Raw genomic sequence first — 69,507 nt, forward strand, 5'->3', positions numbered from 1 at the left:
TCTCGGGCTCTCTTCCTTCGACATTCCCCCACTTTTTGTCTCTTTGCGGGGAGGATGTTCACCCACCGTCCCTGAAAAGCACCGGGCATGGGCTGAAGACTGTTCTGTGGTCACCTTACGTAGCCATCGGTACCTTCATGTCCAGGCCTGCTGACGGGGAGGAGGGGCAATTACCCAGGGGCCTGGCTGATTTAAAAGGGCCCAGGGACCCCCGGCTACCGCTGCTGCTGTGGTAGCGTCCGCCAGGAGCCCCGGCTCAGGCCGGTGCCAAAGGAGCTGGAGGGAGCAGCGGGGGGCCTGGAGGGGGAACTACTGGCAGGAAGGACGGAAGCAGGAAAAACAACAGAGACACTGGGGTGGGACTCTGTAGCTCCAAGGGGAGCTGGGAGCCGGGGCGGAGCAGCGGGTCCTTCCCCAGCTGGGCCTGCGCCAGGGACTGACTGTGTGCCCAGCCCGGGGGGACTTTCTCTGGCTGGACCCAGCCCCGAGCCGCAGGCACCAGGTGCCACAGAGACCTGGGGCCAGCGCTGGGTCTGGGCCGGGAGCCGCAGGTCTCGCAGCCCCTGGGGATCTGCTCCCGGGCGGGGCACACGCCTGGGCGGGCCCTGGACAGCGATGGAGCCACCCCACTCCCTGCAGCACAGCACAGCACCCCCTAGCGCCAGGCTGGGGCTTCGGGGCCAGCGCTGAGTGCCCAGGGGAGAGCGCCCCCCCTCAGCCTGAAATGTCCCAGATGTTGGCATGCCTGTGCCCGGCTGCAGGTCTATGGGTGTGCGGAGCCCACTGAGGTCCCTGGGAGCTGCCGCTTCTCAACTCTGCCACAAACTAGCCCAGGGAACCACGGGTTCAATTCTCAGAGATGGAGACGTCCAACATCCGGACCATTTGGGGAAAGCCCAGCCTTGGGCGCCCCTCCCAGGACTGCCCGTGCCTGAGCTGCCAGGAACCAGCTGGGTCATAGCCCCAGATAACAGCTCCCCTAACAAGTGGGGAAAGTCTGGGAGGGTTTTAGACACACGTGAGACTCTGCGAGACCGAGCATTGCCTCTGTCCATACCCGTGCACCCACGCACTGATTCTATCTACCCCCATACACCTCCCTATCTAATCTATCTATCCCCAGACACCCCCTCTATCTATCTATCTATCCTCCAGACACACCCATCTCTCTCTCTTTTCCTCCATTTCTCTATCCATCCTTTCCCCTGTTTTGCTATTTCAGGTGTCTGGATAATGTTTAGGTGCGGGTGTGGGTGTGTGCTGGGTGAGGTGGGGGGAACAGAATGAAAACCAGTCAAAGGACAGCCCCTGAGTAGTGCTTTAATGAGCAGTTTTGCACCACAACTAAATTTGGCTACTTGACTGAAAGTGAATTCTCTGAGCCTGTGTTCCACACGCAGCGTTTGCTTTTTTTGCTAAGGCCACCCTGACATTTTGGGGGTTCCACCCTCCAATCCCCGTGTCTGTCTAGTCCTGCTCTCTGGTATATGTAGGAACTCAGAGCTGGCTGCAGCTGATCTCCAGGAAAGGGAGTGGCTTGAATTTTCTCAGGGCTGCTTTTCTCTGCAGCTTTTGTTCTCCATTTGACTGCAGAGGGAAGCAGCCAGAGCCCTGCACTGGGGTGTGTGTCGTGCTTTGCGGGGAACGTCCTGCTCGCTGGGGTGGCCGGTAAGATTTTCTGCCTAGGTAGGGGGTTAAATCGCCCCCTCTCAGCTCCCAGAGCTTCTGCCAATCACTGGATGTGGTTGCATTAACAGCTGGGTACGTTTGCGAGCTCACATGGCTCCTGAGGCCTGGTGGGGGCTGGCCCTGGGCTGGGTTTCACTGGGCACTTTCCCAGGACCCTACTCCTTAGCCGAGGGGAGGTGCCCTGCTCCCAGGGGAAGCTTGAACCACACGGGGCGGGGGAAGGAGCAGAGAGGGTTGACTAGCCCGTGAGCTCACCAGGGTGGGGTATGTCTGGGCTTCGGCCCATGTGACAGGGCCCCAATTCTGACCGGAGCTCAGGATACTGCAATGCGGAACCGATCAGTTATGATAATTGGGGACACGGGGCCGGTGCAACCATTTAGGCGATAGGGCTCTGGGATTTGGGGGGCGCCATTTTCTTCGGCAGCGACTGCAGCGGCCGGATCTTCGGCTGCCCAGGTTGCTGCCGGCTTTTAGGCGGAGGGAGCTGGGGCAGGGGGGCGCGAGGAGGGCCGCCTGCAGCAAGTGTGTGAGGGGGCGGCACGCAGGGGAACTCCCCGCCCCAGCTCACCCCTGCCCCGCCTCCTCCCCGAGCACGCCGTGGCCGCTTCACTTCTCCCGCCTCCCAGGCTTGCAGCGCCAATCAGCTTAGGCACCACAAGCCTGGGAGGCGGGAGAAGTGAAGCAGCGACGGCGTGCTCGGGGTGCACGTGCTGACCCGGGGTGAGCTGGGGCAGGGGTGGTGCCTCAGGGCGGAGGGGGGGAGCTGCTGGCGGAGGGGAGCCTCAGGGCAGAGGGGGGCGCCTCAGAGCGGGGGTGCGGGGGGGGTGGCAAGGTGGAAGTTTCACCTAGGGCACGAAATATCCTTGCACTGGCCCTGTAGGGACAGTAGCCCTTCCAACCTCTCCGCCCACCCACCCACACTTGGATTTGCAGTGGCATGGGATCCCCATTCACTTTCCCCCCAGGCACAGAGGCATTGGTGTCAGCAGTGGGATCCTCTAGAATTTACCCTCATCAGCTCAGGTGTCTCTGCTGGGGTGGTGATGGCAGAGGCCGGCCTGCTTTGCTTCTCCCCTTCTGCCCCACACAGAGTCCCCTGCTGGGGTGGGGTGAGGAGGGAGTTAACACCCCATTCAGGTGCCCAGAACAGCTACTCCCTCAAAGTGATGGGTTCAGGCTCTCTGCAGGTTCAGGCAGCAGCCCTGCATTAGCTCAAATGTACCTAAATGTAATCACATTTTTGAGTTTTTCTCACCAGTCACTAGGGTTAGGAAATTGCTCTCTCTCTTTTAGTAACTGAAAGCTGAGATTCTTTGGCCATCAGCTGACGGACGAAGGAATTTACATTTACAATACCTAGGCCTTAAGCCAGCCTTGAGTTCCTACTTGACCTGACGGTTTTAAGTCACCTGTTTATAATCCAACTCAGACTAATGGCGATATCCATTTCCTTCTCTGCGGCAGATGGAGTCTCTCTCAGCTCTGACGAAGGGCATTGACATTGAGTCAGACCCCAAGGGGTTTTTCAATGCAGCGCTACAGGTGTATGAGAAATTCATGGAGCTTTTCAAGGATGGAGGCCAGGTAGAGGCAGCCTCCAAAGCTCAAGAAGATCTGGAGTCTCTGGAAAACACCAAGCTCAACATTGCTGTCACGGGGGAGACGGGCTCTGGAAAATCCTCCTTCATCAACGCTCTCTGTGGTTTGGGTGCTGAAGATCAAGGTGCGGCTCAGACTGGGGTGATAGAAACCACAACAGAGCTGACGGCTTATCCCCATCCAAGCTACCCGAACGTGATCCTGTGGGACCTGCCGGGGATCGGGGCGATGGATTTTCGACCAGAGAGATACCTCCAGAAGGTGAATTTCAGCCGCTATGACTTCTTTGTCATCGTTGCTTCAGAGCGGTTCCGATCCTGCCACGCCGACCTGGCCCGGGAGATCCAGAGGATGGAGAAGAAGTTCTATTTTGTGCGCTGCAAAGTGGACGAAGACTTGGCCAACGCAAGAAGGGCTCATCCTCAAGCCTACGTCGAAGAGAATGTTCTCCAGAAGATCAGAGAAAATGCCAGGAAATGCCTGAGAGATCAAGGAGCAATCAACCCCCAGGTCTTTCTTCTCTCCAACTGGGACTTAGGCCAGTATGATTTTCCCTTGCTGGAGGAGACTCTGGAGAAGGACCTCCCCCATCTACAGAGACTTGTGTTCCTGCTCAGCCTCCCCAACTTCTCTCCGGAAATCATAGAGAAGAAGAAATCTGCTCTGCGTGGGCACTTATGGAAAATATCCCTGGTGTCGGCTTTTATCAATGTCCTTCCCATGGGGGGTGTCTCTCTCGCCTGTGATGTTGGCCTCCTGTTGGTATCCATGATCGCCTTCTACAAACAATTCAGCCTTGACGATGACTCCTTAGCTAAGCTGGCCAGTCGGGCTGGGAAGCCTGTCGCAGAGCTCAAGGCTGTGATCGTCTCACCGCAAGGGGAAGTTCTCACCCGAGATGTATTAATGAAGAAGATTGTCCAGGTTGGGTGCGGCCTCACCCGCTCAGTCGAACGATGCTTTGGCCTCGTCCCAGTGATTAGCACCGTGGGTGCCGCCGGGTTGTCCTTTGCCACGTCCTACTCCATTCTGTCAAACTTCCTGGAGAAGATGGCTGAGGATGCACAAAGGGTTCGCAAGAAAGCTCTGGAGTAAGATGGGAAAGTGTCAAGATCGAGAAACAGAAACGCCATCGAGCCGCGTCTGACACCTCATTCCCTAGGCCAAGAAACAGTAAAGTTAAAACTATCTGAGCTCACAGGGCTGTCGTGAGGATTAACCCATCTGTGTTTGTGAGACACTCTGTCTACTCTAGAACTATGTCTATGGATCGCTAAGCAGCAGATATAAACACGCCGCTCCCATTCCAAGCTGTTGTTTGATTATTGATTTGTACGGCTTCTCATCTGATTTGCACTGCACGGATTATTAGCCTATCCCCTGGCATGGCTGCCTTATGTTCAAATGGCTGCACACTAGGGTTGAGTGAAGAGTTGATTTTTTTGTTCAGTGGCTGAACCAAAACAATCTTTAAAAAAAAAAATCAGTTCATTTAGACTGAAAACTGACATTTTTTTCTTGACAAAATAAAAAATATTTAAAATAAAAAAAAATCATTTTTGGGTTGAACAAAACATTTTGTTTGTCCCTAGTTGATTTTTTTGGTTTGGTTTTGTGTCTGGGTGGTTTTTTTTTTTACCTCTCTGCTCCCCCCTTGTTTTCAGTTGAGTCAAAGCATTTCATTCAGCAAATGTCAAAACAAACTTAATTTTTTTTCAGTTTTATTCAGCCAATATTATTTGTCATAAGAACATAAGAACGGCCGTACTGGGTCAGACCAAAGGTCCATCCAGCCCAGTATCCTGACTACCGACAGTGGCCAATGCCAGGTGTCCCAGAGGGAGTGAACCTAACAGGCAATGATCAAGTGATCTCTCTCCTGCCGTCCATCTCCACCCTCTGACAAACAGAGGCTAGGGACACCATTCCTTACCCATCATGGCTAATAGCCATTTATGGACTTAACCTCCATGAAATGTCCTGAATGTTGGAATTAGTTTTGGTCACTCTGGAACAGTGTTTTTCAGCAAATGTACTATTCAACTGAAAAATGTCACCCAGCTCCACTGCATGTTCCTGGAACTGCGATATATAAACGATCGCAAAGAGGCTTGTGCTGCATAAACAACAGTTGACACAACATGCAAAGCCCAAACCCACTTGTGTTCCTGGGATCAGCTTTATTGACCAAGGGAACAGGAGTAAAACAACATAAAGATCAGCTTGGATCTCCTCCTCATGAGTGGCTGCTCCCAGGGTTCCTCCTTCAGCTTTGCTTTGCTCACACCCTAGGTCATCTCTCCTCAGAGACCCACTCCAACCTCCCTTAAACCCAGATGAGTCTCCCATCTAGTGACTCAGCAAAATCCTCATATTCCTTTCCCAGTAGGATCAATATTTGCTAACAGGGTGGGATGTTCAGATAAACAATGCTAGCCTGGTACACATCTCTGTCTCATAGCTAGCGCTTGCAAACATCAGTTCTCTGTGTTTTCTTTGTTCTGTCATCAAGTCTCATGTAGAAATGGTTTTATAGTTGAATAAACACCTATTACATTGGAATTAAGAATCCGTGTATCTCTGTAAACTAGGCTGGTCACTAATGAATATGCTTATTTGCAAGGATATAAATGTATCTAATTAGTAGAACGGCTTAGAAAACTAATTTCTTTCCCCATGAGAAATTTTGAATGCAAAGTATTCAAAATGTTTTGGTTGGACAATGTTGGAAGTTTGGAACCAATTCACACAGAGCATTTTTGTTTTGAATCACCATTTATTTGAGTACTAACCGGAATTTTAATTCGACACAAACATTTTCGTTTCCAAATTTCCTGTGGGAAAACTGACATTACTATATCAGGGAGAGGAAAGGACAGGAAGTCTTTAAATCAAAATAGAGCGTCTTCCTAAAAGATACACTCTAGCTCAACTCTGGGCTCAGTACAGAAGTAACTTGGTGAATGTATCTGGCTGATGTTCCAATGGTTCCTTCTGGCTTTCAGGTCTATGAATCTACAATAAGAAAAGCAAGCGCTGTTTGGGGAATGTAGGGTTTTTTCCCTCCATGAAACTGTATGTGGGTGGGTTTTGTGTTGGTTTTGGTTTTGGTCAAAATTTTGCATAAAAATGTTCAGGGTTTTCGTCAAAATCTGACTTTTTTCAGTGTTGTTTGTTTGTTTTGTTTTGACAAAAGCTTGAAAAATATTTGAAAACAGATATTTCTGTTTCAATGGAGAAAACACTGGCAATAAAAACTTGCTGAAAAACTTTCTCCCAGCTCTAATACAAACCTCTATTTCTTCACAAGCAGAGATCTACACCACAGAGCTCTGAGTCATCTCTTTTTCTACCTCTGCTCTCTCCTGTTCATCTGAAGTGCTGATGAGTAAAGATAACTCTTGACGCATGTTATCTGTAAGCTCTGGTTTGCTATCTACTGATGTCTTACCAGCCTTACAAAGAGGCAGAAACATTTGAAGAACCGTCACAACTCTCATTTCTGTCATCTACTGCTCCCATTTCCCCTTTCTGTTAATATTGGCTGATGTATTTTTCCTTTTCCCCAGAAAGATGGAGTTACCAAAAGGTGCGCTGGCTGGTAGATCACAGGAGCAGGATTTTAAGCTCCCCACTTTGTCCAAGGAGGATCTTGAAGAGCTACAGGCCGCCATCGACAGAGGAGATCTTTCAGCAGCAGCTTCCAAAGTTCAGGAATCCCTGGAGCTATTGACAAATGCCAGCCTCGACATCGCCATCATGGGGGAGGTGGGCGCTGGGAAATCATCCTTCATCAATGCCATCCGGGGTTTGGAAGATGATGATGAAGGTGCAGCCATGGTTGGCATGGTGGAAACGACAATGGAGTCAACTGCATATTCTCATCCTAAACTCCCCAATGTGAGGATGTGGGACCTACCAGGAATCGGGATTTCAAGATTCCGGCCTGACACCTACCTCCGGCTGGTCAACTTTGCCCACTATGATTTCTTCATCATCCTTGTTTCACACAGGTTCAGATCCACGCACGCTGACCTGGTCCGGGAGATCCAGAGAATGGGGAAAAAGTTCTACTTTGTGTATTCCAAGGTGGACATGGACTTGTGTAACGAGAGAAGGAAAAGTAACTTCAGCCAGGAGGGTGTCCTGCAGAGAATCCGAAGTCATTGCATCGAGTCCCTGCAGAGACAAGGAGTGAGCTCCCCACAGGCTTTCCTCATCTCCAGATGGGAGTTTGACAAGTACGATGGTCCCCGACTGCAAGAAGCTCTGGCAGATGAAGTCGATGCTCACAAGAGGCATGTTTTCCTTCTTGCCCTACCCAGCATTTTCAGACCTATCTTCGAAAGGAAGAGGAAAGCCCTGCAGGGACAGGTCAGGGTACAAGCCCGCACCATCTCCGCCAGTCTTAGCCCGGGTCTCTCCATTGCTTGTGACTTTCCCCAGTTGATGGGATACATGGCAAGTTACTGCAAGAGCTTTGGCTTGGATGATGACTCCCTGGTTAACCTTGCCCAGCAGGTTGGGAAGCCTGTCGTGGACTTGAGAACTGTGATAAGGTCTCCCCTAGGCAAAGAATTATCTAGTCATTTTACCCTGAATCTGCTGGCCAAGGCTAGAGCTGATTGTATGACAAGAACTGGGCGTATCCTCAGTGCGATACCATTGATCGGTGGTTTGGTGGAGGCACAGGTGGCTTTTTCGGTCACATGCACCGTCCTACAGCGCTTTCTGGATAATGTGGCTGAAGATGCCCAAAGGGTCCTGATCAAGGCATTGGAAGTGGAAGAGAAAAAGTGAGTGCAGCAGTTTCAGACGTTCAATAGTCCCCAGGCAGAGACTCTCAAGGGAGCTGGAGACTAGGAACCAGACTCTCTCACCTCTGGAGAAAGTTATTATGATTAATCACTTGTATGACTTGCAGACAGAGCACTGGACTGGAAATCAGGAGACGTGGAGTCTGTCCCCGGCTCTACTGCTGGTCTGCCAGTTGATCTTGGAGAAGTCACTTCCCTTCTCCGTGTCTCAGTTTCTCAATCTGTAAAGGCAGGTTAATGATACTGACCTCCTTTGTAGAGCGCTTTGAGACCTGTGGATGAAAATGGCCATAGAAGAGCGAGGGATTATTGCTGTCGTAGTTATTATGATTAAGAACATAAGAACATAAAGGCCGTACCGGGTCAGACCAAAGGTCCATCTAGCCCAGTATCTGTCTACCGACAATGGCCAATGCCAGGTGCCCCAGAGGGAGTGAATCTAACAGGCAATGATCAAGTGATCTCTCTCCTGCCATCCATCTCCATCCTCTGACGAACAGAGGCTAGGGACACCATTCTTACCCATTCTGGCTAATAGCCATTTATGGACTTAGCCACCATGAATTTATCCATTATTATGGGAATAAGTAAATAACTTTTCCTTATCCACTTTTTCAACATCACTCATGATTTTATATACCTCTATCATGGCCCCCCTTAGTCTTCTCTTTTCCAAGCTGAAGAGTCCTAGCCTCTTTAATCTTTCCTCGTATGGGACCCTCTCTAAACCCCTAATCATTTTAGTTGCCCTTTTCTGAACCTTTTCTAGTGCTAGAATATATTTTTTGAGGTGAGGAGACCACATCTGTACACAATATTCGAGATGTGGGCGTACCATGGATTTATATAAGGGCAATAATATATTCTCAATCTTATTCTCTATCCCCTTTTTAATGATTCCTAACATCCTGTTTGCTTTTTTGACCGCCTCTGCACACTGCATGGACATCTTCAGAGAACTATCCACGATGACACCAAGATCTTTTTCCTGACTCGTTGTAGCTAAATTAGCCCCCATCATGTTGTATGTATAGTTGGGGTTATTTTTTCCAATGTGCATTACTTTACATTTATCCACATTAAATTTCATTTGCCATTTTGTTGCCCAATCACTTAGTTTTGTGAGATCTTTTTGAAGTTCTTCACAATCTGCTTTGGTCTTAACTATCTTGAGAAGTTTAGTATCATCTGCAAACTTGGCCACCTCACTGTTTACCCCTTTCTCCAGATCATTTATGAATAAATTGAATAGGATTGGTCCGAGGACTGACCCTTGGGGAACACCACTAGTTACCCCTCTCCATTCTGAGAATTTACCATTAATTCCTACCCTTTGTTCCCTGTCCTTTAACCAGTTCTCAATCCATGAAAGGACCTTCCTTTTATCCCATGACAGCTTAATTTACGTAAGAGCCTTTGGTGAGGGACCTTGTCAAAGGCTTTCTGGAAATCCAAGTACACTATGTCCACCGGATCCCCCTTGTCCACATGTTTGTTGACCCCTTCAAAGAATTCTAATAGATTAGTAAGACACGATTTCCCTTTACAGAAACCATGTTAACTATTGCTCAAGAGTTTATGTTTTTCTATGTGTCTGACAATTTTATTCTTTACTATTGTTTCAACTAATTTGCCCGGTACCGACGTTAGACTTACCGGTCTGTAATTGCCGGGATCACCCCTAGAGCCCTTTTTAAATATTGGCGTTACATTAGCTAACTTCCAGTCATTGGGTACCGAAGCCGATTTAAAGGACAGGTTACAAACCTTAGTTAATAGTTCCGCAACTTCACATTTGAGTTCTTTCAGAACTCTTGGGTGAATGCCATCTGGTCCCGGTGACTTGTTAATGTTGAGTTTATCAATTAATTCCAAAACCTCCTCTAGTGACACTTCAATCTGTGACAGTTCCTCAGATTTGTCACCTACAAAAGCCAGCTCAGGTTTGGGAATCTCCCTAACATCCTCAGCCATGAAGACTGAAGCAAAGAATCCATTTAGTTTCTCCGCAATTACTTTATCGTCTTTAAGTGCTCCTTTTGTATTTTGATCATCAAGGGGCCCCACTGGTTGTTTAGCAGGCTTCCTGCTTCTGTTGTACTTAAAAAATATTTTGTTATTACCTTTGGAGTTTTTGGCTAGCCGTTCTTCAAACTCCTCTTTGGCTTTTCTTATTACACTCTTGCACTTAAAAGCAACAAAGAATCCTGTGGCACCTTATAGACTAACAGACGTTTTGCAGCATGAGCTTTCGTGGGTGAATACCCACTTCTTCAGATGCAATACCCACTTCTTCTTCTTGCATCTGAAGAAGTGGGTATTCACCCACGAAAGCTCATGCTGCAAAACGTCTGTTAGTCTATAAGGTGCCACAGGATTCTTTGTTGCTTTTACAGATCCAGACTAACACGGCTACCCCTCTGATTCTTGCACTTAAGTTGGCAGTGTTTGTGCTCCTTTCTATTTGCCTCACTAGGATTTGACTTCCACTTTTTAAAGGAAGTCTTTTTATCTCTCACTGCTTCTTTTACATGGTTGTTAAGCCACGGTGGCTCTTTTTTAGTTCTTTTACTGTTTTTCTTAATATGGGGTATACATTGAAGTTGGGCCTCTATTATGGTGTCTTTAAAAAGGGCCCATGCAACTTGCAGGGATTTCACTTTAGTCACTGTACCTTTTAACTTTTGTCTAACTAACCCCCTCATTTTTGTATAGTTCCCCCTTTTGAAATTAAATGCCAGTAGCATGTAGATTCCGGTAGCATGTAGAGACATCAGTTGTATATCAGTAAACCATGGTGCTAGGCATGATACAGACATGTAAGAAAATGTACAAAAGCAAGACAGGCCAAGAGGAAGACTGGTCTTGTGGTTAATACACTGGCCTGGAGCTCACAGGACCCCAGTCAAATGGTGGGGAAAATCTATGGGTCAGAATCTCCACCGGAGTCAACGGGCCAGACCCCCAGCTGGGGTCAATGGGCCATAGCTCCATTGGAGTCAATCGGCCAGATCCCAGCTGGGATCAATCGGCCGTAGCTCCATTGGAGTCAATGGGGCCAGACCCCCAGCTGGGGTCAATAGGCCGTAGCTCCATTGGAGTCAATCGGCCAGATCCCAGCTGGGGTCAATGGGTCATAGCTCCATTGGAGTCAATGGGATTCTCAAACATCATAAGCATTATTAATAATTATTTTATTCTGTAAAATACCAGTTTGGTGGAATTTTACATCAGAAGTGAATCTGGGCCAATGGTAACCAAAAGACCCTAGCAAGGTTTGAGATGAGGACAAAGGTCCCAGCATGCTCCAGCCTGTGTTATCTCACCAGTTCTGTGGGCTTATGGGTGCGATGAAGGCTGAAACTCCTCTCTAAGAACATAAGAACAGTCATAAAGGGTTAGAACAAAGGTCCATCCAGCCCAATAGCCTGTCTTCCAACAGTGGCCAATACCAGGTGCCCTAGAGGGTATGAACAGAACAGGCAACCATCAAGTGACCCATCCCCATTCACAGCTTCTCTCACATTTCTACTGATGTAGTGTATTATTAATTATTAGGGTGGATGAAAATATTTCATAGTTCTGTTTTTGATTTTCTGCTAAAAGAGTCAGATTTTTTTTTGTTAAAAAATCCATAATTGCAGAAAACCAAAATATTTTGTTTTGCAATGCCTCATGGGAGTTGTAGTTCATCACCCTCAAGTCCCCATTCTCCTCTATGGTGGGGATCCCCAGCTGGACTACATCCTTTAGGATGCACTCTGGTGAGAAGTTCCTGTGATGTTCTTCTTCTTTCTATCTCCAAGAGGGGGAAGTGAAGTGTATCATGGGAAATGTAGTCTGACCAGTGAACCTGGTCTATAGCGGTAAATGGGGGCATGAGGCATATGAACTACAACTCCCATGAGGCATCACAGCAGTATTTCCTAATCAAAATATTTGGATCATGATTTTGTGTGTGTGTGTGTATGGAAAATCGAATTTCTTTGCAGACCCCTCAAATTTTCTAACCATATTTATTAATTATGTATATTACAGTGGCACAAACATAGATCAAGGTCTCATTGTGCTAGGTGCTGTACAGGAAGAGTTAACTCTTGACCTGAAAATTTAAATAGACAAAGGGTAGAAAGAGGAATAGAACCAACATCTTCTAAATCTCAGTGTGACCCACTGGGCCACAGATGGCCTGGTACAACATGACAATGACTACAATCTTTTCTCTTCTCTTCCCCCAGGGAGATGGATGCTACTGGAGAAACTTCATCTGGTATATTTCAAGATCTGGACATTAAACTCCCTAGTATGTCAGAGGAGGAATTCAAAGAGCTAAAGGCCGCGGTTCAAATAGGGAGCCTTTCAGAAGTAGTTTCCAAACTGGAGCAATCAAAAAACACTAAGCTCAATATCGCCATCACGGGAGAGTCAGGATGTGGGAAATCATCCTTCATCAATGCCATGCTGGGTCTGGATGATGATGACAAAGATGCAGCCAAGGTTGACGTGGCGAAAACAACAATGGAGCCAACTCCTTATCCTCACCCTAAACATCCAAACATTACCATGTGGGAACTTCCGGGAATTGGGACGCCGAGTTTCCGGCCTGACAGCTACCTCCAGCAGGTCAATTTTGCCTGCTATGATTTCTTCATTATCATCGCTTCGGAGCGGTTCAAATCCACCCATGCTGACCTGGCCCAGGAGATCCACAGGGTGGAGAAGAAGTTCTTCTTTGTGCGCTCCAAGGTGGACGCAGACTTGCAAAATGAAAAAAGGAAGAAAAGCTTTAGTGAGGGGAGGATTTTGCAGAAAATCAGAGACGATTGTGTGACGAGGTTGCAGGGAGAAGGGGTGAGCTCCCCGCAGGTTTTTCTTGTCTCCAGATGGGAGTTTGGCAAGTACGATTCTCCACAACTACAGGAAACTCTGGCAGATGACCTCGGCTTGTTCAAGAGACATGTTTTCCTTCTTTCCCTGCCCAGCATTTCCAGACCCATCCTGGAAAGGAAGAAGAAAGCCCTGCAGGGAGAGGTCTGGAAACAAGCCCTGGTGTCCTGCACCATCTCTGCCATTCCTATCCCAGGTCTCCCTGTTGTTTGTGACATTCCCCGGTTGATGGGCTTCATGGCAAGTTACCGCGAGGCTTTTGACTTGGATGACGACTCCCTGGTTTACCTTGCCAAGATGACTGGGAAGCCTGTCGTAGACTTGAAAGCCGTGGTAAGGTCCCCTCTAACTGAAGAAATATCAAACGAGATGACGTTGAATCTGCTGGCCAAGGCTAAAGCTGATTGCATGACAAGAACAGAACGTATCCTCAGTGGGTTACGATTGATTGGTACATCTGTCGAGGCAGAGTTGTCTTTTTGGGTCACCTACATTGTCCTGCGGCGCTTTCTAGATGACATCGCTGAAGATGCCCAAACAGTCCTGACCAAGGCATTGGACGAAGAAGAGATAGTGTAAGTCTAAGATGTTCAATACTCCCTAGCAGGGACTCTCTCGGGAGCTGGAGATCGTGTGCCAAAGTCTCTCACACTCTGGAGTAAATTATTATGATTATTTATTTGTATCACAGTAGCACATAGACACCCCAGTCGTAGATCAAGGACTCATTGTGCCAGGTGCAGTACAAATGTATCAAAATGTACACGAGGATGACAGGATGTTTGGGTTTAATGCCTGGCTTTGTCTCAGACTCCCTGGATGGCTGTGGGTAAATCACTTAAAAACTCACCGTGCCTCAGTTTCCCCGACTATAAAGTAGGGATAAAAATCCTTCTCTTTGTCTATTTACACTGGAAACTCTTTTAGGCTGGGACTGTCCCTCACTTTGTCTGTGCATCAGGGCTCCAATCTCATCAGGGTCTGTGTGGCGCCTGCCACCATGGGGGCTCTGACCTCAGTTGGGATTTGTGCAGCATGTGGCAGAATGGGGGCCCCAATCTTGGGCTGGTTCTGTGCAGCCCCTGGCAGAGTGGGGGCTCTGATTCTGGGGGGCACCTCTGCACTGGCAGGGCGCTAATCTCAGTTGGGGTCATTTCTTTAAAGTAAATAACAAGAATAACGTGGTACGTTGACAGTCCCCGTTCAGTGCCCTAACAACCGGGCCACAGCTGGTTGGGTGAAAGATGAGCCTGACTAGCATATTTCTCTTCTCTTCCCCCCGCCCCCAGGGAGATGGCGTCTACAGAAGAGGCATCGAGGAGCCTATTTCAAGATCTGGATGTTAAAGTCCCTGGTATGTCCGAGAAGGATGTTGAAGAGCTAAAGGCTGCCATTGAAACAGGGAACCTTTCGGAAGCAGCTCAAAAAGCACAGGAGGCCCTGGAGCTGTCAAAAAACACCAAGCTCAACATCGCCATCACGGGAGAGTCGGGATCTGGGAAATCGTCCTTCATCAACGCCATGCTGGGATTAACCGACGATGATGAAGGAGCGGCCGAGGTTGGCATCATAGAAACGACAACAGAGCCAATCGCTTATCTGCATCCCACACTCCCCAATGTGAAGATGTGGGACTTGCCTGGGATCGGGACACCAAGCTTCCGGCCTGACACCTACCTTCAACAGGTCAGCTTTGCCCGCTATGACTTCTTCATCATTGTCACTTCGAAGCGCTTCAGATCCTGTAACGCAGACCTGGCCCAGGAGATCCAGAAGATGGGGAAGAAGTTCTACTTTGTGCGCTCCAAAGTGGACGAGGACTTGAGAAACGAAAGTAGAAAAAGAAACTACGACCAGGAGACCACCTTGCAGACAATCCGAGACGACTGTGTGGAGAAGCTGAGGAGGGAAGGAGTAAATTCCCCACAGGTTTTCCTCATTTCCAGGTGGGAATTCGACCAGTACGATTCTCCTCAACTGCAGGAAACTCTGGCCAACGAATTGGACTCTCACAAGAGACACGTTTTCCTCTTGGCGCTTCCCAACATCTCAAGGCCAATCCTGGATAAGAAAAAAGAAGCCCTGAAGAACCAGATCTGGAAACGAGCCCTGAAGTCGTGCGCTATTGCGGCTGTTCCCATCCCCCACCTCTCTGTCTCATGTGACGTTGACATCCTGGTGGAATCCATGACCGAGTACTGCAAAGTCTTCGGTTTGGATGAAGAATCCCTCATTAAATTGTCCAAACAGGCCGGGAAACCCGTGTCTCAGTTGAAGGATGTGATCAAGACCCCATTGGCCAAGGAAATATCAAGAGAAGATGCTTTGGAGCTGCTGAGCAAGGTTTCAGGTAGTGCAATGACTCAATATTACAATATTACAAAATTCAGTCAATATTTCCACTGCTTCGTCAAATCGTCTAAGCTTACTGATCTTGCCTGGGAGCAAGGGGACAAGGAGATGGGTGAAACCATGATAGAAGTTAAAAAGTACATAAGTCTCCTACCAGTGTGTGGAACCCTCCTAGCTGCAGAGATCTCGTTTCTAGTCACAGACTACGCCCTGCATTTCTTTCTGGATGGCGTTGCTGAGGATGCTCACCGGGTGCTCACCCAGGCTCTGGAGGTGGCAGAGAAAAAGTCCGTTTAGTGGCACCGGGGAGGATGGTCTTGCAGTCAGAGTGTTGGAGTGTGACTCAGGAGACCTGCCTCCACCACAGCCCGCCTGTGTGACCTTCATCACATCTAGTCATCTCTGTGCCTTAGTTTCCTCTGCCTATAACATGGAGAGAATCATCCTTTGTCTACTTTGTAAGCTCATTGGAGGCAGAAACTGTGTCTTCCTGTGGCGCAAAGGGGCCCTGATCTGGGTCGGGGTTGTAGAGATCTATTTATTGAAGATTATAATTTAGAGACGCTCCCACATAATGAAATGTATTACGAATGCAGGAATTTAGTGATGCACCCTGGAAGCTGGGTTGAGAACCCAGGACAGCTGTGCACAGCAGTTCAGAAACAAACTAGAAGCTTTATTAAAGTTGTATTCCTGTGTGTCACAGACGCACGGGACTCGTGCCTTCTCGGCTCTGTACGGTCCCTGGGGGGACCCCCCTTCAGTGTGACAGCCCTGCTCGGGGGTCCGCTCTCGGGGATTAAGCCCTGGCCTCCAGCACCTCCTGGAACCCCACCTCTTTGAGCCTTAGCACGCCTGGTTCTGCCGTGGGCCCCTCAGGGAGTCCCCTCGCTCTGGACCCCCGGGGCCTCCACACCCAGAGGGAATAATGCCCCCCTGCTCTCTAGCCCGGAGCGACTCTCAGCCAGTGTAACACAGGAGGGTTTATTGATCATCTGAGCTCAGCACAGGGAACTCTCAGGGCCACAGGCCTGGCCTCCCTCAGCACAGTACATCTAGATCTGTCCTGCCTCCAGCTGGCTCCGGCTGCTCTCTCCTCCTAGCCCAGAAAACCTCCTCCTTCCAGCTGGGCATCCGATATCACCGTCCCCCAAGTCCCGTCTCTGTCCTTTTTCTTCTGTCCCAGGTAAACAGGCCTCCTGGGTCTCCTCTCCTTCCAGCCTCTCCTCTCATCCGTCCTTTGTTCCCTTCTGGCTGGAACCGGCTGGTCAGGTCACCGGGGTCCTCTCCCCGCAGCCCATTGTCCTCCCACTGGCCAGAACCAGCTGTGACTATAGAGCAATTAGAGGGCTTTTCCTTCACCCTCCCACTTCTCTGGTTCTTGTCACGCAGGCAGCAGGCAGCAAACGACCAGCAGTCCACAGTGCAGACAATGCGATGTTCATTGGAGTTAATGTCCAGCAAGCGTGATTCCAATTTCCCTTCCCCCCACTTCCTGTTTGACCCCAGTTTATAGAGTAATATTCTCAGCTACACCTTAACCGATCATTTTACTGACATTTAACTAACCAATCCTAACATCCTGTAACATAATTCTGTAACCTATTGTATCCCATTACCCTGATTAACTTACACCCAGCAAGATTAATTATACAGCAGCCAGAAACCATTAGAGAACCAGGCAGATTAACATGAAGATAAAACAGACAGAAATGAGGGTTTCACAACCACAACCACTGAGAAGTGATTTCTTGCCACACAGGATGCTATCAAACTAAGGCCTTGTTTACGTTGCCACGTTACAACTTTCTTGCTCACGGGGGTGAAAAAACACCCCCCTGAGCGCAGCAAGTTTCAGCCCGTGTAGACAGGGCCTCAGTGCTGGGAGCTACAGGGGGTGGGTTTTTTACAGTGCCGGGAGAGCTGTCTCCCAGGCCTGGTGCCGCGACTACACAAGCCAGGTTGCTAGTGAAGACTAGCCCTAAGTTTTCTTCAACCATGTTAAGATCTGTTTCTTTATCTGGTGGTGATGGGCACTATCAGGACAGGATCCTCTTCCTAACAGCCGGTGATAAATGAAGGGGGTGGGGGTAGCTCCCTTTTGTGGACACCCAGCCAGCCAGTAGCTATAAAATCCCTTTTAGTAGCTGTTCTCTACTTGCTGTACCTGTAAAGGGTTAAAAAGCCTCACTGCTACACATAGGCAAAAGGAAGGGAGGGGGCACCTGGCCAGAAGAGCCAATGGAAAGGTTCGAACTTTTTAAAATTGAAAAAAGACTCCCCCCCCCCCTTTTGTCTGTCTGTTGTTGTTCTCCGGGGAGAGGCGGACAGGGCAGAGCGATGCTGTAAGAAGCTTGGGCCAGATATGAAAAATCATCAGCATCATACCTAGAAACTGCTCATTTGTAACCCCAGATTTCCAAGTAGATCAGGGAATGTCTAGGAAGGCACAATTAGATTTATCCCTTTTATTTCTTAATGGCTTGAGGATTCCTCTGTGCTAACCCCAGGTGCTTTTCTTTTGCTTGTAACCTTTCAGCTGAACCTGAAGAAAGCTATTCTGGGTGCTTAATCCTTTTAGTTTGTTTTTTTTCTATAACCTAGCGATAGCCTGAGTTCCCAGATGTATTTTCTTTCTTTTTTTTTTTAATTAATAACATTTACCTTTTTAAGGAACAAAATTGGATTTTTACGTCTAAGAGGTTTGTGCACATGTTGTTTAATTAGCTGGTGGCAACAGCTGATTTCCTTTGTTTTTTCTTTCTCAGCTCTTCCCCAAAGTGGGGGTGAAAGGGCTTGAGGGTACCCCACAGGACGGGATTCCCAAGTGCCCCTTCCTGGGCTCTCAAAGGGGTTCTGCTCTTGGGTGGTGGCAGCATTTACCAAGCCAAGGTCAGAGAAAAGCTGTAACCCTGGGAGTTGAATACGAGCCTAGAGTGGCCAGTGTTAATTTTTAGAGTCTTTGTGGGCTCCACTTCCTGCGCTCAAAGTGCCAGAGTGGGGAATCAGCCTTGACACAGCCCCAAACCCCCTTATTTCAGTGTGCGTGTGGGGGGGGTTTGGGATGTGAGGATGTGACCGTTTGCTTCCCTGCGTATGGCTGCCCCTGCTGCTTAGCCAAAGGCCTTAGCCTAAGAACCAGGCCTCGAACTGTCACAGTGAGAGAAGGCCCAGACACAGGCAGACTGGTTTTGATTCTTTGTTTTTATACCCCTGTAACTAGCTACGTGATAAAAATACACCTAAGTTCTAAAGTATAGACCTCTACAGGCCTGAATATCCATATCCTAACACTCCATCCCCTTTCTTTTCTGTTGGGATCCCAGGTATCCCTGGGAAAGCACAGGACATAGGGCGACACATCTCCTGATCGGGCCAGGCATCGAGGTGAAATGTGCCGATGCGCCATCTGTCCCACTGCCCCTTGTGCAGTACAATGCCCGGCACCTTCTCTGGTACGGGCGTACCACCCCTATTCCAATTAGTGCTCCAGACTTCCCACTGTAGTGGGCCTGAGAAGGTTGGGTCTGGGTTGTCTAATGCACTAGGGGGAGGGCTTACTACATTACGTATAGGTTATAATTAGTGGCCGTTCTTTAGAGGGTTGTGCCCCTCTTGACTGTTCCATATGTAACGTAACACAACTGTACTTAACAATACACCAGCCGCCATGATCATCCACAGCAACACCGAGAGTCCTGACCACTGCAGTATGGTCCAACATCCCGGCCACCACCAAGAACCCTGCTCCTCCTCCTTCGATAGCGTTAACATTCTGTTAGTGCCATCCTGACGTGTGTATTGTAAGTGTGTCCAACCATTGGCTGTTGAGGTGAGTTCCTCCTGTAATCTTTGTGTACTCTGGTCCATGTTGTGTGTCCATTGACTATCCACAGTGAAATTCAGTGCTGTCTGCACCATTTGACTACTTGGGATGGGATTGGGTAATAGGTGCAGGTTCGATTGTGCGCAGCAATGAGTTCCACAGATCCATTGGTGCACTGTAGTCCCAATGGCAGTGCGTAGCTGTGTGTAACTGTGCCAGATGCTGGTGCAATTGTGGCCCCAAGTATTGTGTACATTCCCAGTAAACATCCCAGACCCCGTATATATCACCGCTAATGGCCCCCATTTGCAACAGGCCCTTCCATGGCCATTGCGGACGGACACATTCAGATGTTTTCTCTGGACAATTAGTAGTTAACTGGATTATTGTCCATTTTACACCATTCCCTCCTCCCCAGCTCTCTCCCAGTGGGTCCCAGCGAGCTCCTCCCTGTCTCATTATTCCCATAGGGCTCATGGGGACCCACCTCCAGAGCCATCCCGTTCCAAGGCACCACAGTAACTATTACGCAGGCGCTAGCTCCAGAGTTGAGCGTTTTGTATCCCCATGCGCACCTCCCCCTCCCAAGTCAGCCTTTTGAGGTCACCCCCCACCCATGTCACGAGGTTTCCTGTCCACTGAGTTAGCCGCAGGTTCACTTTTGCTGCCCTTTTCCATCCCGTCGCGATTGCAGACTGTTGCTGGGCCAGTAGCTCATTGATTTGCTGCTGCAATTTTACATTCTGGCTTATCAGTTACTTAACGGTCCCCCAGATTTCATACACCCAACTCTGCATTTCCTGCTGCCCACAAACCCCTTTCCCAGTGACGATTCCATGTATGTCCCCTCACCCACCAATTACGTTGTTGCTTCAACCCTTTTATGTATGTGCTGCAGTTGGGGTGTACCCAGTCCACCCCCCATTCTCTGGGGTGCACCATCCATGTTATGGACTGGAAAGACGTGTTGAAAAGTGCTGGTGGCACCCGCTCCCACACGTTCGCCCGTCAAGGGGTATTTCTGGCTCCAGGCTGCAGCCAGCTTAGATCAGGATTCTTCCGGCTTGGCATCCATATTACCTGTAGGGTTACATTCTGCAAAGCGGTTAAATTGTCATACCCAGCGTCCTGGGGAGACTGTATGCTGGGAGGGGTCACTTGGGGGGTGCTGCAGGGGTGTGTGTGTGTACTGGGAAGGTTTTTTTGGGGGGGTCCTGGAGGAGGTACCTGGGAGGTACCTGAGGGGTGCTGGAGGGGGTACCTGTGGCCTCACTCTGGAGGTGGGGGGCAGTGTCGATGCCTGTCATGGTGGTGGATGGAAGCCCAGGAGGTAGCACCCCACCCGTCAGTCAGCACCTTCCTTTGGGCCTCTCCCCCTGCCCAGGGCGGGGAGCTGGGGCCTGGCCTGTCACAGCAAAGGAAAATCCCAGACCTGGACATTTCCTCATATTTCAAAAAGTCGCGCGGACGGATCTCAAAGGACCAAAAAGAGGGTCACATCCAGGAGAACCCCAACATATGGTCACAAAACCCCTCAGGAGCCTGTCCTGGTCCTTCAATATCCCCCCTCAGGGGCCCCACCTTCCCCCTCATGGTCCCTCAATATCCCCCCTCGGGAGCCTCTGCCAGCCCCCCTCATGGTGCCTCAATATCCCCCCTCAGGATCCCCAGTCACCCCTCCCCCATAATGCCTCTATATCCCCCCTCAGGAGCCCCAGCCACCCCCCTCACAGTCCCTTAATATCCCCTGTCAGGAGCTTCCGCCATCCCGCCCCCACGGTCCCTCAATACCCCCGCTCCGCTGAAAACACCAACTCCCTCTATCTCCCTATAGCTCATCCTGGTATCTCCCTCATTGCACTTCCAACAGTTCAAAGGGTTTGGGGGCCAGGGGGTGTGAGACGGGGCAGCTTCCCTCTCAGTTCTTTGTGTCACCACCATTTCTTCCCGCCTTTTCCAGATTTTCTTAGTAAGGTCCTCCTGGTACAGCCCCAGGGTCTCCGGCACAGCATGGGCGCAATCAGGATAGACCCCTAATGGACACAGGCCCTAAGTGCCTGGCTCTGGCCCTCTCCGTCCCATTCTCCTCCCCTCCCACAGATCTGCCTCCTCTGTAGTCTCCAGGCTCTCTTGGTCCCTGCTGGGCTCCCTCCCTTCTCTGGACATCCGGCTCCATCCTCGGGACTCTCTTCCTCACCCTCTCCCAATATCCTGCCCTTGCCGCAGGAGGACTGGAGCACTCCAGAGAACTGAGACACTGATTTCGGGGTCTAGGGCAGAGGTGCTGGAACAATTTGTATAGTGGGGGCGCTGAGATCCGTTGACTCAAACTGTAAACCTTGTATATAATGGAAACCATTTCAAGCCAGGGGGTGTGGCAGCTCCCCCAGCCGCTCTAATTCCAGCACCTATGGTCTAGGGCGGCTCCAGACAAGAGGTCTGAGTCTGGTGGTTCGCCCTAGAGTCCCGAGCCAGCAGCAGTGACTGGACTCTGCCAGTCCCAGCTGGCTCAGAAGCATGTGGGACTCTATTCACACAGACCCCTGGCTGCACAGTGGGCGACAGCAGGGCCAGTTTGTAACAACCTTTCCCTGGTCTCTCATAGCTGCAGATTGGCTTAAACACAGAAGCAGGAGCTTTAATAGACTTTCCAGTTTTTTGTTAGTGTTAATTATGACTCTGGATTGTCTTGATACCCAGATAACTATCCAGTGCAAAGCTGCAGGGCTGAGAGGGAGATGGAGTCACAACTGGGGTCCAGCTGATGCCCCTCGCTCCGTGTTTTCCTAAGAGCCACAAAAATCAGATGCACAAAATGTCAGATCCAACTGACTGGGAGTTTATTAAAAGGCAAAAGTATTTCTCTGAGATCGGCAGTGATGACAAAACCACAAGCAGTGAATACACAGAGCAAAGAGATGCAACTGCATGAATTACCGACTGTGGAATATAGAGCAAATAATTTGCGATAGGCTGCTGCGGACCATCATATGAACCAATCGTCCTCAGAGCCTGACACATCGTGATTACAATCCGCAAATCCCAGGTGAGTCTGAGCAGTGTGGGGTGATTCCCTGACCCCAGGCCAACCTAAACTCCACATTAAACAAACACATCAGCACCAAAACCACCATCAGCAGCAGCTCAAACTGCAGCTCGGGCCTATAAGAAAAATCTCACATCAGCAATTTAACTCGTAATTCTCTGATATGGGTTTAGGAGCCAGATGCTTCCAAACTCCACTCAAGGTACAACTTAGTTACAGGGCTAATAACAGTCTCTAGCACAAGGATGGCAAACGGAGAAAAGAATTATTAGTGAACCTCTGTTATGAGACCTGTTAAACAGATCCCCAGAGCAGGTCAATGGGATTGGATCAGTGGAGCGAGGTGTATTACTGGGGATCTGTGCTTGGGGGTTTCTAACCGAGTCTGTTTCCCTGGGGCGCAGGGACCCGCATTAGAGCAGCGTTGAGTTGAGAGCTGAGTTCATGGCAGCTGAGCAGGTTACAGGTCTCGGTTGATATCTTACTGCTCAGAAATCTATTTTTAATGGTTTCCTTTTAATTAATTGTGTTCACATGCTTTGGGTTGAATTGGTCTAACCCAGCATTGAATGGCAAAGGGAAAAGGACTCAGGAAAAGAACACAAGCTGGAAGGAGCTGGTTCTGGTTTCAGCTATTTTCTGATCACGTTTTGCACTGTTATTACAGCTCTGCTGGTTTGTCACGGTCAGATTCTGCACCGGTTTACACCGCATGCAATAGGCCACATCCTCAGCTGGTGTCAATCGCTCCATTGGACTCAAGGAATCTCCACTGATTTACACAGAGAAAGTTAAAATATATTTTAAAAATCTTGCTAGATGTTTTTAATTAATTTAGATCAGGACCTTTTGAGCTGGTATTTGCCTTGATGCTGTCCCTCAACTATCCCAGCTGAGGCCTGGCTTAAAAAAATTGTGGAGCCAGGGAACTGTCCCTCAGTTTTGCCTGTTCCCCCCCACTAGAAATACAGCTTTGTATTTTAAAGCTCAAACCCTGGAGATCTTTTTCAATATTGTTTTTTTCTTTTGTTGCATGAAATCTGAGTACAGAAGAATTTGCCATTGTCCCCTGGTTGACGCCAGTCTCCATCTGCCAGAGGCGTGTATCAGTTTACTGGTCTTTTGTTGCTGTTATTCATTTGTTTTCTCTCTCCAAGGCCTTGATCAGGACTCTTTGGGCGTCTTCAGCGACATCATCCAAAAAGCTGTTCAGCATTCTGTATGTCACTGTGAAAGACCTCTCTGCAGCAAATATGGTCCCACCCACCGGTATCATGCTGATAAAATGTTTAGCTAAAATTAGACCCTTTCCTGCTGCCTTAGTCAGCTGCTCCTCAGCCGTTTCTTTTGAGATATTTTTGGCCAGTGGGCACTTGATCACACCCTTCAGCTCAGCGACAGGCTTCCGAACCTGGCTAGCGAGTGCATAGAGGGAAATGTCGTCCAGTCCAAAGCTCTCACAATACTCTCTCATGTTCTTCACCAGGATGCCAACGTCGCACTTCACCGAGAGAGCCGGGAGAGGAACAGCTGCGATGGTGCACGACTTCAGGGCTTGTTTCCAGATCTGTCTTTGCAAAGCTTTTTTTTTCTTTTCCAAGATTGGTTTGGACAGGTTGGGCAGGGCCAGGAGGAAAACGTGTTTCTTGTGACTTCCCAGTTCCTTCAGCAACTTTTTCTGCAGTTTGGGAGAATCGTATTTCTGAAATTCCCTGCTTGACACAAGGAAAACCTTTGGGGAGCTCATCCCTTCTCTGCACAGGTGTTTGATGCAGTCGTTCCTCATTTTGTCCAGGGTTTTCTCCTCATCGAAATTCTTTTTTTCTTTCTCATTGTAGATGTCCAAGTCCACCTTGGAGCGCACAAAGTAAAACTTCTTCCCCATCCTCCGGATCTCCTGGGCCAGTTTGGCGTGGTTGGCTCTGAACCGCTCCGAAGCAATGACGATGAAGAAGTCATAGCGATTGAATGTCACCTGCTCCAGGTAAGTGTCTGGCCGAAAATCTGGGGTCCCGATGCCTGGCAGGTCCCAGAAGATCACATTGGGGTATTTAAAATGCTGGTACCGCTGTGGTTCTTTGGTTGTCTCTACCACCCCGGTCTCAGCAGCTTCTTTGTCTTCATCTCCCAGGCCCCGGAGGGCATTGAGGAAGGACGATTTCCCAGATCCTGACTCCCCTGTGATCGCGATGTTGAGCTCGGTGTTGTTAAACAACTCGTCTGACTTCTGCACCACACACGCTGCTCCTGAGAGGTCTCCTGCTTCGAGAGCAGCCTTGATCATATCAGTTTCCTCCTCAGACAGACCAGGAAGTATATTTCTGTCTTTTGAAAATTTGTTACCAGGGATAAATTTTGATTCTTCCATCTTCCTATGGAGAAAAAACAAAAATTACACATAGTCTTTTTCCTCCCACAGAACAAAGTCATCTGGGAATTTTAATCTGCAAGGAGTAATAAAAAGAAAAAAAAGTTACATAGTTACTATCTGTGGGGGGAGGGTACCGATGATTTCATTTCCCTCCCCTAGCAGCTAGCGGATAGAACAGGACTCAGTGGACCTGCATTCTGTTCCCACCTCTGTTCCCACCTCTGCCAATGGTGTGCAACTCACTGCCACGTGCCTCAGTTTCTCTATCTGTATAAGGGGGCTAATGGTAAGCGCTTTAGAGCAGGGGTGGGCAAACTTTTTGGCCCGAGGGCCACATCGGGGTTCAAAATTGTATTTGCAAAATGGGGATATTGAAAAGCGCTTTAGACCTACCGATGGAAAAGCATGATGGAAAAGCCAGGTATTCTTATTGATCATACGTGTCCTGTACTTCCCGTGGGGCTGGCACGCTCTCCCCCTTACCCAGTGCCTCCGAGAGCCGACAGTTCTAGTCTGGCTCCTGGCCCGAGCCATGCTCCATGTCACCTGCAGCGTAGCCTGTTTGTGCTGTGTCCCCACACCACCCTCCAGCTGCTGGGCCTCCCCCTTTGAAACACCCCTTCTCCAGCCTCACAGCCGGCCCAGGGGTGGCATTGTGCCGCAGGCTGCTGGTTCACCCTCGACAGGGACAGGGTTTGTTGGCTCCGTCGCAGAGCCACGTCTGCTGCAGACGGATGTGTAGAGTCTCTTCCCAGATTGGGGGTAGGGGACTCTGCACCTCCACCCGATGGCTAAGGGTGACGTATCTGGGTGTGAGGGGAGGGAATGGAGGTATCCGTATCCTCCCCCCACAGACACCCCCCATCCCTTCAAGTCCTCCCCATGCTGGTGTCCCCTCTGCTGCCTCCCCGGTCAGGGGCAGGGACCCCCAAGTCCTCACCTTCCCCATGCGGTGCCCAGCCATGGGGCAGAGCCTCCAGACTCCCCCCTCCTGCCCATTCCCCCCGATTCTGCTGCTTCAGGTCAGAGCTGCGCAGTAGGAGATATCGGAGGAGGGTTCAGCTGAGCCCCTCCAGCCCTGTGTCTTCATGTGCCCCCCTCTCTGTCCCCTCTTCCAAAAATGCCCTCGCTGACTCCACGTCAGTCCCTGCATCCTCTTCCCTGCTCCTCAGCCCTGACAATGCCTGATCTCCCCTATGCCCGGTGTGCTGGGCAGCAGAGAGATGGGAGGGAAGGAGGGGGAGAGCCGGGCTGTGGGCCATGGGGGTGCTGGAAAATGATCTTTCAAAAAAAAGCCAAGGAAATGGACTGCCCCCAACGTTTGTAGGTGCAGCGTGAAGGTCGCTTGGAGGTGCCCTTCCAGAACGTGGAAAGTGGCTAAACGTAAACCTCTGACAAGCAGGATGTGATGAGTCAAAAATACACCCCAGCCCCACAATGCAACCTTCATTCTGCTGCTGTCACTTACCCCTCAGGGAGCCCTGCAGACCCTGGTCCCTACGCCACCAGACAGCTGATATTGCCCATGGCAAGAAGGCTCCGTGCACGGCTACTGCCGCAGGCTACCGAGCTCAGCGTTGGATCTCACGGTACGTCCACCCCTCTCCTCACCTCACAGCGACAGCTCAGCCCCCTGCTCCAGCAACTCGCCTTCCTTCAGCCCGGCTACACCTGCCCCAGCGAACGAGGTGTGTGCAGATGGGTGCTGGAAATCAAAACTGGAACTCAGTGCAAACAACAACATTCTTTTCAGTTTCTGGCACCACCCTTGCTCAACAAATCCCAGGCTGCCAATTTCAGGGAGGCTGTTAAGGTGGCTACTGATCTCTGAGCCCCTGTGTTTGCACCCCACAGTCCACACAGTTCAGCTCTGACCTGCCACACGCCCTGCTCCCATGGTCAGAGGCTTCCATTGTTTGCAGCTGTTCTACAGCAAAGAGGCTTAACCGTTGGGTAAAAGTCAGCATGGTTTCTGTAAAGGGAAATCACATCTTAGTAATCTATGAGTTCTTTGAAGGGGTCAACAAACATGTGGACAAGGGGGATGCAGTGGCTACAATAGGCAGAGGGATAGCTCAGTGGTTTGAGCATTGGCTTGCTAAACCCCAGGTTGTGAGTTTAATCCTTGAGGAAGTCACTTAAGGACCTGGGGGAAAATCAGTACTTGGTCCTGCTAGTGAAGGCAGGGGGCTGGACTCAATGACCCTTTGGGGTCCCTTTCAGTTCTAGGAGATAGTGTATTTCCATCTATTATATTATTACTTAGATTTCCAGAAAGCCTTTGACAAGGTCCCGCACCAAAGGTTCTTATGTAAATTAGGTTGCCATGGGATAAGAGGGAAAGTCCTTTCATGGATTGAGAACCAGTTAAAAGACAGGGAACAAAGGGTAGGAATAAACTTTGGTAAATTCTCAGAATGGAGAGGGGTAACTAGTGGTGTTCCCCAAGGGTCAGTCCTAGGACCAATCCTATTCAACTTATTCATAAATGATCTGGAGAAAGGGGTAAACAGTGAGGTGGCAAAGTTTGCAGACGATACTAAACTGCTGAAGATAGTTAAGACCAAAGCAGACTGTGAAGAACTTCAAAAAGATCTCACAAAACTAAGAGATTGGGCAACAAAATGGCAAATGAAATCGTTACCGAAATATCGGGTCCGCCTAGCTGAGAGCCAACAACAACCTGACAGGGCTAAGGAAAGATTGCTTTATTCTGCAGAAAAAAGGAGAGCCTTGTACTCAGGTACAAAGAACTCTGTCTCCTACAAATTTCACAAGCCTCTTATACATTTTTAGACAAAGACCCTTGCATATTAACGCTTGATTGGTAGGTGTCAAACCCCGTGCCTCTGTTATCTGGTCAGGGAAAACTGGTTTGGGGCAAGATTTCTCTACCTTGAGGCAGAAGAGAAAAGATAGTTCAAAAGTTCAGGTTACCGTATACGTGAGGCTTCTGCTTCCCCCTACTGGCCGCTTGTAAGCTATTAAGGGGGGCTACCAGTAACTTTCACAAAATTTAATGTGGATAAATGTAAAGTAATGCACGTTGGAAAAAATAACCCCAACTATACATACAATATGATGGGGCCTAATTTAGCTACAACTAATCAGGAAAAAGATCTTGGAGTCTTCGTGGATAGTTCTCTGAAGACGTCCACGCAGTGTGCAGAGGCAGTCAAAAAAGCAAACAGGATGTTAGGAATCATTAAAAAAGGGATAGAGAATAAGACAGAGAATATATTATTGCCCTTGTATAAATCCATGATACACCCACATCTTGAATACTGCATACAGATGAGGTCTCCTCATCTCAAAAAACATATACTGGCATTAGAAAAGGTTCAGAGAAGGGTAACTAAAATGATTAAGGGTTTGGAACGGGTCCTATATGAGGAGAGATTAAAAAGGCTAGGACTTTTCACCTCGGAAAAGAGGAGACTAATGGGGGATATGATAGAGGTCTATAAAATCATGAGTGATGTGGAGAAAGTAGATAGGGAAAAGTTATTTACTTGTTCCTATAATATAAGAACTTGGGGCCACCAAATGAAATTAATGGGCAGCAGGTTTAAAACAAATAAAGGGAAGTTCTTCTTCACGCAGCGCACAGTCAACCTATGGAACTCCTTGCCTGAGGAGGTTGTGAAGGCTAGGACTATAACAATGTTTAAAAGGGGACTGGATAAATACATGGTGGCTAAGTCCATAAATGGCTATTAGCCAGGATGGGTAAGAATGGTGTCCCTAGCCTCTGTTCGTCAGAGGATGGAGATGGATGGCAGGAGAGAGATCACTTGATCATTGCCTGTTAGGTTCACTCCCTCTGGAGCACCTGGCATGGGCTGCTGTCGGTAGTCAGGATACTGGGCTGGACGGACCTTTGGTCTGACCCAGTATGGCCGTTTTTATGGTCTTATTTTAATTACTGTCTTCACTGAGCCTTGAAAGTGAGTGCTGAGCTTTCATGGAGAGCCCTGGCTCCATCCTCCCTGCTCTAACCACTAAACCCCACTCCTCTTTGTACACAACCCTGCTGCTGTCTGGCACCCATTGCCCTTCTGGGGAAGCAATGCTGTCACCGATACGCAGGGTGAAAGCTGAATCGATGCTGTGAGAGCCGGGGCCAATTTCTGCAAGGAATCCCTGTCCCAGTCAGTGCAGCTGCCCTGAACGCAGCGAGGGCCACTGGAGCGAATGCCACTGAAGAAGAAAACACAAGTCTTTGGGTGATGATGCTCCACGTACAATGACACATTTACTTCAGTGATATCTGCATCGCCCACAGACCTAGCACCTCCCGGAGTGACAGTAGCCGTGACGACGGGAACCCTCGTCTGCTGGCGTGGCTGGGTCTGCACTGGGGCTTTTGTCAGCAGAGCTACGTCAGCCAGTGGTGGGAGCCTGTCATGTCCTTGAGTCATGCTCAGACCCAGTGTCATGGGTTTTCTCTGCACTCTACCCACAGTGTGTCCCCTTGTATGTAGGGTTACCATATTTCAAGTTCCCTAAAGGGGACACTGTGGGGGTGGGGAACAGTAGCAGGGTAGTGGAGGAGTATTTTGGGGGAGTGCTGCAGGAGTGTGTGTGTGTGTGTGTGTGTATTGGGAGGGGGTATTTAAGTACCTGGAGGCTACTGGGAAAGAGTACCTGTGGCCTAACTTTTTAAGTGGGGGCAGTGTTGCTTCCTGTTATGGTGGTGGATGCAGGCCTGGGATGCATCCATAAGTAAGAACCTCCCGTTGGGCATCTCCCCCTGCCCAGGGCGGGAAGCTGGAGCCTGGCCTGTCACCCCTCACAACCTGGCCAGGCTCTGAGGCCCTAGGGTGGGGCAGGTGGCCCGGTGAATGGTGCTTGGAGGCTCCATTTACCCAGCAGGCCGGCCTGGGCAGGATCCAGCAGCTGCAGATTCAGGGGAGGGACCAGCCGAGGCGCCGAGGTGGATCTTTCTCTGCTGCAATCAGCAAGTAAAAATCCTGGACCTGGACATTTCTTCATATTTCAAAAGGCTGCCTGGAGGATAAAAAAGAGGGTCACGCCCAGGAGAACCCCAACATAGAGTCAGTCCACCCCTCAGGAGCCCCCTCCATCCACCGCTCCCTCAGTATCCCCCCTCAGAAGCCCCACCAACTACCTCACGGTCTCATAATATTCCCCCTCCGGACCTCCAGCATCCTCTCCATGGCCCCTCCATATCGCCCCTCAGGAGACCCTGCCATACCCCTCACAGTCCCTCAATATCCCCCATCAGGAACTCCCACTGTCCCGATACGTACCCTCAATGTTCCTCCATTTCTCTATCCATTACCTCCCCTGTTCTGCTATTTCAGGGGCCTGGACAACGTTTCTGTGTGGATGTGGGGGTGTGCACGGTATGGGGGGGGGAACAGAATGAAAACCAGTCAAACGACAGCCCCTGAGTAGTGCTTTAATGAGCAGTTTTGCACCACAACTAACTTTGGCTACTTGACTGAAAGTGAATTCACTGAGCCTCTGTTCCACACGCAGTATTTGCTTTCTTTGCTAAGGCCACCCTGACATTTTGGGGGTTCCACCCTCCAATCCCCGTGTCTGTCTGTCTGTCTAGTCCCGCTCTCTGGTATATGCAGGAACTCAGAGCTGGCTGCAGCTGATCTCCAGGAAAGGGTGTGGCTTGAATTTTCTCAGGGCTGCTTTTCTCTGCAGCTTTTGCTTTCCATTTGCCTGCAGAGGGAAGCAGCCAGAGCCCTGCATCAGGGTGAGTCTTGTGCTTCGCGGGGAACATCCTGCTCGCTGGGGTGGCCAGTAAGATTTTCTGCCCAGGTAAGGGATTGAATCGCTCCCTCCCAGCTCCTGGAGCTGCTGCCCCCCTTCACTGTTCCTCAATATTTCCCCTCAGGAACCCCCACCCTCCCCATCATGGTCCCACAACAACCCCCACACTCCCACCATGGTCCCTCAATACCACCCTCACAGTCCCTCTCCCTCTCCCTTGTGGTCCCTCAGTGTCCCTCCTCAGGAACTTCTGCTGCCCCCCATCATGGTCCCTCAATATCCCCCCTCAGGAACCCCTGCAGCCCTCCACTGTACCTGAATATCCCCCATCAGGAACCCCTGCCATCCCCCCATGTCCCCTCAATATCTCTCTTCAGGAGTACCTACTGCCCTCCCCGCCCCCGCTTCATGGTCCCTCAATATCCCCTTCAGAATCCACCACAGTCATCCCCATGGTCCTTCTATATCCCCCCTCAGGAGCCCCTGCGTCCCCCATCACATTCTGAACCACTTAAAGGAGAGGAAAGTGATCAGGAACAGTCAGCATGGATTCACCAAGGGCAAGTCATGCCTGACTAACCTAATTGCCTTCTATGATGAGATAACCGGCTCTGTGGATGAGGGGAAAGCAGTGGATGTGCTATTTCTGGACTTTAGCAAAGCTTTTGATACAGTCTCCCACAGTATTCTTGCCAGCAAGTTAAAGAAGTATGGGCTGGATGAATGGACGGTAAGGTGGATAGAAAACTGGCTAGATGGTCGGGCTCAACGGGTAGTGATCAATGGTTCCATGTCTAGTTGGCAGCCGGTATCAAGTGGAGTGCCCCAAGGGTCGGTGTTAGGGCCGGTTTTGTTCAATATCTTCATTAACAATCTGGAGGATGGTGTGGACTGCACCCTTAGCAAGTTTGCAGATGACACTAAACTGGGAGGAGTGGTTGATATGCTGGAGGGTAGGAATAGGATACAGAGGGACCTAGACAAATTAGAGGATTGGGCCAAAAGAAATATGATGAGGTTCAACAAGGACAAGTGCAGAGTCCTGCATTTAGGACAGAAGAATCTCATGCACTGCTATAGACTAGGGACCGAATGGCTGGGCAGCAGTTCTGCAGAAAAGGACCTAGGGGTTACGGTGGACGAAAAGCTGAATATGAGTCAACAGTGTGCCCTCGTTGCCAAGAAGGCTAATGGCATTTTGGGTTGTATAAGTAGGGGCATTTCCAGCAGATCGAGGGATGTGATCGTTCCCCTCTACTCAGCACTGGTGAGGTCTCATCTGGAGTACTGTGTCCAGTTTTGGGCCCCACACTACAAGAAGGATGTGGATAAATTGGAGAGAGTCCAGTGGAGGGCAACAAAAATGATTAGGGGGCTGGAGCACATGACTTATGAGGAGAGGCTGAGGGAACTGGGATTGTTTAGTCTGAAGAAGAGAAGAATGAGGGGGGATTTGATAGCTGCTTTCAACTACCTGAAAGGGGGTTCCAAAGAGGATGGAGCTCGGCTGTTCTCAGTGGTAGAAGATGACAGAACAAGGAGCAACGGTCTCAAGTTGCAGAGGGGGAGTGTAGCAGGGTGGACCCTGCTCCTGCTGTGAGGGGTTTAAAAGGGGCCTGGCAGGGCTTGAGAGCAGTGGCTCTAAAGGCTGGGCTGATTGGGGAAATGGCTGCAGCTGGGGGCCACGCCCCAAACTGAGCCCAGGGCCTTATAAAAGGCCAAGGAAGCCAGAAACATAACCAGTCTCTCTCTCTGCCTTCAGAGGGAGATGGGCCTGACTGCAGGGAGCTAACAAGGTACCTAGGGTGAAGCAGGGCTGGGGACAGGCTGAGGAGCTGGGGAAGCTCCAGCCTAGAAAGCCCCAGGCTGCGGCCTAGCAGAGGGCAGAAGGTACTGGGGGGTTGCAGGGGGAAACCTAGGGGCAGGCAAGGCAGCAGGTCCAAACCCCCTTTACCGATGATGAGTACTGGATACTGCAGTCTGCCCCAGTGAATGGGGGCTAGATAGAGACTGGGCAGTAGCCACTACTGAGGTGAAGTGGGGATAGTAGGGTGGGGGTTCCCCTGGGAAGGGGAAACCCAATAAAAGGTTAAAGGGGCACCGGGGTCCTGGGAGGGACACGGGGGCCAATAGTAGACAGGTGGATCACCAGCCTGCAGAGGGCGCTCCGAACACTGGAAAGAGCTAATTCCCCAGAGTCACCTGCAGGAGGTGCCGCAGGGGTGAGTCCGACCCGTCTACAGGGAGGTTTAGGTTGGATATTAGGAAAAACTTTTTCACTCAGAGAGTGGTGAAGCACTGGAATGGGTTCCCTAGGGAGGTGGTGGAATCTCCTTCCTTAGAGGTCTTTAAGGTCAGGCTTGACAAAGCCCTGGCTGGGATGATTTAGTTGGGGTTGGTCCTGCTTTGAGCAGGGGTTTGGACTAGATACCTCCTGAGGTCCCTTCCAACCCTGAGATTCTATGAATCTATGAATTCCTCTATATCTCCCCTCAGGAGCCCCTGCTGCCCCCCTTCATGGTCCCTCCATATCCCTTCTCAAGAGCCCCCACCCCGCCTACAACTCCTCAATATCCCCCCTCAGGAGCCCTTGCCCTCATCACCATGGTCCCTGAATATCCTTGAATATTCCCCCTCTAGATCCCTCACGTCCCCCCTCACCAACCCTCAGTATCACACCTCAAGAGAAGAGGTCTGAGTCTGGTAGTTCGCCCTAGAGCCCCAGGGTGAGGATACCTGACTGGACAACATTCCCCGTGATGCACTATGGTGAGAGGTTCTGTTTATTTTCTGCCTCGCTCTCTCTCCAAGAGGGGAAAAGTGTGGTGCATTTTGGGAAACGTAGTCCAACCCTGGTCTATAATAGCAAATGGGGGGCTTGAGGCACCTGAACTACAACTCCCACGAGGCATCACAAAAGCATTTCCAAAACAAAATATTTTGGTTCATGATTTTTTTAGCAAAAAAATATTTTTTTTTTTGCAGACCCTTCCATTTTCTAACCGTAGTTATTAACTATGTGTATTAGTGCCCAGCATAATGAGACCCCAATCTGGGATCTGATACCATGGAGGTGCTGATCTCAGTTGGGGTTTGTGCAGCATGCAATAGAGTGGAGGCTTCAATCTTGGTCTGGTTCTGTGGAGCCCCTGGCATAGTGAGGGCTCTGATTTTGGGGGGCACCTCTGCAGTGACAGCGCGCTAATCTCAAGTGGGGTCATTTCTGTAAATTAAATAATTAATAATCATAATTAATAATAATGGATAACTTAGACAGTCCCAGTTCAGTACCCTAACAACTGGACTGCAGCTGGTTGGGTGAAAGATGAGCATGACTAGCATATTTCTCTTCTCTTCCCCCCACCCCCAGGGAGATGGCGTCTACAGAAGAGGCATCAAGGAGCCTATTTCAAGATCTGGATGTTAAACTCCCTGGTATGTCCGAGAAGGATCTTGAAGAGCTAAAGGCTGCCATTGAAACAGGGAACCTTTCGGAAGCAGCTCAAAAAGCACAGGAGGCCCTAGAGCTGTCAAAAAACACCAAGCTCAACATCGCCATCACAGGGGAGTCGGGATCTGGGAAATCGTCCTTCATCAACGCCATGCTGGGCTTAGCCGACGATGACAAAGGAGCGGCCAAGGTTGACATCATAGAATCCACAACAGAGCCAATTGATTATCTGCATCCCATGCTCCCCAATGTGAAGATGTGGGACCTGCCTGGGATCGGGACTCCAAGTTTCCGGCCTGACACCTACCTTCAACAGGTCAGCTTTGCCCGCTATGACTTCTTCATCATTGTCACTTCGAAGCGCTTCAGATCCTGTAATGCAGACCTGGCCCAGGAGATCCAGAAGATGGGGAAGAAGTTCTACTTTGTGCGCTCCAAAGTGGACGAGGACTTGAGAAATGAAAGTAAAAAAAGAAACTACGACCAGGAGACCACCTTGCAGAGAATCCGAGACGACTGTGTGGAGAAGCTGAGGAATGAAGGGGTAAATTCCCCGCAGGTTTTCCTCATTTCCAGGTGGGAATTTGACCAATACGATTCTCCCCAACTGCAGGAAACTCTGGCCAATGAACTGGACTCTCACAAGAGACACATTTTCCTCTTGGCACTTCCCAACATCTCAAGGCCAATCCTGGATAAGAAAAAAGCAGCCCTGGTGAACCAGATCTGGAAACGAGCCCTGAAGTCGTGTGCCATTGCAGCTGTTCCCATCCCCCACCTCTCTGTCTCATGTGACGTTGACATCCTGGTGGAATCCATGACTGAGTACTGCAAAGTCTTCGGTTTGGATGAAGAATCCCTTGTTAAACTCTCCATACAGGTCAGGAAACCCGTGTCTCAGTTGAAGGGTGTGATCAAAACCCCATTGGCCAAGGAAATATCAAGAGAAGATGCTTTGGAGCTGCTGAGCAAGGTTTCAGGTAGTGTAATGGGGCTATGTCTCACTGGGTCTTTTAAATCATCTAAGTCTACTTATTTTGACTGGGAGCAAGTGGACAAGGAGATGGGTGAAATCATGATAAATATTAAAAAGTACATAAGCCTCCTACCAGTGTGTGGAACCCTCCTAGCTGCAGAGATCTCGTTGCTAGCCACATTCAATGCCCTGTATGCCTTTCTGGAAGGTGTTGCTGGGGATGCTCACCGGGTGCTCACCGAGGCTCTGGAGGTGGCAGAGAAAAAGTCAGTTTAGTGGCACTGGGGAGGATGGTCTTGCAGTCAGAGTGTTGGAGTGTGACTCAGGAGACATCGGTTGTGTTCCTAGTTCTACCAAAGCCTGCCTGTGTGAGCTTTATCACATCTAGTCATCTCTGTGCCTCAGTTTCCCTTGCCTATAACATGGGGAGAATAATATTTTGTAGACTTTGTAAACTGGTTGGGGCCAGAAGTCACCTACTACAGGACAGGAACAACAAAGAAAATAACAGAACGCCACTAACTGTCACCTTCAGCCTCTAACTAAAACCTCCCCAACGTATCTTCAAGGATCTACAACCTATCCTGAAGGAGAATCCCTCACTCTCATAGAGATTGGGAGACAGGCCAGTCCTTACTTACAGACAGCCCCCCAACCCGAAGCAAATATTCACCGGCAACTACACACCACACAAAAAAAACACTAACCCAGGAACCAATCCCTGCAACAAACCCCATTGCCAACTCTGTCTGCATATCTATTCAAGGGACACCATCATAGGACCTAACCACATCAGCCACGGCATCAGGGGCTCATTCACCTGCACATCTACCATTGTGATATGTGCCAGCAATGCCCCTCTGCCATGTACATTGGCCAAACCGGACAGTCTCTACGCAACAGAATAAACGGACAGAAATCAGACATCAAGAATTGTAACATTTGAAAACCAGTAGGAAAACACTTCAATCTCCCTGGATACTCAATAACAGACTTAAAATTGGCCATTCTTCAACAAAACAACTTCAGAAACAGACTCCAACAAGAAACTGCAGAACTGGAATTAATTTGCAAATTAAATTAGGCCTGAATAAAGACTGGGAGTGGATAAGTCACTACAAAAAGTAATTTACCCTCTGCTGATACTCACAACTCCCATCTTTTCATGTGTTATATTATATATTCTGCTTATTGTATTTTTCACTCCATGCATCCGATGAAGTGGGTTTTAGCCCACGAAAGCTTATGCTTATGCTCAAACTTAAGCCCAAATAAATTTGTTAGTCTCTAAGGTGTTGTTTTTGCTGATACAGACTAACACAGCTATCCCTCCGAAATGTGTCTCCCTCTGTGTCTGTGCAGCACCTGGTGCAACGGGGCCCTGATCTGGGTCAGGATTGTAGAGATATGTTTGTTGAGGATTATAATTTAGAGACGCTCCCACATAATGGATGGTATTATGAATGCAGGGATTTAGTGATGAACCCTGGAAGCTGGGTTGAGAACCCAGTACAGCTGTGCACAGCAGGTTACCACAGACAGAAGCTTTCTAGTTTGTTTTATTAAAAGTTGCATTCCTGTGTCCTTCACTGGTTTGTATGAGAAGGAGACTGCAGTTATCATGAAAGTAATTCCTGTGTTTGAAACTGAAAGCAGAGGCTAGAGGAGTGGAGCAGCAAACAGAGAAGAACAAAGGCTTGTGTATGTATTTTAAGAGCACAATAGTAGCTTGACTAGTTAAGAAGGGATAAAAAGCCAAAAATGGATGTGCTGCAATCTCCATCCAGTCTGCGGTTGTCAGGCAATGTTACAGGGAACTGGAAAAAATTCCTATACAGATTTGAATTGTATTTAGCAGCCACAGGGGCAGAGGAGAAAAATTTTAAAATCTAATCATCAAATCTTTTTGCATGTTGTTGGAGGGGGCATTGGATATTTATAACAACTTTAAGTTTGAAAAAGGTGGAAGCATGATGTTTAGTAAAATACTGACTGAATTTGACGAACATTGCATGCCAAATAGCAATGAGACCTTTGAGAGAGAGAGATTTTTAAATATGCATGCAAAAAATGGAGGGCACAGAATTAAGGAAACGCAGTAACACCTGTGACTATGGTGAGTTGACAGATCAGAGATAGAATCATTTGTACTCTAAAAACAAGGTGTTAAGAGACCGACTGGTCCGTGAAGGAGATTTAACTTTAGAGAAAACTCTCCAGATCTGCAGGGCAGCAGGAAGTGTGAAAGCACAAGCCAAGGAGCTGAATTCACCAGAAGGAGGTATCCATGGACTAAGTACAAAAGAATCGAGCCAGAACAGGTCAAATCCCAACGTGGAACCACTGGCTCTGAAAACCACTGCTGGGTGGGGGGAGGCTGGGTAAAGAGTTATGTGTAGGGTTACCATATTTCAAGTTCCCAAACAGGACAGTGGGGGGGGAATAGTTGGGGAGTGCTGGAGAGATTGTGTGAGGGGTGTTGCGTGTTGGAGGCGTCTGGGTGTACTGGGTGGGAATATTTGGGGGGTTCTGGAGAGGCTCTCTCTCGAGGTGGGGGGCAGTGTCGTTGCCTGTCATAGTGGCGGGTGCAGACCCGGGACGCAGCGCCTGCCTGTCAGTCAGCACCTTCCTTTGGGCATCTCCCCATGTCCAGAGCGGGGAGCTGGGCCGGGCCTGTCACCCCTCCCGGCCGAGCCGGGCCGGGCTCTGAGGCACCGGTTGGGCAGGCGGCCCGGCAAGAGACGCTTTGCGGTTCCGTTTACCTGGCAGGCCGGGCAGGATCCGGCAGCTGCGGCTGCAGGGGAGGGACCAGTCGGGGCGCCGAGGTGGATCTTTCTCTGGTCCAGTGAGCAAGGAAACTGACATATGGTCAACCTGCCCTCCAGGAGCTCCTGCCTTCCCTGCCCCTCAATATCTCCCCACTGGAGTCCCCACCGCCCCTCAATTTCCCCATCAGGAGCCCCCGCTGTCTCCCCTCATGGTCCCTCTAACCCCTGCAGCAGCCCCTGCCATCTCCCCATGGTCCCTCAATACCCACCCCCGAGAGCCCCCAATACTCCCTCTGTCTCTCCACAGCTTATCCTGGTATCTCCCTTGCACTTCCAACAGTCCAAAGGGTTTTGGGGAAAAGGGCTGTGAGGTGGGGCAGCCTCCCCATCTGTTCTTTGTGTTCCCGCCTTTTCCAGATTTCCTTAGTAAGGTCCCCCTGGTACAGCCCCAGGGTCTCCAGCCCGGCACAGCCGCAGTCGGGACAGATCCCCTAATGGACACAGGCCCTAAATAAGTGGCTCTGGCCCTCTCCGTCCCATTCTCCTCCCCTCCCACAGATCTGCCCCCTCCATGGTCTCCAGGCTCTCTTGGTCCCTGCTGGGCTCCCTCCCTTCTCGGGACATCCGGCTCCATCCTCGGGACTCTCTTCCTCACCCTCTCCCGATATCCTGGCCTTGACTCCTCCCCCAGTTCTCTCTTCCCACCCAGGGTCTCCCTATTTCTCTGCCTCTCCCTCTTAACTCTACCTCCCAGCCCTCCTTCGGGTGTCCCTTCCCCACACTGGAGTTCCCCTCTTTCTCCTCCTCCTTGTCATTCCCCCCTTAGCGGTTCTGCCCCCAGCACCCTCCTTCCCTTGGCCTCCCCTCTTCCACCCCAGGACGTTCCCCCATTGCTGAGTGACCTCCGCTCTTAGCTCACGAGCACCCAGCCACTTCCCCATTCGGTGCCACTGGGTGTGTCGCCACTCGCATAACCCCAGACCCAAACACTGGCCCATTCTGCCTCCAGCCCCTCCCCACTCCCCCTTTACTTTCCCACATGGACCCATCACTGCCCTGTCGCAACTCTCCAGCCTTTGCAGCTGACAATTCCCGAGCACCAGAGATGTCTTCCCGCAGCACCTCCTTCTTCCTCTCTGCACCCAGATTCCAGCTTCACCGCAAGCCCCCAAATACTCACTAATTAATTCAGTGCCTCACCAACCCCACATCTGCCAGATCACTCCCCTGCCTGGGCGCACACCCCGACCGACACGCAGCGATGCTGATTTAACTTTCAAGGGTGGGGATGGTTCCTTAAACTCCTACGTGGAGTGAGATCAGGCTTGGGGGTGGGGCGCTCTCAGGACTTTTGATATTTTCAATGTGCTGTAACTCTCGAGTGCTTTGAGAGCGAACTCACTGGGGTCCTCGCTGACCCGGTGTTCCTAGCATGGGCAGTGGGTGAAGTTTCCCCTTGGGGAGATGAGCCCCCAACCTGCCTCTTCAGGCCGAGGCCCCACCCCTGCTCATTGCTCTCAGCCCCCTCTGTGGCCCCGGCCAGAGGGCAGGGGGTGGGGCTGAGAGCCGGCCACCTCCCCACTATGGCCCTGGCCAGGGTGGAGGGGGTCTGAGAGCTCGGTCCTGGCTGGGGTCCAGCTCTCGTCCCTGGCCAGAGCTCGGAGCCCTTCGTCCATTCCGCCCCTTCTGCCCCTGACCAGACCCCATTTGACCCTTTCCACAGCCTCAACCCTGGTCCGCTTATGGTCCTGCCCCGTTCCACCTCGTCCCCCTGTGCAGTAATCTGCCACAGCCCCCCACCCCCACCCCACCTAGCTTTCCAGCCAGCCAGTTATCCCCAAAGAGGTTCATAGATTCTTAGGCCAGAAGGGGCCTTTGTGACCTCCTGGATAACACAGGTCAGAAAGTGTCTCCAAAATAATCCCTGCAGCAGATCTTCTAGAAAAACTTCCCATCTCTGGTTAAAAGTTGCCAGCGATGGAGAATCCACCACACCCCTGAGTAAGTCATTCTGATTGATTGTTAATTACTCTCACTGCCGTTAAAAAGCCCAGAACCCCCACAACGTAGGTGCCTCAGGGGCATGTGTATAAGTGACTGGGGCACTCAGGAAGTTTCGAGGTCTAGGGTGGCTCAAGACAAGAGGTCTGAGCCTGGTAGTTCGCCCTAGAGTCCCGAGCCAGCAGCAGTGACTGGACTCTGCACTGTCCAAGTGGCTCACAGACACATTGGGGGGACGCAGCAGTTGGGTCTACTGAAGACAGACCCCTGGCTGCACAGTGGGTGACAGCAGGGCCTGTTTGTAACACCTTCTCCTAGTCTCTAAGAGCCAGAGTTTGGATTAAACACAGAAGCAGGAGGTTTAAGAGCCTTTCCAGTTTTTTGTTACCCAGATAACTATCCAGTGCAAATCTGCAGGGCTGAGGGGGAGATGGAGTCACAACTGGGGTCCAGCTGATGCCCTTCGCTCCGTGTTTTCCTAAGAGCAATAAAAGTCAGATGCACAAAGTGTCAGATCCAACTGACTGGGAGTTTATTAAAAGACAAAAGTATTGTGCTAAGATCCGCAGTGATGACAAAACCACAAGCAGCGAATACACAGAGCTAAGAGATGCAACTGCATGAATTACCGACTGTGGAATATAAAGCAAATCAGTCGCACTAGGCTGGCGAGTGGCATCAGATGAACCAATCGTCCTCAGAGCCCGACACATCGCGATTACAATCCGCAAATCCCAGGTGAGTCTGAGCGGTGTGGGGTGATTCCCTGATCCCAGGCCAACCTAAACTCCACAGTAAACAAACACATCAGCACCAAAACCACCATCAGCAGCAGCTCAAACTGCAGCTCGGGCCTATAAGAAAAATCTCACATCAGCAATTTAACTCGTAATCCTCTGATATGGGTTTAGGAGCCAGATGCTTCCAAACTCCACTCAGGGTACAACTTAGTTACAGGGCTAATAACAGCCTCTAGCACAAGGACGGCAGACGGAGAAAAGAATTATTAGTGAACCTCTGCTATGGGACCCGTTAAACAGATCCCCAAAGCGGGTCAATGGGATTGGATCAATGGAGCTAGATGTATTACTGGGGATCTGTGCTTGGGGGTTTCTAACCAAGTCTGTTTCCCTGGGGTGCAGGGACCCGCATTAGAGCAGCGTTGAGTTGAGAGCTGAGCAGGATACAGGTCTCAGGTCGGTGTCTTACTGCTCAGAAATCTATTTTTAATGGTTTCCTTTTAATTAATTGCGTTCACACGCTTTGGGTTGAATTGGTCTAACCCAGCATTGAATGGCAAAGGGAAAAGGACTCAGGAAAAGAACACAAGCTGGAAGGAGCTGGTTCCAGTTTCAGCTATTTTCTGATCACGTTTTGCACTGTGATATCAGCTCTGCTGGCTTGTCACTGTCAGATTCTGCACCGGTTTACACCGCATGCAATAGGCCACATCCTCAGCTGGTGTCAATCGCTCCACTGGACTCAAGGAATCTTCACTGATTTACACAGAGAAAGTTAAAATATATCTTAAAAATCTTGCTGGATGTTTTTAATTAATTTAGATCAGGACCTTTTGAGCTGGTATTTGCCCTGATGCTGTCCCTCAACTATCCCAGCTGAGGCCTGGCTTAAAAAAATTGTGGGGCCAGGGAACTGTCCCTCAGTTTTGCCTGTTCCCCCCCACTAGAAATACAGCTTTGTATTTTAAAGCTCAAACCCTGGAGATCGTTTTCAATATTTTTTTTTCTTTTGTTGCATGAAATCTGAGTACAGAAGAATTTGCCATTGTCCCCTGGCTGAATCATAGAATCATAGAATCTCAGGGTTGGAAGGGACCTCAGGAGGTATCTAGTCCAACCCCCTGCTCAAAGCAGGACCAAACCCAATCTCCATCTGCCAGAGGCGAGTATCAGTTTACTGGTCTTTTGCTGCTGTTATTCATTTGTTTTCTCTCTCCAAGGCCTTGATCAGGACTCTTTGGGCGTCTTCAGCGACATCATCCAAAAAGCTGTTCAGCATTCTGTATGTCACTGTGAAAGACCTCTCTGCAGCAAATATGGTCCCAGCCACCGGTATCATGCTGATAAAATGTTTAGCTAAAATTAGACCCTTTCCTGCTGCCTTAGTCAGCTGCTCCTCAGCCGTTTCTTTTGAGATATTTTTGGCCAGTGGGCACTTGATCACACCCTTCAGCTCAGCGACAGGCTTCCGAACCTGGCTAGCGAGTGCATAGAGGGAAATGTCGTCCAGCCCAAAGCTCTCACAATACTCTCTCATGTTCTTCACCAGGATGCCAACGTCGCACTTCACCGAGAGAGCTGGGAGAGGAACAGCTGCGATGGTGCACGACTTTAGGGCTTGTTTCCAGATCTGTCTTTGCAAAGCTTTTTTTTTCTTTTCCAAGATTGGTTTGGACAGGTTGGGCAGGGCCAGGAGGAAAACGTGTTTCTTGTGACTTCCCAGTTCCTTCAGCAACTTTTTCTGCAGTTTGGGAGAATCGTATTTCTGAAATTCCCTGCTTGACACAAGGAAAACCTTTGGGGAGCTCATCCCTTCTCTGCACAGGTGTTTGATGCAGTCGTTCCTCATTTTGTCCAGGGTTTTCTCCTCATCGAAATTCTTTTTTTCTTTCTCATTGTAGATGTCCAAGTCCACCTTGGAGCGCACAAAGTAAAACTTCTTCCCCATCCTCCGGATCTCCTGGGCCAGTTTGGCGTGGTTGGCTCTGAACCGCTCCGAAGCAATGACGATGAAGAAGTCATAGCGATTGAATGTCACCTGCTCCAGGTAAGTGTCTGGCCGAAAATCTGGGGTCCCGATGCCTGGCAGGTCCCAGAAGATCACATTGGGGTATTTAAAATGCTGGTACCGCTTTGGTTCTTTGGTTGTCTCTACCACCCCGGTCTCAGCAGCTTCTTTGTCTTCATCTCCCAGGCCCCGGAGGGCATTGAGGAAGGACGATTTCCCAGATCCTGACTCCCCTGTGATCGCGATGTTGAGCTCGGTGTTGTTAAACAACTCGTCAGACTTCTGCACCACACACGCTGCTCCTGAGAGGTCTCCTGCTTCAAGAGCATCCTTGATCTTATCAGTTTCCTCCTCAGACAGACCAGGAAGTATATTTCTGTCTTTTGAAAATTTGTTACCAGGGATAAATTTTGATTCTTCCATCTTCCTATGGAGAAAAAACAAAAATTACACATAGTCTTTTTCCTCCCACAGAACAAAGTCATCTGGGAATTTTAATCTGCAAGGAGTAATAAAAAGAAAAAAAAAGTTACATAGTTACTATCTGTGGGGGGAGGGTACCGATGATTTCATTTCCCTCCCCTAGCAGCTAGCGGATAGAACAGGACTCAGTGGACCTGCATTCTGTTCCCACCTCTGTTCCCACCTCTGCCAATGGTGTGCAACTCACTGCCACGTGCCTCAGTTTCTCTATCTGTATAAGGGGGCTAATGGTAAGCACTTTAGAGCAGGGGTGGGCAAACTTTTTGGCCCGAGGGCCACATCGGGGTTCAAAATTGTATCTGTAAAATGGGGATATTGAAAAGCGCTTTAGACCTACCGATGGAAAAGCATGATGGAAAAGCCAGGTATTCTTATTGATCATACGTGTCCTGTACTTCCCGTGGGGCTGGCACGCTCTCCCCCTTACCCAGTGCCTCTGAGGGCCGACAGTTCTAGTCTGGCTCCTGGTCCAAGCCATGATCCTTGCCACCCCCAGTGTAGCCTGTTTGCCCTATTTCCCCACACCGCCCTCCAGCTGCTGGGCCTCCCCCTTTGAAACACCCCTTCTCCAGCCTCACAGCCGGCCCAGGGGTGGCATTGTGCCTCAGGCTGCTGGTTCACCCTCGACAGGGACAGGGTTTGTTGGCTCCGTCGCAGAGTCACGTCTGCTGCAGACGGATGTGTAGAGTCTCTTCCCAGATTGGGGGTAGGGGACTCTGCACCTCCACCCGATGGCTAAGGGTGACGTATCTGGGTGTGAGGGGAGGGAATGGAGGTATCCGTATCCTCCCCCCACAGACACCCCCCATCCCTTCAAGTCCTCCCCATGCTGTTGTCCCTTCTGCTGCCTCCCCGGTCAGGGGCAGGGACCCCCAAGTCCTCACCTTCCCCACGCGGTGCCCAGCCATGGGGCAGAGCCCCCAGACTCCCCCTTCCTGCCCATTCCCCCCGATTCTGCTGCTTCAGGTCAGAGCTGCGCAGTAGGAGATATCGGAGGAGGGTTCAGCTGTGCCCATCCAAAGCCCTGGGTCTTCATGTGCCCCCATCTCTGTCCCCCCTTCCAAAAATGCCCTCGCTGACTCCACGTCAGTCCCTGCATCCTCTTCCCTGCTCCTCAGCCCTGACAATGCCTGCCCCCCCACCCCTACCTACTCCCCGGCCCAGGGTGTGCTGGGCAGCAGAGAGATGGGAGGCAAGGAGGGGGAGAGCCGGGCTGTGGGCCATGGGGGTGCTGGAAAATGATCTTTCAAAAAAAAGCCAAGGAAATGGCCTGCCCCCAATGTTTGTAGGTGCAGCGTTAAGGTGGCCTGGAGGTGCCCTTCCAGAACGTGGAAAGTGGCTAAACGTAAACCTCTGACAAGCAGGATGTGATGAGTCAAAAATACACCCCAGCCCCACAATGCAACCTTCATTCTGCTGCTGTCACTTACCCCACAGGGAGCCCTGCAGACCCTGGTCCCTACGCCACCAGACAGCTGATATTGCCCACGGCAAGAAGGCTCCGTGCACGGCTACTGCCGCAGGCTACCGAGCTCAGCGCTGGATCTCACGGTACGTCCACCCCTCTCCTCACCTCACAGCGACAGCTCAGCCCCCTGCTCCAGCGACTCCGTCGTTCCTTCAGCCCGGCTGCACCTGCCCCAGCGAACGAGGTGTGTGCAGATGGGTGCTGGAAATCAAAACTGGAACTCAGCGCAAACAACAACATTCTTTTCAGTTTCTGGCACCACCCTTGCTCAACAAATCCCAGGTTTCCAATTTCAGGGAGGCTGTTAAGGTGGCTACTGATCTCCTAGCCACTGTGTTTGCACCCAACAGTCCACACAGTTCAGCTCTGACCTGCCACACGACCTGCTGCTGTGGTCAGAGGCCTCCTTTGTTGGCAGCTGTTCTACAGCAAAGAGACTTAACTGCTCTCTCCATTGAGCCTGAAAGCGAGTGCTGAGCTTTAAAGGGCAGCCCTGGCTCCCATCCTCCCTGCTCTAACCACTAAACCCCACTCCCCTTTGTACACAGCCCCGCTGGTGTCTAGCACCCATTGCCCTTCTGGGGAAGCAATGCAGTCACCGATACACAGGGTGAAAGCTGAATCGATGCTGTGAGAGCCGGGGCCAATTGCTTCAAGGAATCCCTGCACCAGTGAGTGCAACTGCCCTGAACGCAGTGAGGGCCACTGGAGCGAATGCCACTGAACAAGGAAACACAAGTCTTTGGGTAATGACGTGCCGCATACAATGACACTTTTACTTCAACGATCTACGCCGCTTGCAGACCTAAACTAGCACCTCCCCAAGTGACATTAGCTGTGACAACAGGAACCCTTGTCCATTGGCATGGCTGGGTCTGCACTGGGGCTTTTGTCAGCAGAGCTACGTCATCCAGCGGTGGGATTTTTTTCATGTCCTTGACTCATGCTCAGACCCAGTCTCATGGGTTTTCTCTGCTTCCCCGTTGCGTGTCGGCAGTGGAGGTGGAAAGCTCGCAGAAGCAGCTCTGAGCATGACCCTGAGAAGAACCAGGAGACGGAGTCTCTGGGGCAGAGATCTCACTACGGTCAGGCTGGGGCCGGTGTCGTTCATTGGGCATGTAAAGGATAGAAAGCAGAGGGAGGTGTCATTTCAGTTGTACACATCCACAGAATCACAATTTCAGTGGTTTCCCCTCTGCAGTGTGTGTGTGTGCGGGGGGGGGGGGGGAGGGGGAATCGCTGCTCCCCAGCTCCAGATGCTCTGGTTGGTGGAAATTTTGATAATACAGCGTCACCAGAAGTGGGTCAATTTTGGTATCACTCGAAAACCCTTTCCCCAGACACAACGTGGGCAACCATGACAAACCTACAATTATTCTCTAGCTTCATAGACTCATAGCAGTAGGACTGGAAGGGATGTCGCTAGGTCATCTGGTCCAGTCCTCTGCGCTGAGGCAGGACGAAGCTTTGTCATACTCGACCATCCCTGACAGGTGTTTGTCCGACTTCTTCTTAAAACCTCCAGAGACTCCACAGCCTCCCTAGGGAAATTTTTTCAGTGTCTAACCACCTGGACAGTTAGGAAGTTTTCCTAAAGTCTAACTGAAATTTCCTTTACTGCAATTTAAGCCCATTGCTTCTTGTCCTCTCCTCAATGATGAAGAACAATTTATCACCCTCATCTTTGTAACGACCTTTTACATTCTTGAAGCCTGGTATCATGTCCCCCACCATTCATCTCTTCTCCAGACTAAACAAACCCAGTTCTTTCAATCTTCCCTCATCGCTCATGTTTTCTAGACCTTCCGTCATTTTTGTTGCTCTTCTCTGGACCTTCTCCAATTTGTTCTCATCTTTCCTGAAGTGTGGTGCCAAGAACTGGACACAGTCCTCCAGCTGAGGCCTTATCAGTGCTGAGTAGAGCACAAGAATCATTTCTCATCTCTTGCTTACAACACTTCTGCCAATACATCTCAGAATGATATGTTACAGATCACTGCCTGTGGAGGGAGAGCTTCAGACTGGCTTGTCATCGACAGCAAAACAGAAACGGTTCGGTGGTGCAGATGATCAGCTTTGTGCCAAAAGAGAAAGTGCTTGAGATGTCAGCATCCAGCCAGAAATAACTGGCCAGATGCTGGAAATTACTGGAATCCATCCACAAATGGTCTAGATACAGTTACATAACATACATAACATAAGACTGCCTGGCCGGTTTCTGAACAAGGAAACTGGCTGCTGTTTGTTTCTCCTGTGTCCAGAGCAACTGGCCTTTGTACACACCCGCAGGACCGGTGCTACCATTAAAGCAAACTAGGCGGTTGCCTAGGGCGCCAAGATTTGGGGGCGCCAAAAAGTGGAGCTCCCAGTTTTGTTTTTACAGTGTTCCTGGGCTGGGCTGCCGGTGGTGCGCTGACACGTGCGGCTCAGACTCCCTCTCCCAGTGCAGCGGCCGCTCCATGCAATTAATGTCATTGCCGGCGGGGGCAGCATGCTCGGGGAGGGGGCGTAGCAGAGGTGAGCTGGGATGCCCCTGCGGCAGCTTCCCCCCCAACCTTGAGGCATCCCCCCCTGCGGCAGCCCCCCACCCCAGCTCACCTCTGCTCCGCCTCCTCCCCGAGCACACCGCCCCCACTCTAATTCTCCTTCCCTCCCAGGCTTGTGGTGCCAAACAGCTGGGGTGGGGAGCTGCCGCACAGCTCCCGGGGCCGGGGGGGTGGGGAGATGCTACGGGGGGGTATGTGCCTCAGGGCGGGGAGCTGCCGCAGGGCTCCCCTCCCCAGCTCACCTCTGCTATGCCCCCTCCCCGAGCACGCCGTCGCTGCTCCACTTCTCCCGCCTCTCAAGCTTGCAGAGCCAATCAGCTATTTGGTGCCACAAGCCTGGGAGGGGAGGGGAATTAGAGCGGGGGCAGCATGCTGGGGAGGAGGCGGAGTAGAGGTGAGCTGGGGTGGGGAGCTGCCGCACGGCTCCCGGAGGGGGGAGCTGCCATGGGGGGGGGGTCGCCTCAGGGTGGAGGGGGTTTGGGGAGCTTCCACAGGGCTGGAGGGGGCGCAAGGTGGAAGTTTCGCGTAGGGCGCAAAACTTCCTGGCACCGGCCCTGCACACCCGCAAAGCTACCCGCTTATCCCCCTTCACTCTGTCTTCACACTCTCCTCTGCCATCGTGCCTACAAACAGCCTGACAATGGTTAGGGAGCAGGGGTGCTCAGATCCCTCCCCGCCCATCTCTCATGCTGACTGACAGTGATGTGCGTGTAAGCAGAGTCAGGATGAGCTCTACCCTGACATCTGGTGGTGAATTATGGTGAGTGTGGAAAAGAATTTCAGGGGCTGATCGTGTTTGCATAGGCACACCCACCCCACCTGGCACAGCCCACGGCAGCCTGGGATGGTTGCTTTGGCAGCTGTGGGATCCCCAATTTCTTTGTGGTTGGGGCGGGAGGAGTGGAGTGTTGTCACCCTGATTGTGTGGATGAGGAACTGTGAAACTGCTTTGTGACAGGGCGTCTCACCATCAGTTGAGTGGCACTCGCTAGACAAGGGAGTGGGCTCCTTGTGTGAGCCAGAAGCACCAATTACACCTTTTCCTCTCTCCACTGTTGAATATTGGAGCTGATTTTTCATTCCCTTAAGAATCTAAGTTACAGGTTCCTGAGCTGAACTCACTAAGAGCTGTGCTAACTAGTGGGGGAGCCTGAAGCTATATTGCAGAGCAGAGCAGCTGGTGGAGCGGAGCAATTTGTGGGACAGTTGGAGTGGCCCATGGAGCGAGCAGAGCCGAGCAGTTTGTGGGGATGGCTGGAGCGGATCACGGGACGGCTGGTGGAGCAGAGCAGCTGGTGGAGCGGAGCAGAGCTGAGCCGTTCGTGGGGAAGGCGAAGCAGAATCCCACAGAGAGACAGGGCGGTCAGCCTCGGACCACGTAAGGTGCCCCTTTCTACTCAGGCTGGCGGGGGGAAAATCCCTGCAGATAGACACTTGAACTCTGGGGCTGCCCTGACCCAGGACAGAGACTTTTGGGTTGCGGGACTTTGGGGACTGTGGGTGATTTTTGGGTTGCTGGACTCTTGGGACATTTGAGGTATTGGACTTTGGAGTCTTGGGGTGATTTGGGGGTTGCTGGACTCAAGAGCCCAGGGAAAAGGACTCGGCCTAGTTGAGGTGTTTTCCCAATTTAATGCTTGTTGTTTATCTCATGTTATTAAACATTTTCTGCTACACTGAGACTCTGTGCTTGCGAGAGGGGGAGTATTGCCTCTTCGAGGTGCCCAGGGGTGTGTGTAAGATTTTCCCAGGTCACTGGGTGGGGGCTCGAGCTGGTTTGCATTACGTTGTAGGGAAGGGAGCCCTATGCTCGGGCCTTGCTGCTCTGAGTTTGGCCTGGCAGAAGGGTTACATGTGGATAATTGATTGTTCAGTTTGCTGGAGGCTCAGAAAAAGACCTAAAGGAAACGTTTAGACTTTATTGACATTTTTAGGGGGGTTTGGGGTGTGACTGAAGCAATTTGCTGAAATCCACGTGCGTTCGTTAAGCATTTCAGTCAAACTGACTCTGCATTGTCGACAACATCGTGGCCGAAACATTTTGCCAGCTCTAACACTGACCGATATTGTCATATCGTTTCCTTGGGTTCCTCCGTCTGTCTCCGTCTGTCATCGCTTGTCTTATACTCCGGTTGTCACAGCTTTTCGGGGCAGGGACCAAATATTTATTCTGTGTGTAACCCCTTTGGGGTTTAGAGAGCATGGGGAGGGGGAGAGTGAGAAATAAGGAGGGAAATCCAGGGGGTGGCTCTGGAGCTCCCGGGAGAAGGGCTGCAGCCCACAGGCCCTTGCAAAGGAAGCAGCTGGGAACCCGCCTGGGAAGGGCAGGGCGGCCGATCAGGGACCCCCCAGGACAGGAGCCAGGAGGAGCACGGTGCCAGGGAGGAATCGTCCCAGAAGGACAGGCCGGAGCTGGACCCAGTATCAGGCTGCCCAGAGCTGCGTGGGGCTGTGAGAACTGGGGCTGGTGACTCTGCACTGGGAACAAGGAGGGAGGCTGTAGCTAGTTAAGTGGGGAGGGGGTCGCTCTGGGGGGCTTTGCACAGAGCGGCAGGAGAGGGCACCGGAGGGGTTTGCTGGGGAGAGTTCACTGGCACCGAAGACGATCAGGAGCCCCCAAGACTCAGCACTGGGCTGGAACTTTGCTCAGGACCCCTGAACTCAGTGTCTGCCCCTCCAGACTGTGCTCCCACTGGGCCCGTGGGGCCTTGGCTTGGATCAGCCCCCCCCATATCTCCCCTTGTTGTTTTTCTCCACTCATCCCTCTTAAATAAATATCTCCCTTTCCTAAACCCATTGTACTTTTCCGGTGTGGGTGTATGTTCCCTCTGGGGGGTTTGGAACGGGGGCCCCTGGGGTGGAAGGGATTTCTCCTGCTGCCTTCCTGTGTGAGCCTTCTCTTGGCCAGAGCTGCCTGCAGAGCAGACTCCATCTTGGCCACGAGGGCACTAAAGTTCCATGTGTTTGTGCAGCACCTAGCGCAAGGGTGTCCTGGTCCGTGGCTGGGGCTCCTGGAGGCTACCGTAATACACCTAATAAATAGCAATAATAATGGACAGTGCCTAGTACAGTGGGATCCTGGGCTGTGACTGGAGGACCAGGGTGCTACCATAATATTCCTAATAAATAGCAATAATAATGGACAGGGCCTAGCACAGTGGGATCCTTCCTGGGTGCTACCCCAATACAACTAATAAATAAGAAGAAGAAGCACAAACATTCCCATGGAAAGTGCCTTCTTTCCTCAGTTTCCCCCTCGTTCCCCTCTCCCCCCAGGAAAATTGAATACTGAAGATTTTTGGCTGGAATCTGACATTTTTTCAGTGTTTGGTAGATTTAGGCTGAAGGATTTGGGGGGATCAGCAGGTGTTTTTTGGGCTCATTTCAAGTTTTTGATGAAAATTGAATTTTCCACTGAAAATTCTGAGGCAAACCAAAAATTTTCTGCAGAATCCCTCTCCATTTTCCAGCCAGCTCTCACTGTGAACGATGCAGCGACCATCGGTGTCAGCTGAGCACATGAGTCACCTTTTGGTTCCTTAGACAAAGCTTCCCAGAGCACAGAAGTTGTTATCGGCTCTAAAGAACGATTTGTTTTAGTGGGGGCAGCTCCCAAAGTTGGCACGATAAGCCCCAGCGGGTGCCAGCCGAGCTAACCAAAGAATGCACAGGTGTATTTATAGCTACACCTCCGTTTAAATATAACTCCAGGTGTTGACTTGCTAGACTGGGTGACGTGGGTGTGGTACAGAGGCCGTGTGACTTAGTGGGTAGGAAGCCTGAGTGGGAGTCTGGGGGATATTCCTGGCTTTGAGCAGGCAGCCAGGACTCCTGGGTTCCTCCTGTGGCATTGGGAAGGGAGCAGCCTTGTGGGTAGGGAATGGGAGTCAGGACTCCTGGGTCCTGTTTTCAGCCCTGGGAGGGAAGTGGGATGAAGTGGTTAGAGTAGGGGGTAGCTGGGAATCAGGATTCCTGGGTTCTATAGCAAGGGGAGAGGGGTCTAGTGGTCAGAGCAGAGGGGATGGGAGCCAGGACTCCTGAGTTCTATCCCAGCTCTGGGAGGGGAGTGGGGTCTGGGGGGTTAATGCAGGAGGAAGGGGATAGCTGGGAGTCAGGACTCCTGGGTTCTGCAGAGAGGGGACTATGGTCTAGTGGTTATAGTGTGGGGGAGGGGAAAGACAGTCAGCATTCTACAAATCTACTCCCAGCTCGACCACTGACTCACTGCACCGCGCGGGAACAGCCACACGCTGGGCTAGACTCAGCCTTGCAAAGCTCGGCTGTGACACGTCCAGGCTCCCCGAGCAACGCACGGGGAGAGGGGGCCTGAACTTACTGCCAGAGACTTGGACACCGTCCATGGTGGAGGCAGAACATGTAAAATCCCTGTTTGTCTCTGGTCACACCCCCTTCCAGTACCTTTAAACCTTGTGGTGTCATTCACAGGTGTTTTAGCAAAGTTCTGGGTTTCTGGTCCCTGGGTGTCTGAAAACGTGTTGGGGGGAACTGCCGTTAACAGAATGCAGATAGCAGCATCGGTTCAAGTGTAGGACTCTTGGCAGTTAGCCACCAAAGCCAGGAGGCGGCGTGCCTCAGTTCCCCCTCCACACAGCAGCGGGGGCCTGTTCTGCTTTTGCTGCTGTGCCAAGTTTCCAGTTTCAGCTATAAGCTGAAAAGGAACATGCTTGGGGGACTGCTTTGTCACCATCCCTAGCACGTACAAAAGTTTTTTCCACCAATCGGGTATGTCCCACATCTTTAAAGCGTTAACCACTAGTATTAACTCGGTTGTCTTGACCCATAGATGAAGTAGCAAAATACACGAGATTAACAGCAAATCTACGGCGGACAGGCTCTGTTCACACAATTTAGCTTGTTGGTGTCTATTGCACTTCCCAATTCCTTTGTGTACCATGGTAGGCACTCTGATACAGATTCTTCTGCCTCTTTGGAGAAGGCTCTCAACTCAGGGATGTGTTTGAGGCTTTGGCAAGGAAAGGGTGCACTGCAATCATGCCTGCCCTCCGCCCCTCCCGCTGAAATTTCTTTGAGTTGGACCCCAACCGCTTGTGAAGCTTCCCAAATGCAGTTTTCCTCCCTTGAAGAGAAGAGTTATTTTTCACAAGGGTAGCTAGAATAACTTTCTTTACTGGAGTGCTTTGGATCAGTCAGATTCCCTCGGTTACCCCACTCTCTGCTCCCAACAGGTCAGCTGGGTGGACTCTCCCCTCCAGGAGATCTGACCCCCGGTCTTCCCTCAAAACCTGATTCGCAGGAGAGGGGTCTGGCATTTTAAATGCAGATTTTTCACCCGCCTCCTGGGGAAGAGCCTCCCTACAAAAGGTGGGCTGACTCTCTGGTCCCCCATCACCTTCCGTCTGGGCTTCCTTCTCCGGGCTCCCCTCTGGATTCAGAAACTCCTGCGCCCCCCCAAAAGGGAAAGTAGCCCAGATCCAGCTCTAGGCTCACAGCTACCAGCTATGACAGCAAACTCCCCCCAATTTCCCTCAGGTTGGGCTTGCTTCCAGCTACAGCGTCCTTGGGGTCCGTTCCCACCTCAGCCGTTACCAGGACCCCGACTTCCATCTCCCAGGTACATGTCTCTGTGCACCCCAGGGCAGGACCTGTCCCCGGCTCAGCAGCTGGGACGGCCTCCCTGTTACAAGGTGGAACATCCCCCTTCCCCGGGAAGATGATCACAGGACAGGAACTGGCTCTATCCATCCCCTGCCGCAGGGACCGGCCTTGAGCCCGGGGGCTACAGGAACTGCTTTTGACCACCTCTTCCCCCAAAGCTGCATTTTCCACTGTTACAGAGGAATTAAAGAGACACGCTCTTATTTCCCCAGCAGAACATGTGACTTCACCCGTCCCTCTGGAGCTTTCAGCACAAGATTCCTTCTCGCTACTAACAAACCCCGGAACAGATTTTGTCACATCAAAGAAACCATTTCCCAGTAGAAACGATGCAAAATTGTGTGCCACTGCTGCAACAGTCAGCTCAGCCTGCAGATCACCAGTTTCCATGTGTACCTTGGCTAAAGGTGCAAGGACTTTGTAAACTCCCACCAGTTCTAATTCTGCCATTTTTCCTGGTAACAAATCCTTCTCCTGGATCAGGTCTGTCCTGATCACAGAAATTTCTGCACCCGTGTCTCTTAAACCTTGCAGCACTCTGTCATTAAGCTTAACAGCATGCATGTGTGCACCGCTTGGGTTTGTAGAAGCAACCTTTACAAATCCTGTGTGGAAAGAGGCAGCAGCCTGGGCTATCCCTGTGCTCTGAGAAGCAGCAACTTCCAGCTCCCACTCAGCAAGGGACACTTATTCCTCAGGTGCTCAGTGGCCTTACAATGATAGCACCTCTTGGGCTCCTCTGCTTGTACAGGAGACTTGGAACGAGTAACAGGGGAATGGAGGAGGTGAACGTCCAGCCTCCTTTTTCCCAGGGGTGAAATGGTGATTCTGCTTTCCACCAACCCTCTACCCCTCTGCCAGTGGTTTATGTTTAATTGCAGCTTGTGACTGTTTGAAAGAATCTGCAGACTCAGCGAATCCACCCACTGCATCCACCTTTTTGTCCCACAAATCCTGTTTTACATCATCACTGAATATATTCAGGAATTGTTCCTGAGTAACCAAATCACACATTTCTTCCAAGCTTGCAATGCCTTTACCTAGAAAATCTCTCATTTCATTTACAAAAGCCACATTACTCAATCCAGATCCCCTCTTAAGGCACCTGAATTTAACCCTGTAGGTTTCAGGTGTAATCTGAAACTGTTTCAAAACCAGTTCCTTAAATGTACCATAGTTTGAAGCATCATCAATAGGCATCTTATTGAATATGTCCAGCACTGTCCCAGTCAATTTTTGCCATCAACATAGTCATTTTTTGATTGTCAGGAATTGCATGGAGGGTCACAGTCTCTCAAAGGTGAAGAAATATTCAGCAATATCACTGAATTCATCATACTGCAGACACAGTCACTCTCATTTGTGGATTTTTGGGGAAGCGGAGCCAGCCGCTAGAGGGTTTTGTCTCTTCCACCCCATAACAGTCAGTTCATGCTTCTGGGCCTGTATTTCTCTGTCTTTTAACTCCAGGGCTAGCCTCTGGGTTTCCATGGCTCTTTTGTGAGCAGCTTCCTCCCTGGCTGCCTCTGTTTCTTTGAGCCTCAATTGAAACTCCTGGTCCTTTGCCTTCTCTTCTGCTTCCAGTCTGGTTATCTCTAGTTTTGTAGCTTCCTCGCTGGTAGTCATTTCCCTGGTTTCTTGTGCTTATTTACCTCACCCAGAATAAACAAATAGAAAATAACACACCAGTAACCACTTTGTCTGTTCTCCAATCACCACATTCAAAACTCACTTAAAATCACTACCAGTATTTCAAAGCAATCAGCTGTGCACAGATTGTGCTCGACTACGCCACTGAGACAGGTTAGGTAACAGAAACCTCCTTGGGACTGTCACCTGATGTGCTGGGACTATCTCTGAGCCCATTTTCCCTGGCAGGTTGGGACTTCAGTACCCTGCCTCGTTGAGCCAGACACACTAGCCTGCTACAAAAAAAAGACCAAGGTCTGAACCACGTCCCCCAAAAGCTGCAGGCTTAACTGAAAACAGCTTAAGAAGGGCTCCAGTCTCTAGCACCCAGATACCCAGTTCCCAATGGGATCCAACCCCCAAATAAATCTGTTTTATTCTGTATAAAGCTTATACAGGGTAAACTCATAAATTGTTCACCCTCTATAACACTGATAGAGAGATATGCACAGCTGTTTTCTCCCCCAGGAATTAATTACTTGCTCTGGGTTAATTAATAAGTAAAAAGTGATTTTATTAAATATAAAAAGTAGGATTTAAGTGGTTCCAAATAATAACAGACAGAATGAAGTAAGTTACCGAACAAAATAAAATAAAACACGCAAGTCTAAGCCTAATACAATAGGAAACTGAATACAGGTAAATCTCACCCTCAGAGATGTTCCAATGAGCTTCTTTGACAGACTAGACTCCTTCCTAGTCTGGGTCCAGCAATCCCTCACACCCCTGTAGTTACTGTCCTTTGTTCCAGTTTCTTTCAGGCATCTCTTTGGGGGTGGAGAGGTTATCTTTGAGCCAGCTGAAGACAAAATGGAGGGGTTTCCAGGGCCTTTTATATTCTCTCTCTTGTGCCACATCACAGCCACAAGATGAGGTCTCTAGCCAACTGGGCAAGTCACATGTCTATGAACAATTCAGCTTTTTGCAGGCCGATCCCATTGTTTACCTGTTAGTTTGAATTAATAGATTCATAGATTCTAGGGCTGGAAGGGACCTCGAGAGGTCATCAAGTCCAGTCCCCTGCCCTCATGGCAGGACCAAATACTGTCTAGACCATCCCGGATAGACATTTATCTAACCTACTCTTAAATATCTCCAGAGATGGAGATTCCACAACCTCCCTAGGCAATTTAAGGCAGTGTTTAACCACCCTGACAGTTAGGAACTTTTTCCTAATGTCCAACCTAAACCTCCCTTGCTGCAGTTTAAGTCCATTGCTTCTTGTTCTATCTAGGTGAACAAGTTTTCTCGCTCCTCCTGATGACACCCTTTTAGATACCTGAAAACTGCTATCATGTCCCCTCTCAGTCTTGTATTTTCCAAACTAAACAAACCCAATTCGTTCAGCCTTCCTTCGTAGGTCATGTTCTCAAGATCTTTAATCATTCTTGTTGCTCTTCTCTGGACCCTCTCCAATTTCTCCACATCTTTCTTGAAATGCAGTGCCCAGAACTGGACACAATACTCCAGTTGAGGCCTAACCAGTGCAGAGTAGAGCGGAAAAATGACTTCTCGTGTCTTGCTCACAACACACCTGTTAATGCAGCCCAGAATCACGTTTGCTTTTTTTGCAACAGCATCACACTGTTGATTCCTATTTAGCTTGTGGTCCACTATAACCCCTAGATCCCTTTCTGCCATACTCCTTCCTAGACAGTCTCTTCCCATTCTGTATGTGTAAAACTGATTGTTCCTTCCTAAGTGGAGCACTTTGCATTTGTCTTTATTAAACTTCATCCGGTTTACCTCAGACCATTTCTCAATTTGTCCAGATCATTTTGAATTATGACCCTGTCCTCCAAAGCAGTTGCAATCCCTCCCAGTTTGGTAACATCTGCAAACTTAATAAGCGTCCTTTCTATGCCAATATCTAAATCATTGACGAAGATATTGAACAGAGCCAGTCCCAAAACAGACCCCCGCGGAACCCCACTTGTTATCCCTTTCCAGCAGGATTGGGAACCATTAATAACTACTCTGAGTACGGTTATCCAGCCAGTTATGCACCCACCTTATGGTAGCCCCATCTAAATTGTATTTGCCTAGTTTATCGATAAGAATATCATGTGAGACTGTAACAAACACCTTACTAAATTCTAGGTATACCACATCCACTGCTTCTCCCCTATCCACAAGACTTGTTATCCTATCAAAGAAAGGAATCACATTAGTTTGACATGATTTGTTCTTTACAATCCATGCTGGCTATTCCCTATCACCTTACCACCTTCCAAGTGTTTGCAGATGATTTCCTTAGTTACTTGCTCCATTATCTTCCCAGCGCAGAAGTTAAACTAATTGATCTGTAGTTTCCTGGGTTGTTTTTATTTCCCTTTTTATAGATGGGGACTATATTTGCCCTTTTCCAGTCTTCTGGAATCTCTCCTGTTTCCCATGATTTTCCAAAGATAATAGCTAGAGGCTCAGATACCTCCTCTATTAGCTTCTAGAGTATTCTAGGATGCATTTCATCAGGCCCTGGTGAATTGCAGGCATCTAACTTTTCTAAGTGATTTTTAACTTGTTCTTTTTTTATTTTATCTTCTAAACCTGCCCCCTTCCCATTAGCATTCACTCTGTTAGGCATTCCTTCAGACGTCTCGGGGAAGACCGAAACAAAGAAGTCATTGAGCATCTCTGCCATTTCCAAGTTTCCTGTTACTGTTTCTCCCTCCTCACTGAGCAGTGGGCCTGCCCTGTCCTTGGTCTTCCTCTTGCTTCTAATGTATTGATAAAAAGTCTTCTTGTTTCCCTTTATTCCCATAGCTAGTTTGAGCTCATTTTGTGCCTTTACCTTTTTAATCTTGCCCCTGCATTCCTGCGGTGTTTGCTTATATTCAGCCTTTGTGATCTGTCCTAGTTTCCATTTTTTAAATGATTCCTTTTTATTTTTTAGATCATGCAAGATCTCGTGGTTAAGCCCAGCTGGTCTTTTGCCACATTTTCTATCTTTCCGACCCAGCGGAATAGCTTGCTTTTGGGCCCTTAATAGTGCCCCTTTGAAAAACTGCCAACTCTCCTCAGTTGTTTTTCCCCTCAGTCGTGATTCCCATGGGACCTTACCTAGCAGCTCTCTGAGCTTATCAAAATCCACCTTCCTGAAATCCATTGTCTCTATTTTGCTGTTCTCCCTTCTACCCTTCCTTAGAATTGCAAACTCTGATTTCATGATCACTTTCACCCAAGCTGCCTTCTACTTTCAAATTCTCAATGAGTTCCTCCCTATTTGTTAAAATGAAATCTAGAACAGCTTCCCCCCAGTAGCTTTTTCAACCTTCTGAAATAAAAAGTTGTCTGCAATGCAGTCCAAGAACTTATTGGATAGTCTGTGCCCGGCGGTGTTATTTTCCCAACATATATCTGGATAGTTGAAGTCCCCCATCACCACCAAATCTTGGGCTTTGGATGATTTTGTTAGTTGTTTAAAAAAAGCCTCATCCACCTCTTCCACCTGGTTAGGTGGCCTGTAGTAGACCCCTAGCATGATATCACCCTTGTTTTTTACCCCTTTTAGCCTAATCCAGAGACTCTCAACACTTCCGTCTCCTATGTCCATCTCCACCTCAGTCCAAGTCTGTACATTTTTAATATATAAGGCAACACCTCCTCCCTTTTCCCCCGTCTATCCTTCCAGAGCAAGCTGCACCCATCCACATCAACACTCCAATCATGTGTATTATCCCACCAAGTTTCAGTGATGCCAACAGTGTCATAGTTGTATTTATTTATTAGCACTTCCAGTTCTTCCTGCTTATTCCCCATACTTCTCGCATTTGTATATAAGCATCTAAGATACTGGTTTGATCTTGCCTCCCAATTTTGCCCTGACCCTCCTTTCTCTCTGCCATTATGGCCCACGCTCCCTCCTATTTCCGACCAATCTCCCAGGTCTCCATGTTCCCCACTTACCTGTGGGCTTTGCTCACCTGTCCCCGTCAAACCTAGTTTAAAGCCCTCCTCACTAGATTAGCCAGTCAGTGTCCAAATAGGGTCTTTCCCCTCCTCGAAAGGTGAACGCCATCTCTGCCTAGCAGTCCTTCCTCGAATAGCATCCCGTGGGCGAGGAAGCCAAAGCCCTCCTGGCGACACCATCTTCGCAGCCAGGCATTTCACCTCCATGATGCACCTGTCTCTGCCCGGGCCCCTACCTTTGACAGGAAGAATCGAAGAGAATATCACCTGCGCTCCAAACTCCTTCACCCTGTAGCCACTCTTGATCCGCTCAGTGTCACACCTCGCAGTATCATTTGTGACCACATGGATGAGTAGCATGGGGTAGTAGTCAGAGGGCTGGATAATCCTCGACAATGCCTCTGTAACGTCTCAGATACGGGCCCCCGGCAGGCAGCATACCTCCCGAGATGAAATGTCAGGGCGACAGATGGGTGCCTCCGTCCCCCTCAGCAGAGAGTCTCCGACCACCACTGGTGGCAGCAGACCTCCCGGCCTTAGGGGTACAAGGCTTCTCCTCCTTTACTGTAGGGGGTGATTCCTTCTCTCCTGTATCAAGAAGAGCATAACGGTTACCTATTACCATGGCAGAAGGGTTCGGAGCAGGGGTGGAGCACTGCCTGCTGCCAGAAGTAACCAGCTGCCAGTGTCCACCCTGAGCCATCTCCTCCTCCACCCGCGGTGTGTCAGCAGTCCTGTGTACTGGGACAGCTACCTCAGCTGTCTCCACATGGACACTGTCCAGGAATTGCTCGTGGATTCAGACGCTCCTCAACCTAGCCCCCTCCTCCTGTAGCTCTGCCACCTGCTGCCTGAGAGATTTCACCAGCAGGCATCTTTCACATTGGATGCCCCCCCACGGCCCCGCCCCCAGCCTGGATATCAGTAAGTGGAAATTGCAAGTTACAGTCCCTGCAAAACCACACCAGGATGTGGGTAGAAGCATCCATGCTCAGGTGCTCTGTCTGGCTACAGGCGCAGGTGGAGGAGACAGAAGCGGTGCTGGCACAGGTGTTGTGGGTCTTCCTAACCATTGTAAGCCTCCCTCTGTCAACTCCCTCTCAAACTCCCCTGTCTGCAGCCCCCTGTCCACTCCCAGGGAAGCTCAGATGTGGATTGGCATCTCCCAAAGTCCATTGTTGGCCAAGTACTGCCAATTATTTGAATACCCCCTTCACACTGTGTTGACCAAATCTGTTTTATGTGCTTCCTACAGCAAACACTTTAAATACAAGCATAGAGCCAACGCTCATAACTTCAGAAATAAAAATGCTACATGCATACAAATAGGATGAATATATTCCGTACAGCATAACCTTTGCAAAGATATGCTACATGGCATATCTAGCATAAAACATATTCCAGTTATGTCATATTTACACTCGCATATGTCTATAAAGCATTATGGGGTGTAACGTCACAATGGGTTTAGCAGTGAAATATTTCCAAACTCTGCTCAGGGTAAGACTTAGTTAAAGGACTAATAACAGCCTCTAGTGTAAAGATGGCAGATAGAGAAAAGAATCTTATCTAACCTCTGCTATAAAATCCATTAAATGGATGTGCCTGGAAGACCAGATCCCCAGAGCAGGTCAATGGGATTGAATCAATGGAGCTAGGTGTATTACTTGGTGTATTACTGTGCTTGGGGGTTTCTAACTGAGTCTGTTTGCCTGGGGCTCAGGGACCTGCATTAGAGCAGCGTTGAGTTGAGAGCTGAGTTCATGGCAGCTGAGCAGGTTACAGGTCTCATGTCTTCTTACTTCTTAGAAATCTATTGTTAATGGTGTCCTCTTAATTAATTGTGTTCAAGTGCTTTGGGTTGAATTGGTCTAACCCAGCATTGAATGGCAAAGGGAAAAGGACTCAGGGAAAGAACAAAATCTGGAAGCAGGTGGTTCCGGGTTCACTATTTGCTAATCACATGTTTGCACGGTTATTTCAGCTCTGCTGACTTCTCATGGTCAGACTTTGCACTGCATACAATAGGCCACATCCTCAGGTGGTGTCAATTGCTTCATTGGACTCAGGAATCTCCATTGATTTACACAGAGAAAGTTCAAGTGTATTTAAAAATCTTGTCCGATGCTTTTAATTAACATAGACCAGGACTTTTTGAGCTGGTATTTGCACTGCTGCTGTCCCTCAACTTTCCCATCTGGGGTCTGGCTTAAAAAAATAGGGGGTCAGGGAACTGTACCTCAGTTTTGCCAAACTCTGGGGATCTTTTTCAACATTTTTTCGTTTGTTGCATTAGATTTGAGTACAGAAGAATCTGCCATTGTCCTCTGGTTGGCTCCAAGCTCCATCTGCCAGAGGCCTGTGTCCAGCTTGTTGGTCCCTTGTTGCTGTTAGTTATTTGTTTTCTCTTCTGTCTCCAATGCCTTGACCAGGACTCTTTGGGCATCTTCAGCAACACCATCCAGAAAGCTGTTCAGCATTCTGTATGTCACTGTGAAAGACCTCTCTGCAGCAAATACGGTCCCAACCACCGGTATCATGCTGACAAAATGTTTAACTACCATTAGACCCTCCCCTGTAGCCTCCCTCAGCAGCTTCTCGGCTGTTTCTTTTGAGATCTTGTTGGCCAATGGGGACCTGATCACGTCCTTCAGCTCAGCGACAGGCTTCCGAACCTGGCTAGCGAGTATAATGAGGGAAATATCATCCAGCCCAAAGCTCTCACAATACTCTCTCATGTTATCCACCAGGATGCCAATGTCGCACTTCACCGAGAGAGCCGGGAGAGGAACAGCTGCAATGGCGCACGACTTCAGGGCTTGTTTCCAGATCTGCCTCTGCAAACCCTTTTTCTTCTTTTCCAAGATTGGTTCGGAAAGATTGGGCAGGGCCAGGAGGAAAACGTGTTTCTTGTGACTTTCCAGTTCCTTCAGCAACTTTTTCTGCAGTTTGGGAGAATCGTATTTCTGAAATTCCCTGCTTGACACAAGGAAAACCTGCGGGGAGCTCATCCCTTCTTTGCACAGGTGATTGACGCAGTCATTTCTGATTTTCTCCAGGGTTCTCTCTTCATTGAAGCTCTTTTTGTGTTTCTCATTGTAAATGTCCAAGTCCACCTTGGAGCGCACAAAGTAAAACTTCTTCCCCATCTTATGGATCTCCTGGGCCAGTTTGGCGTGGTTGGCTCTGAACCGCTCTGAGGCGAGGATGATGAAGAAGTCATAGCGATTGAATGTCACCTGCTCCAGGTAAGTGTCTGGCCGAAAATCTGGGGTCCCGATCCCCGGCAGGTCCCAGAAGATCACATTGGGGTACTTGGAATGCTGGTACTGCTCTGGTTCTATGGTTGTCTCTACCACCCCGGTCTCAGCTGATCCTTCATCTTCATCTCCCAGGCCCCGGAGGGCATTGAGGAAGGATGATTTCCCGGCTCCTGACTCCCCTGTGATCGCGATGTTGAGCTCAGTTTTTTTAAGCAACTCGTCAGACCTCTGCACCACATATGCTGCTCCTGAGAGGTCTCCTGCTTCAATGGCAGCCTTGATCTCATTGGTTTCCTGCTCCGACAGACCAGGCAGTGTATTTCTGTGTTTTGTAAATATGCTACTGAAGAGAACTTTTAGTTGTTCCATCCTACTGTGGAAAAAAACCACCCAAAATTAAGTGTCAGTCTTTGTCTTTTTCCTCCCTCAGAACAAGTCACCCGGAATTGTAACATGCAGAGAGTAAAAGAGAATGTTATGTAGCGGACAGAACACTAGACTGGGACTCAATTTCCCCATCTGTAAAATGGGGATAATGAAAAGCGCTGGAGACTACAGATGGAAAAGCATGATGGAAAAGCCAGGTATTATTATTTAACATCCATGTCCCATACTTCCTGTGGGGCTGGCATGCTCTCCCCTTTACTCAGCACCTCTGAGAGCCGACAGTTCTTGTCTGGCTCCTGGCCCGAGCCATGATCCTTGCCACCCCCAGTGTAGCCTGTTTGCCCTATTTCCCCACACCGCCCTCCAGCTGCTGGGCCTCCCCCTTTGAAACACCCCTTCTTGACCCTAACAGCCGGCCCAGGGTTGGCATTAAGCCTCAGGCTGCTGGTTCACCCTCGACAGGGACAGGGTTTGTTGGCTCCGTCGCAGAGTCACGTCTGCCGCAGACGGATGTGTAGAGTCTCTTCCCAGATTGGGGGTAGGGGACTCTGCACCTCCACCCGATGGCTAAGGGTGACGTATCTGGGTGTGAGGGGAGGGAATGGAGGTATCCGTATCCTCCCCCCCACAGACACCCCCCATCCCTTCAAGTCCTCCCCATGCTGGTGTCCCCTCTGCTGCCTCCCCGGTCAGGGGCAGGGACCCCCAAGTCCTCACCTTCCCCATGCGGTGCCCAGCCATGGGGCAGAGCCCCCAGACTCCCCCTTCCTGCCCATTTCCCCCCGATTCTGCTGCTTCAGGTCAGAGCTGCGCAGTAGGAGGTACAGGAGGAGGGTTCGGCTGTGCCCATCCAAAGCCCTGTGTCTTCATGTGCCCCCATCTCTGTCCCCTCCCTTCCAAAAATGCCCTCGCTGACTCCCCGTCAGTCCCTGCATCCTCTTCCCTGCTCCTCAGCCCTGACAATGCCTGTGACCCCCCGGCCCAGGTGTGCGGGGCAGGCAGAGAGATGGGAGACAAGGAGGGGGAGAGCCGGGCTGTGGGCCATGGGGGTGCTGGAAAATGATCTTTCAAAAAAAGCCAAGGAACTGGCCTGCCCCCAACGTTTGTAGGTGCAGCGTGAAGGTGGCCTGGAGGTGCCCTTCCAGAACGTGGAAAGTGGCTAAACGTAAACCTCTGGCTCGGGATATGATGAGTTAAAAATACACCCCAGCCCCACAATGCAACCTTCATTCTGTTGCTGTCACTTACCCCTCAGGGAGCCCTGCAGACCCTGGTCCCTACGCCACCAGACAGCTGATATTCCCCATGGCAAGAAGGCCCCGTGCACGGCTACTGCTGCAGGTTACCAAGCTCAGCGCTGGATGTCACGGTACGTCCACCCCTCTCCTCACCTCACAGCGACAGTTCAGCCCCCCTGCTCCAGCGACTCGTCCTTCCTTCAGCCCGGCTGCACCTGCCCCAGCGAACGAGGTGTGTGCAGATGGGTGCTGGAACTCGGCGCAAACAACAACATTCTTTTCAGTTTGGGCACCACCCTTGCTCAGCAAATCCCAGGTTTCCAATTTCAGGGAGGCTGTTAAGGTGGCTACTGATCTCCTAGCCCCTGTGTTTGCACCCCAGAGTCCACACGGTTCAGCTCTGACCTGCTGCTGTGGTCAGAAGCTTCCATTGTTCGCAGCTGTCTGTTCTACAGCAAAGAGACTTAACTGTTGGGTAAAAGTCAGCATGGTTTCTGTAAAGGGAAATCACATCTTAGTAATAGGAATTCTTTGAAGGGGTCAACAAACTTGTGGACAAGGGGGATGCAGTGGCCACAACAGGCAGAGGGGTAGCTCAGTTGTTTAAACATTGGACAGCTAAACCCCAGGGTTGTGTGCTCAGTCCTTGAGGGGGCCACTTTAGGGATCTGGGGGAAAATCAGTAGTTGGTCCTGCTAGTGAAGGCACAGGGTTGGACTCAATGACCTTTCAGGGTCCCTTCCAGGTTTATCTCCATCTACTGTATTATTATTACTTAATTTCCAGAAAGCCTTTGACAAGGTCCCTCACCAAAGGCTCTTATAGTAAATCAAGTTGTCATGGGATAAGAGGAAAGATCCTTTCATGGAGTGAGACCTGGTTAAAAGTCAGGGAACAAAGGGTAGGAATAAACTTTATTTGCTTCTTGTCCTCTCCTCAGTGATGAAGAACAATTTATCACCCTCATCTTTGTAACAACCTTTTACATTCTTCAAGCCTGGTATCATGTCCCCCACCATTCATCTCTTCTCCAGACTAAACAAACCCAGTTCTTTCAATCTTCCCTCATAGCTCATGTTTTCTAGACCATCCATCATTTTTGTTGCTCTTCTCTGGATTTTCTCTGATTTGTTCTTATCTTTCCTGAAGTGTGGTGCCAAGAACTGGACCCAGTCCTCCAACTGAGGCCTTATCAGTGCTGAGTAGAGCACAAGAATCACTTCTTGTCTCTTGCTTACAACACTTCTGCTAATACATCTCAGAATGATATTTGCTTTTTTTGCAACAGTCTGACATTGTTGACCCATATTTAGTTTGTGATTGACAATTGATTCTTCCTTCCTACGTGGAGCACTTTGCATTTGTCCATGTTGCATTTCATCCTGTTTATTTCAGACCATTTCTCCAGGTTCTCCAGATTATTTTGAATTCTAATCCTCCCCTCCAAAGTGCTTGCAACCCGTCCCAGCTTGGTATCATCTGCAAACTTTATAAGTGTGCTCTCTGTGCCACTATCCAAAGCATTTATGAAGCTATTGAATATACCCAGGTCCAGAACAGATCCCTGCGGGACCGCACTTGATAGGCCCGTCCAGCTTGACTGTGAACCACTGATAATTACTCTCCGAGTACCATTTTCCAACCAGTTGTGCATCATAAGAACGGCCATACCGGGTCAGACCAAAGGTCCATCTAGCCCAGTATCTGTCTACTGACACTGGCCAATGCCAGGTGCCCCAGAGGGAGAGAACCTAACAGGCAATGATCAAGTGATCTCTCTCCTGCCATCCATCTCCACCCTCTGACAAACAGAGGCTAGGGACACCATTCCTTACCCATCCTGGCTAATAGTCATTAATGGATTTAACCACCATGAAATTATCCAGTTCTCTTTTAAATGCTGTTATAGTCCTAGCCTTCACAACCTCCTCAGGCAAGAAGTTCCACAAGTTGACTGCGCTGCATGAAGAAGAACTTCCTTTTATTTGTTTTAAACCTGCTGCCTATTAATTTCATTTGGTGACCCCTAGTTCTTGTATTATGGGGATAAGTAAATAACTTTTCCTTATCCACTTTCTCCACATCACTCATGATTTTATATACCTCTATCATATCCCCCCTTAGTCTCCTCTTTTCTAAACTGAAGAGTCCTAGCCTCTTTAATCTTTTCTCATATGGGACCCTCTCCAAACCCCTAATCATTTTAGTTGCCCGTTTCTGAACCTTTTCTAGTGCTAGAATATCTTTTTTGAGGTGAGGAGACCACATCTGTACACAGTATTCAAGATGTGGGCGTACCATGGATTTATATAAGGGCAATAAGATATTCTCAGTCTTATTCTCTATCCCCTTTTTAATGATTCCTAACATCCTATTTGCTTTTTTGACCACCTCTGCACACTGCGTGGACATCTTCAGAGAACTGTTCACGATGACTTCAAGATCTTCTTTTTCCTGACTCCTCGTAGCTAAATTAGCCCCCATCGTATTGTATGTATAGTTGGGGTTATTTTTTCCAATGTGCATTACTTTACATTTATCCACATTAAATTTCATTTGCCATTTTGTTGCCCAATCACTTAGTTTTGTGAGATCTTTTTTGAGTTCTTCACAATCTGCTTTGGTCTTAACTATCTTGAGCAGTTTAGTATCATCTGCAAACTTTGCCACCTCATTTTTACCCCTTTCTCCAGATCATTTATGAATAAATTGAATAGGATTGGTCCTAGGACTGACCCTTGGGGAACACCACTAGTTACCCCTCTCCATTCTGAGAATTTACCATTAATTCCTACCCTTTGTTCCCTGTCTTTTAACCAGTTCTCAGTTCATGAAAGGATCTTCCCTTTTATCCCATGACAGCTTAATTTACGTAAGAGCTTTTGGTGAGGGACCTTGTCAAAGGCTTTCTGGAAATCTAAGTACACTATGTCCACTGGATCCCCCTTGTTCACGTGTTTGTTGACCCCTTCAAAGAACTCGAATAGATTAGTAAGACATGATTTCCCTTTACAGAAACCATGTTGACTATTGCTCAACAGTTTATGTTTTCACATGTGTCTGACAATTTTATTCTCAAGTATTGTTTCTACTAATTTGCCCGATACTGACATTAGACTTACCGGTCTGTAATTACCAGGATCACCTCCACAATAATAGGTTCAATTAGGCTGTATTTCCCTAGTTTGCTTATGAGAAGACCTTATGAGGTGGTGTAAAAAGCCTGTATATTTGAGGAAATGTTTAAAAATCAGTGTTGATTTAATTATACGTTAACCGGGCAAGTTAAACATGCAGCCCTCACACATTTAAATTGTGGCCCTCAGCTGGCAGTGGGGCGTTAGCCGTTAACACTCGGAACATGAGACCTGCTGAATGTCTGTAATGTTACAGATCACTGCCTGTGGAGGGAGAGCTTCAAACTGGCTTGTCATCAACAGCAAAACAGAAACGGTTCAGAGGTGCAGATGATCAGCTTTGTGTATTATGCCAGAAGAGAAAGTGCTTGAGATGTCAGCATCCAGCCAGACATAGCCGGCTGGATGCTGGAAATTACTGGAGTCTGTCCACTGTATGTTATAGACACAGATACATTACATAAGACAGCCTGGCCGGTTTCTGAACAAGGAAACTGGCTGCTGTTGTTTGTGTCTCCTGTGTCCAGAGAAACTGGCCTTTGTACACACCCACAAAGCTCCCTGCTTATCTCCCTTCACACTCTCCTCTGCCATCGTGCCTACAAACAGCCTGACAATGGTTAGGGAGCGGGGGTGCTCAGATCCCTCCCCCCACCCCGGTCTCTCATGCTGACTAGTGTTGTGCAGACAATCGATTGCTCAGTTTCCTGATGGCTCACAAAAAGACTTAAAGGAAACGTTTAGACTTTTTTGACATTTTTAGGGGAGGTTTGGTGTGTGACTGAAGCAATTTGTTGAAATCCACGTGTGTTCGTTAAGCATTTCAGTCAAACTGACTCTGCATTGTCGACAACATCGTGGCCGAAACATTTCGCCAGCTCTAACACTGACCGATATTGTCATATCGTTCCCTTGGGCTCCTCCGTCGGTCTCCGTCTGTCATTGCTTGTCTTATACTCAGGTTGTCACAGCTCTCTGGGGCAGGGACCAAGTATTTATTCTGTGTGTAACCCCTTTGGGGTTTAGAGAGCATGGGGAGGGGGAGAGTGAGAAATAAGGAGGGAAATTCAGGGGGTGGCTCTGGAGCTCCCGGGAGAAGGGCTGCAGCCCACAGGCCCTTGCAAAGGAAGCAGCTGAGAACGAGCCTGGAGCCTGGGAAGGACGGGGCGGCCGATCAGGGACCCCCCAGGACAGGATCCAGGAGGAGCTCGGTGCCAGGGGGAATCGCCCCAGAAGGACAGGCCGGAGCTGGACCCAGTATCAGGCTGCCCAGAGCTGCGTGGGGCTGTGAGTACTGGGGCTTGTGACTCTGCACTGGGAACAAGGGGGGAGGCTGTAGCTAGTTCAGTGGGGAGGGGGTCGCTCTGGGTGGCTTTGCAGAGAGCGGCAGGAGAGGGCACTGGAGGGGTTTGCTGGGGAGAGTTCACTGGCGCCGAAGCCGACCAGGAGCCCCCAAGGCTCAGCACTGGGCTGGAACTTTGCTCAGGACCCCTGAACTCAGTGTCTGCCCCTCCAGACTGTGCTCCCACTGGGCCCGTGGGGCCTTGGCTTGGATGCAGCCCCCCCCCCCATATCTCCCCTTGTTGTTTTTCTCCTCTCATCCCTCTAAATATCTCCCTTTCCTAAACCCATTGTACTTTTCCGGTGTGGGTGTATGTTCCCTCTGGGGGGTTTGGAAAGGGGGCCCCTGGGGTGGAAGGGATTTCTCCTGCTGCATTCCTGTGTGAGCCTTCTCTTGGCCAGAGCTGCCTGCAGAGGAGACTCCATCTTGGCCACAAGGGCGCTAAAGTTCCATGTGTTTGTGCAGCACCTAGCGCAAGGGTGTCCTGGTCCGTGGCTGGGGCTCCTGGAGGCTACTGTAATACACCTAAAAATTAGCAATAATAATGGACAGTGCCTAGCACAGCGGCATCCTGGGCTGTGACTGGAGGACCGGGGTGCTACCATAATATTCCTAATAAATAGCAATAATCATGGACAGTGCCTAGCGCAGTGGGATCCTTCGTGGGTGCTACCCCAATACAACTAATAAATAATAATCAGAAGCACAAACATTCTCATGGAAAGTGCCTTCTTTCCTCAGTTTCCCCCTCGCTCCCCTCTCCCCCAGGAAAATTGACTACTGAAGATTTTTGGCTGGAATCTGACGTTTTTTCAGTGTTTGGTAGATTTAGGCTGAAGGATTTGGGGGGACTGGCAGGCATTTTTTGGGCTCATTTCACGTTTTTGATGAAAACTTAATTTTCCACTGAAAATTCTGAGGCAAACCAAAAATTTTCTGCAGAACCCCTCTCCATTTTCCAGCCAGCTCTCACTGAGAACGATGCAGCGACCATTGGTGTCAGCTGAGCACACGAGTCACCTGTTGGTTCCTTAGACAAAGCTTCCCGGAGCACAGACGTTGTTGTCGGCTCTAAGAACGATTTGTTTTAGTGGGGGCAGTTCCGGAAGTTGGCACGATAAGCCCCAGCGGGTGCCAGCTGAGCTAACCAAAGAATGCACAGGTGTATTTATAGCTACACCTACGTTTAAATATAACTCCAGGTGTTGACTTGCTGAATGGATGACGTGGGTGTGGTACAGAGGCTGTGTGACCTAGTCGATAGGAAGCCTGAGTGGGAGTCTGGGGGATATTCCTGACTTTGAGTAGGCAGCCAGGACTCCTGGGTTCCTCCTGTGGCATTGGGAAGGGAGCGGCCTTGTGGGTAGGGAATGGGAGTCAGGACTCCTGGGTCCTGTTTTCAGCCCTGGGAGGGAAGTGGGATGAAGTAGTTAGAGTAGGGGGTAGCTGGGAATCAGGATTCCTGGGTTTTATAGCAAGGGGAGAGGGGTCTAGTGGTCAGAGCAGAGGGGGTGGGAGCCAGGACTCCTGAGTTCTATCCCAGCTCTGGGAGGGGAGTGGGGTCTGGGGGGTTAATGCAGGAGGAAGGGGGTAGCTGGGAGTCAGGACTCCTGGGTTCTGCAGAGAGGGGACTATGGTCTAGTGGTTATAGCGTGGGGGAGGGGAAAGACGGTCAGCATTCTTCAAATCTACTCTCAGCTCAACCACTGACTCACTGCACCGCTCGGGAAAAGCCACACGCTGGGCTAGACTCAGCCTTGCAAAGCTAAGGGGGGATATGATAGAGGTATATAAAATCACGAGTGATGTGGAGAAAGTGGATAAGGAAAAGTTATTTACTTATTCCCATAATACACGAACTAGGGGTCACCAAATGAAATTAATGGGCAGCAGGTTTAAAACAAATAAAAGGAAGTTCTTCACGCAGCGCACAGTCAATCTGTGGAACTCCTTGCCTGAGGAGGTTGTGAAGGCTAGGACTGTAACAGCATTTAAAAGAGATGGATAAATTCATGGTGGTTAAGTCCATGAATGGCTATTAGCCAGGATGGGTAAGAATGGTGTCCCTAGCCTCTGTTTGTCAGAGGATGGAGATGGATGGCAGGAGAGAGATCACTTGA

General features: G+C 49.8%; 6 protein-coding genes and 1 long non-coding RNA gene across 8 annotated transcripts; 4 read left to right on the forward strand and 3 right to left on the reverse strand.

Annotated features, from left to right (window-relative positions):
- Nucleotides 1-1,595: 1,595 nt before the first annotated feature.
- On the forward strand, nt 1,596-17,906 carry LOC120390188. Of its 2 annotated transcripts, none has more exons than XM_039512597.1 (4): nt 1,596-1,668; nt 6,865-8,087; nt 12,347-13,570; nt 14,285-17,906. In XM_039512597.1, the coding sequence occupies exons 2-4, from the start codon at nt 6,865-6,867 to the stop codon at nt 15,642-15,644; spliced, it is 3,807 nt and encodes a 1,268-aa protein (XP_039368531.1). In that variant the 5' UTR covers nt 1,596-1,668; the 3' UTR covers nt 15,645-17,906. The 2 variants fall into 2 exon arrangements, with proteins under 2 accessions (XP_039368531.1, XP_039368530.1); XM_039512596.1 differs by having other exon boundaries at nt 1,608-1,668; nt 6,861-8,087.
- LOC120390098 (interferon-inducible GTPase 5-like) lies at nt 3,157-4,386 on the forward strand. The gene has a single exon (XM_039512410.1). It carries the CDS (start codon nt 3,157-3,159, stop codon nt 4,384-4,386), a length of 1,230 nt encoding a protein of 409 aa, XP_039368344.1.
- A 4,053-nt stretch (nt 17,907-21,959) lies between the features above and the next one.
- On the forward strand, nt 21,960-24,490 carry LOC120390191. The gene is made up of 3 exons (XR_005591029.1): nt 21,960-22,219; nt 24,058-24,203; nt 24,351-24,490. It is a non-coding gene; the product is annotated as an uncharacterized LOC120390191 (long non-coding RNA).
- Nucleotides 23,325-25,138, reverse strand: LOC120390189 (interferon-inducible GTPase 5-like). The gene is made up of 2 exons (XM_039512598.1): nt 24,984-25,138; nt 23,325-24,591 (listed from the first exon to the last, which is right to left on the reverse strand). Exons 1-2 carry the CDS (start codon nt 24,995-24,997, stop codon nt 23,355-23,357), a joined length of 1,251 nt encoding a protein of 416 aa, XP_039368532.1. The 5' UTR covers nt 24,998-25,138; the 3' UTR covers nt 23,325-23,354.
- An 8,577-nt stretch (nt 25,139-33,715) lies between these two features.
- On the forward strand, nt 33,716-35,452 carry LOC120390359 (interferon-inducible GTPase 5-like). The gene has a single exon (XM_039512964.1). It carries the CDS (start codon nt 33,716-33,718, stop codon nt 35,042-35,044), a length of 1,329 nt encoding a protein of 442 aa, XP_039368898.1. The 3' UTR covers nt 35,045-35,452.
- Nucleotides 35,453-41,472: 6,020 nt separating this feature from the next.
- On the reverse strand, nt 41,473-44,326 carry LOC120389964 (interferon-inducible GTPase 5-like). Its single transcript, XM_039512115.1, has 2 exons — nt 44,199-44,326; nt 41,473-42,712 (listed from the first exon to the last, which is right to left on the reverse strand). The coding sequence occupies exon 2, from the start codon at nt 42,706-42,708 to the stop codon at nt 41,476-41,478; it is 1,233 nt and encodes a 410-aa protein (XP_039368049.1). The 5' UTR covers nt 42,709-42,712; nt 44,199-44,326; the 3' UTR covers nt 41,473-41,475.
- A 15,859-nt stretch (nt 44,327-60,185) lies between these two features.
- On the reverse strand, nt 60,186-61,652 carry LOC120389963 (interferon-inducible GTPase 5-like). The gene has a single exon (XM_039512114.1). The coding sequence runs from the start codon at nt 61,650-61,652 to the stop codon at nt 60,411-60,413; it is 1,242 nt and encodes a 413-aa protein (XP_039368048.1). The 3' UTR covers nt 60,186-60,410.
- Nucleotides 61,653-69,507: the final 7,855 nt, after the last annotated feature.

Source organism: Mauremys reevesii, linkage group 24, assembly GCF_016161935.1.
Source record: "Mauremys reevesii isolate NIE-2019 linkage group 24, ASM1616193v1, whole genome shotgun sequence".
In the NCBI taxonomy this organism is placed as follows: Eukaryota; Metazoa; Chordata; order Testudines; family Geoemydidae; genus Mauremys; species Mauremys reevesii.

Bases quoted from the DNA above. Each gene is read 5' to 3' on its own strand.
- LOC120389964 (XM_039512115.1), bottom strand. From the start codon at position 42,708: ATGGAAGAATCAAAATTTATCCCTGGTAACAAATTTTCAAAAGACAGA.
- LOC120389963 (XM_039512114.1), bottom strand. From the start codon at position 61,652: ATGGAACAACTAAAAGTTCTCTTCAGTAGCATATTTACAAAACACAGA.
- LOC120390098 (XM_039512410.1), top strand. From the start codon at position 3,157: ATGGAGTCTCTCTCAGCTCTGACGAAGGGCATTGACATTGAGTCAGAC.
- LOC120390188 (XM_039512597.1), top strand. From the start codon at position 6,865: ATGGAGTTACCAAAAGGTGCGCTGGCTGGTAGATCACAGGAGCAGGAT. The intron at 8,088-12,346 runs GTGAGTGCAGCA...CTCTTCCCCCAG, and splicing joins TTGGAAGTGGAAGAGAAAAA to GGAGATGGATGCTACTGGAG. The intron at 13,571-14,284 runs GTAAGTCTAAGA...CCCCGCCCCCAG, and splicing joins TTGGACGAAGAAGAGATAGT to GGAGATGGCGTCTACAGAAG.
- LOC120390359 (XM_039512964.1), top strand. From the start codon at position 33,716: ATGGCGTCTACAGAAGAGGCATCAAGGAGCCTATTTCAAGATCTGGAT.